Raw genomic sequence first — 72,089 nt, 5'->3', positions numbered from 1 at the left:
ACAAGAATTGGGGCTCTCAGTAAAAGGTCAGACTGATATAAGTGGTAAGGTTTTATGTTTTAACTGTTCCGCTTTTCTTTCTTATGCCACTCTGTTTAAATTCTACTCTGACAGGAGACAGATAAGCATGACACCTTCACGCTGTGAGCTCATACAAAACAAACAGGCGTAAAAATCAGTACTCGACGTGCATTGCAAACTCAACATTACATGACATGCAACTGACATCAGACAAGAGGAATTGGTTTTGCTCTAACACTGCGCTACTATGACCAAAAGGTGAATACAATAGTTACTGCGAGTGATCAGGGTGATATGCTGTGAGAATGAGTGTGCACAATGGACCACTTGAATGTCAAAAGACTTAAAAAGCTAGTTTTTTTTCTTCTTTTCTTGAGAAGGAAAAAAGTTTGTCAAACTATATTCTAGATGTCCTCCAGTTGTTCTTTGAGCTTTAATTCAACACCTTGTATTATTCTGTCAAAAGGCAGAGGCAGTGGCCGCAGTGCTACAAGCCCCACACATTCGTTTCCATAGCTTATCAGTTGTTTGAGGCTGAGGAGCTGTCCGCTCTCATTCTCTCATTGGAGAGTGCATGTCAGGACCTATTTGCCACTGGTTACTTTGACAGTGACATCAGTGATGACCTCTTGACACCGTCTGACAGAGAAATGCTTCGGCAATAGTGTTCCATTACAGAAGCGAGAGACCGTGGACACCAGGCGGATACGATGAAATGGAAAAATAAGAAAACTGGAAAAGGCATTTAGACCTGTATTTGACCTATCATGTTTCAGTCCTGTGTAGGAGGTGTGTATGAAATCAGTATCTGACATGTAATGAGAGCCAATTGCGATGCTCTGACTGTCTACCACAGACTGTTACTGAGAATAGAAAATATTCCAATTAACTTGCCCACCAATCCAGTGGTTTCATTTCACCTTTCTGAGCCATATTAATTTGCTTGAAACTGCCTGTACAGGTTACCTATCACGGAATGCCCCCTACTGTTTCATGCATTACAAATCGGTCAGAGTGAGTGACTGATCAAAATGTGTCATTTTTGTGGTTTGTGATTTGATTGCAATCGTTCTTGCAAGTGAAAATGCTCTGCAAACGAACAGCTTTGAAATTTGTTGACTTGACAACACAGCTCACTGCAGTATTAATGAACAAAGTCAAAATTCAAAGAACTAAATAAAATAACAGGTAGTCCCAAGGTTACGGTGTACAAAATTAACATGATTTTCAGCTTTTTTCTTTTCATAATATTGACTTTTGTATTGTGTTGGGATGCATGCTTTTATTTTGGCTCAGGAAGCGTAGAGCAGGAAGTACCAATGGCATGCGAGTAACAGCGTATGTACCAGTGTTGTTAATCTTACTTTAAAAAAGTAATTAATTACAGTCACAAATTACTTCTCCCAAAAAGTAATTGTGTTGGTAACTCAGTTACCCAAATATAAGAGTAATTAGTTACTTGGCAAAGTAACTGTTGTTACTTTTCATGTTTTTTTTTTCCATTCAAAAAAAAAAAAAAAAAAAACATAGGTCACACTACGTGAAGTTCAAAGGGTTTTTGGGACAATTCACCCTGGCCCAATCCTTTACTCTAAACTTAACTAGAAACGGGAACTGCGGATATTGCGATAACTAGAAAGTAACCTTTGCTATGTTTGGAAGTCATTAAATTTTGTGAATCAACCGTTTAAGTTGTTAAAATTGCATTAGTTCCTTCTGTCTACTTTTTACATGTGAAAGTTTTAAAACTGTTTCATCATTTCATAATAGATTCAAGTCAAGCTTTTGCCAATTTAGGAGCATTTTAGATTAAAAAGTTACCTAGGTTCGCAAGGAAGGTTCTCTTCAAAAGAGCCTTCCTGACAAGTCTACTGCTTTAAGATGGCGGCTGTTTACTAACACCGGCGAGTGTATCATTTCGCATCTACTTCTCTATACATTTAATAACGTCGCTGAGTCTGTCATTTCGCATCTAATTCTATATGCATGTGATATTTAATGTAGCATCAAGTGGGCATAGATTGTAGGCTGTCGGCTACATTCAGGTATTATTGGAGCCACCAAGCCAAGGATCGCATTTGCAACGGCACCACAACTCCCTACCCTTCTTCCCACTCCCGCTCTTCTTTCTCCGTGTCCCTCAGACTTTTGTCGCGTCATTCAACTAACGTAGTAACGCATAGTAACGCACACCTTCACATCGTCAGTAACGGTAATGGCGTTGCAAAGATGAGAACAGTAACAAAGTAGATTACTCAGTACTGAAAAAAATAACGCCGTTAGTAATGCCGTTAAACTCTAGCGCTGTTATTAACAACACTGGTATGTACACACAAGGAAGAATGTATTTGCGCACACGAAGAAGAGCGTACACTCGAGGAAGAGCACATTTCCTCCCACGAAGAAGTTGCACAGCGGAGTGAAAGAGGACAGATTACAGCTGCAAGCCTGCACATTTTGTTGTTTGTGAAGCATCCACAGAGGCAATACCTGTATAAATGTTCGTACTGTTTATTGTGTGTTTTCAATTGTGGTCGAATTTTTGGGGCGGGTTTATATGATTGTTTTTGATGATGTGCGGACGCTAACTGACGCATGCAAATTGTTTGTGTGGATTATTATTGCTGTATCAGCGGCTAGTTATAAACACAACTTTGAATTGCTGTTATTGAAGATGAAACTGATTTAATTTTTATTTTAGTTTCATTCTGCAAGTGTTGATGTCATGAGCAACTGAATGAAGTCAGCAAACCACATGGACATCTGACATCGTCACTTCAGAGCCTAGCTCGCTGTCAAGCTAGGACAACATCTTGGTGAGGACAGTATAATGACGTATAATACATGTTTTAGGATAGTTATTTTGAGATTTAGGCACCCCCTAAATCCCCTAAATTTAGGTGTGCTTAAAGGGTAAATTCCGAAAATTCGGGTTACGTCGCCAGCGTAGAAATGGAACTCATCCGTAACCCGGGCACTACCCGTAGTTTGAAAAAGAACGTGCTGGATATTTTCAATAAAAATTCTTGATAACCTGATCGAAGTTCATCAAAGTTCATTAAAAAAAAATATATATATTAAAAAAAAAAAAAAAAAAAAAAAACTACCTTTGTTACCTTTGTGCTAGGTCTAAGTGCTTGTTTCTTGTTTCCCCAGAAACCCCGAGACCCATTTCACTGAAAAATTCCCTCTACAGATTAGCTACAAAGATTAGTCGATGAGTCACGACATCGACAATCAAATTACTTGACAACTAATTTGATAAAGCAACATCATTGTTTCTATTTTTTGAGTTCTTGTTTACAAGTGACGGCAGAAGGGAGTGGGGAACCGACAAGCTGATCGGCGTGGGGCCTGCAATGATATGGACCTTGTATCAGTCTGTCGTCGTGAAAACAAAAGACGAAAGGCAAAGCTGCATTTACCAGTTGGTTTACAATTACAAACTGAGTTCCCTTTGCTGGGTGTCTGTGCTGTCCCTTAGAGATAGTTTGAGAAGTTTAGTCATCCGGGAGGGGCTTGGAGTTGAGCTGCCATGTTCCGTCCCACCATTGGTTGGTGCTTAATTTGGTGGCAATCACTGAACCTGATGCTGGATACCACAGTTGAGGGTTGTTTTTCAGTTTGGCCTTTGTAGCCATTGGAGATACCTGTGCAGCTAAAAGGTACCAACAGGCCAAACGTATTGCAGCCTCTATGTATGGATTGTCCTGTTCATTTTTCATTGAAGAGACTATGTCTCTTGACTGGCCTGGGAACGCCTTGGGATCCCGCCGGAGGAGCTGGTTGAAGTGGCTGTGGAGAGGGAAGTCTGGGCTTCCCTGCTAAAGCTGCTGCCCTCGCGTCCCGACCCCGGATTAAGCGGCAGATGATGGATGGATGGATGGATGGATGGATGGATGGATGGATGGATGGATGGATGGATGGATGGATGGATGGATGGATGGATGGATGGATGGATGGATGGATGGATGGATGGATGGATGGATGGATGGATGGATGGATGGATGGATGGATGGATTTCTCGTTAATCATAGAAGAACCTACCTGTAGGACACATAAACACTGTGTTTCTAGTCACATTACAAATAAAGTAGCATCACAGTAAAGTAGTGTTAACTCTTTCTGACAACAATGTACTATTTTGCAGTGCTGATTACATAACTTAGTCACTCAATTTGTAAAATCAAATTATACCACAAGAAAGACAATAAATTACTTAATAATAAGAATAATCTTTTGGTTCTGGTAATATGATACTCATTTTGACAACCATATACAGTATTTGTATCACCCCACATGCTCCCTAGAGCTCATAAAGTCATATGTTACAAGGTGAAAGCTTTGCAGATCTGTGTTAGGAGGCAGGGAGCGTGTTCACTAGCCTGTTACAGATGCTAGTCGTTGCCCCCCTGATAAATTACATTTATGAAAGCTGCAATTACCTGAGTACCTCGGCACTTCAGCTCCCACAGGAATTATCACGACCCTACAATTTTATTCAAATTACTGATGAACCTTAGCCCGCAGTGACAACAGTTAGTGTCATTGAGACTAGATTGAGCTTAAGTAATGTTATCTGCATTGTCAAATAATAAGGTGTCTCAAGTGTGAACATTCAAGAAATCTGTGTTCTTTTCAAGCATGAATAGAATGAGGTAATGTATATGAAACATGCAAGAAGTGCCATTGAGCCAATGCAGACTGACAGCCCCACTGGAACATCTTTACCATCAGTACATTCACATGAGACAGGCAGAAGATTACTTTCCATACTACTTGAATCTGAGGGAGACTGACCTCCTTGGACCTACCAATATACACTCCTGCTGTAGCCTCAAACCAACTACACCCTAAAGATTTAAAGAAAACAATTCACTGTTGGAAGCGTACGAGCCCTCCTATGGTCCACCATCTCTGACTCGGCATGGAGGCACTACTTGTGAATCAAACAGAGCTATGACATTTTATAAAGCGCAGTAGTACTCTTAAAGTTCGACATCAAGGTGATCAAGTTGAAGAACCCCAACAACGATTCCCATCACAGAGCGGGGCCTCACAACGTGAAAGTTGGCACGAGCCTGCAGTTGATTTCTCATGCATTCATAAATCCATTAGTCTAAACTTTTCAGAGTATCAGTTACATTAAGCCTCATTAACTTCTTTTTTCCTGCTTTATATTAGCTAATTAGCTCAGGGGTGGCCACAAATTAATTACCATCTTCTACAGCCTTGTGCAATTGCATTGTGTTTATTTAGTCTCTTCTATTAACTTTTAATCTTCCCACTCGTAAAAACAGGCAATTAACATTTTTTGATAAACAAAAATGATGCCAGCTCAGGGATAATCAGCGGCTCTGCATGTCGTCTTTACAAAATTACCCTGACAGTTAATTTGACCCTCGCACCATCCTTAGTCCACACATAGCTCCTTTAGATAAGTTTGTATGTTGCTGAAGAGGGGACGTGTTTTTATCCTTCATAGTCACCGACAGCTTATCCACATACATCACATTAAATATAGTTGACTTAATTTAGTTTATCTCAATACAAGTCGGTCAATTTAAGTACAAAATCTTTTGAGGGTGGTAGAGATATGTGAACAATCACCTAGGCCGTCACAGAAATGCTTGCAGAAGTATTCAATTTATGTCAGTGTATTTCAATAAACTAGCACAATGACTGCTTCATTAGCCCATTGATTCATTAATGTAGCCATCATTCTCCCTCATATTCACAAAGCACATACACCAATGATACAAAAGGTAACAGTAATGATAACTCTAGCCATGGTCGAACTCCTGTTAAAGTGCCGGGTGGCTATCCGCACTGATGAAGAGGTCCATTTATACGCCGTCTTCAAGCTCAGGGTCATCCTTCTCCATATTCGGTGTATTGACCTGGGTTGTTCCTTTTATTACAAGCAGGTTTTTTTCTTTTTTATTGAAGGATGATTACATTGAATAATGTCAAGCGAGGGGCGAAAAAATCGACCAGGATAATGACGTTCCGGAGAGAGAAAGTGATGTGGTAGGTGAGGGGGTCGATGGCTGTGCTTACCCTGTCTTTCTGTGCAGCCTCACAAATTGAGTCGCATCTTTGCTCATCCATTATTTAAGGACGATTGGACTCTCTTGGCAACTATGGATTTGATAATCATTCCCATGTCCATATTAAATATGTGACATAAATATCACAGTAGGGGCTTGTCAATAAGATAGCAGTAGCGTAAAACAAGGGTATAAAACAAACTATTCATGGGTCTGGCCGAGATGAGAGCAGATGTTTTCCTCTTTCAAAGACAAGAAGCCACTGGAGAGTAGATTAGTAATATTGCTAAACCGATTGGTAAATCTCTTCCTTCACCTCAAAAATACTACAGATTCCATCCACACATCTAACAAATGATATTTAAGTACACTTGCTTTATTATCTGCATGAGAAAAGATTAGAGTATTTTCAAAAATTATTCTTATGCAAGTCATGTGAGTGAACATTAATGAACCCCACATTCTTTCAACACACTACAAATACATTGACCGCGCATGAATGACTCAGTTAAAACTGAGTATTAGAATCTGTGATTTATCACTTTCAATTCAGATCATATCTTGGTTCAACATTTTGTGCAAGGATCCATACTCTGTTGCTTTTAAGTATGCTGCGTTGATGTTGTTCACACCATAGACTTCATAATTATATTGATGGGTAACCTCCGTCAGACACTGCATCATGCCTTCAAGTAGGGCGCCTGCCCACATCAAGAGGAGTTATTCTCAAACACACGCACGCAGCGATCTAACGCCAGATTTAGGTTGAAAAAGTACGAAAGCTGTACCATATAAAAAAGGAAGGTTTGTCCCAGGAGTGATTTGCTCGAAGATTCAAGGTAATTATTATGTTTTTCGTACCATGCCTGCATTTTGAAACATTGTGAAAAAAATCCATGAGAGTAATTAGCCGCTACAGCATTGGCGTCATAGTTCACAATATTTATTTATTTTTTGCTTTTAACCAAGAATGGAGAATTGTTTTATGTCCATATCTATAAAGAATTCAGTGATTTAAGCGTTTATTCACAATCATTTTTGGCGGAAAAAGCTCTTTGTGATGATAAGGCGGCGCTACAGTGGCTTAAAGACTAGCAGCACATTTGACATATTTACGTAAAATAAATGCTAATTTCCCAGTTCGTTGCTCTTTTAACAAAGAATCGAGACTGTTTTACGTCCATATCTATGAAGAATTCAGGGATATTAGCATTTATCCAGAATAATTTACAACGTAAAAAGCTTTTTGTGGTGATAAGGCGGCGCTACGATGGCTTAAAGACTAGCAGCACATTCGACATATTTACGTAAAATAAATGCTAACTGCCCGGTTCTTTGATGTTTAACAAAGAATCGAGACTGTTTTACGCCCATATCTATAGATTTCAGGGATTTAAGTATTTATTCACAAGAATTTTCAACGTAAAAAGCTCTTTGTATTGATAAGGTGGCATTTCAGTGGCTTAAAGCCTAGCAGCAAATTCAACATATTTACGTGAAATAAATGCTACCTGCCCTTTTTTTTTTTTTTCTTTTTTCTTTTCGCTTTTAACCTAGAATCGAGACTGTTTTACGTCCACACCTATGAAGAATTCAGGGATTTACGCATTTATTCACAAGCATTTTCAACGTAAAAAGCTCTTTGTCTGTGTTTCCACTCGGTCAGCTTTGATAGAGATAGGCCCCCTATTAATCGGCCCCGCGCCTCATGTCCCGTCAAAATCATTATGAAGTGTATGGTTCAAACGCAGCGTCGGTCAAATTTTCTAACTTTGTCCTGTTATCAAGTGATTTTTTTTTTTTTTTTTATGTGTGAAACACAAATACCATTAAATTACAACCTAACCTAAAATTTATGCAAACCAGTGGTCATACTGAATAGTGTCTGCATGTGCTTCACTTAAATAAGATAATGAAATATTTTCATTGTTCCCATATTGATACTTTTGCTGCAATTCTGTGAACCGACATTTCTTTCTGATGAAAATGTATGTAATTATATGTTCATAGGCAAAGGGTAGTCTATGTCCCCTAACATTAGTTAAACTTGATTGTGTTTATTGTCTGCCACTGTCACACCATCATGGGCACAAGTGGTCCAGAGGGATAAAGGGTTTAGTAAGAAGTTATTTATCAAGTAAACAATGATATTCATAATTACTAAATAACTCAAAAGTGCTACATCTGTTTTTTTTTTATTTTTTTTATTTCATTGTGATGTCTATTGTTCACTTTGTTCAGTACTATTTTTTTTTTTTTTTTTTTTGGTATCTGCTCAAACCATTTAATTAGATATAGTTTATTCTTTATTTTTGTCGATGAACCAGACAAAAGCAAATACTGACTTAATATATTTGAGTAGTAAGTTTTTCAACAGCATATAATTTTATGATGTCTTAGCCAAGTGACATTTAACCTTGAGCAGCATCTCGTTATATGAAAATGTGTCTGCATGGGGTTGTTTGTGGGACGGGGGCTTGCTAAGTGCCACATAAATAAGGCATCGGAAGGTCTGATAACAAGGACCAGCATCTGCCAGGCAGGCAGGCTGTATGTCTCCTCTCTACGACGGACTCTTCGTCTCCAGTGATTTTCTCCAGGTGCTAGCCATGAATACTGGCCTATGCACTTGAGATTAAAGCGCAACACATGTTTCTCTGCAGGCGAGACTATACATCATCCTCCTGATAACCCATGACAAACACTCACATATTGTCTCTCCGCAAAGGCGGAATAAAGAGGAATGATGTGTTAAAAGAAAAAAAGAGAGAGAAAAGGGATGGCCAAGATGTTTGGAGGACACATTGAAGCAGGTAGAGTGAAGAATGGTAAACCTACTAAATTCCTGAGGAAAAAATAATGTGCTATGATTGGTTAAGTTAATTAAAGACCCCATATGATATTTTTCACCTTATTCAATTGATATATATGACATTGAAACCTTTTAGAAGAATAAAAAACATGAAGAAAATGGTCTAGTAATTTTGTTGTTTGGCCCATTTTCCAAAACAGATGCTTAAATGAGCGGTATCATACTTCCATAACTTTTCAGTGTTACAACAACTGAGCTCACACCTCCAACTTAAAGGTCCCGCCTTCGCTCCCTCCACCCATTCCCCCGCACTCACCCTCCACTCCTTCACAGACATGTTGAACTTTGGTTGTAGTCGCTTTTTTCTGATTGGTTGAACAGTAACTAAAGATAATTAAAAAGCATTTTAACTTGGGTTATAAAAAAAACAAAAAAATGTGGCCATTAAGCATGACAAAACAACAAGCAAGTGGGTGTGATGTGCAAACCAATCCATCAGCAATACTTTATTTTTATGTAGATTATTTAAGCCCATTCGTGTGTCCCCTCCCCCCCACATTTATATAGTCTAAGAGACCTTAAAATATTACTATGGGAGTACTTATGGGGTGTCCAATGTCTGCAGGAACTTTCTAATAAGCACTCAACAGCCATCCGTTTGTAGTTTTTAGCCAATATCTTTTCTGTCAAGAAGTATATAAATATAAAAAGCAGGTTCTGCTCTTGCACCCCTCTTTAAAATACACTGCTGTATTTTAAGCCAAAAGAACTGTTGTGTTTGATAAAACAATACAGTGTATCACAAAATTGAGTACACCCCTCGCATTTCTGCAGATATGTGTTTCATGGGATAACACTGACAAAATGACACATTGACACAATGAATTGCAGTCCGTGTGCAGCTTATATAATAGAGTTAATTTATTTTCCCCTCAAAATAAGTCAAAATATAGCCATTAATATCCAAACCCCTGGCAACAAAAGTGAGTACACCCCTATGAAAAAATGCACATCCCTAAATGTCCAAATTGAGTACTGCTTGTCATTTTCCCTCAAAAATGTCATGTGACTCGCTACAGGAGTGCTGTCAGAATTGCTGCAGAGATTGAAGAGGTGGGGGGTCAGCCTATTAGTGCTCAAACCATACGCCGCAGTCTACATCAAATTTGTGTGCATGGCTGTCACCCCAGGGGGATGCCTCTTCTGAAGAAGGTACACAAGAAAGCCCGCCCGTCTCATCAGACCATAAGACATGGTTCCAGTAATCCATGTGCTTTGTTGGCATGTCTTCGCAAACTGTTTGCGGGCTTTCTTGCGGGTGATACACTGTATGTAAATAGGTCACAGATATCTACAGTGGGGCAAATAAGTATTTATTTAGTCAACCACTAATTGTGTAAGTTCTCCCACTTGAAAATATTAGAGAGGCCTGTAATTGTCAACATGGTTAAACCTCAACCATGACAGACAGAATGTGGAAAAAAACTGAAAATCACATTGTTTGATTTTTAAAGAATTTATTTGCAAATCAAGGTGGAAAATAAGTATGCTCAATACCAAAAGTTCATTTCAATACTTTGTTATGTACCCTTTATTGGCAATAACGGATGCCAAACGTTTTCTGTAACTCTTCACAAGCTTTTCACACACTGTTGCTGGAATTTTGGCCCATTCCTCCATGCAGATCTCCTCTAGAGCAGTGATGTTTTGGGGCTGTGGTTGGGCAACACGGACTTTCAACTCCCATCACAGATTTTCTATGGGGTTGAGACCTGGAGACTGGCTAGGCCACTCCAGGACCTTGAAATGCTACTTACGAAGCCACTCCTTTGTTGCCCTGGCTGTGTGTTTGGGATCATTGTCATGCTGAAAGACCCAGCCACGTCTCATCTTAAATGTCCTTGCTGATGGAAGGAGATTTTCACTCAAAATCTCTCAATACATGGCCCCATTCATTCTTTCCTTTACACAAATCAGTCGTCCTGGTCCCTTTGCAGAACAACAGCCCCAAAGCATGATGTTTCCACCCCCATGCTTCACAGTGGGTATGGTGCAAGTATTCTTTCTCAGTATTCTTTTTCCTCCAAACAAGAGAACCTGTGTTTCTACCAAAAAGTTCTATTTTGGTTTCATCTGACCAGTCCTCTTCTGGATCATCCAAATGCTCTCTAGCGAACCGCAGACGGGCCTCCTGGACATCTACTTTCTTCAGCAGGGGGCCCATCTGGCAGTGCAGGATTTGAGTCCCTGGCGGCACATTGTGTTACTGATAGTAGCCTTTGTTACTGTGGTCCCAGCTCTCTGTAGGTCATTCACTAGGTCCTCCCATGTGGTTCTGGGATTTTTCCTCCCAGTTTTTGTTATCATTTTGAAGGGTGAGGAGGGAGTTGAAAGTCCATGTTGCCCAACCACAGCCCCAAAACATCACTGCTCTAGAGGAGATCTGCATGGAGGAATGGGCCAAAATACCAGCAACAGAATGAGAAAGGCTTGTGAAGAGTTACAGAAAATGTTTCGCCTCCGTTATTGCCAACAAAGTGTACATAAGAAAATATTGAAATGAACTTTTGGTATTGAGCAAATACTTATTTTCCACCTTGATTTGCAAATAAATTCTTTAAAAATCAAACAATGTGATTTTCTGTTTTTCTTTCCACATTCTGTCTCTCATGGTTGAGGTTTAACCATGTTGACAATTACAGGCCTCTTTAATATTTTCAAGTGGGAGAACTTGCACAATTAGTGGTTGACTAAATACTTATTTGCCCCACTGTACCTCATAACTATCGTTTAATTGTATGTATATATATATATTTTTTTTTTTGTTACTGTTGCATTTTCCTCGATATTTTGATAATATATAATCGATCCACACAAAAAAAATTTGAAAAAAAAAAAACTTAAAAGGGTAAATACTTGAAAATCTCGACCACTCCTTCATGTCTGGTTTCTGGATTGCGACCCTTGTTATATTACCGTGTTTCACCCATAAAATCCCCAAAAAGTCAGGCTGTGGCCATTCACAGCTGTATCACTGGGTGAGACATGCAACACAGAGTTTTTGTATCAAAACACGGTAAGTACGCCATAATATCTCGTTAAAATCATGATGTCTTTAATTATGCTCTCTCATGCTCTCACCTCGATTTTTTTAAGTGCCCCCCTGTTCAAAATTTTTCTTTGCCAAGAAAATTGAGATTTTAAACTTTCCAATGATGTATCACACATGCATATAGGACAATTTGTTTTAAATTTGGCCAAATTGGGGGTCTCAGAGCGGAACTTCCAGTCACCTGAGTGTTTTCCACCATATACTGTTTTAATGATACATGGAAATGTATCGTGTTGGTGTGATCACATTACTGCATGGATGAGAGAGACATTTAGATACTTTACATATGACCCAATATTTTTCTCAGGTTAAATGTCATTGTTAAATTTTTTAGATGTAAAGAGAAATTCCACATTTCCTTTTAGACCAATAAAAAGTACTGAATTTGGATTTTTTTAAAAGTCCTATTTTACTTGGTATGTTTTTTTCAGCAGCACTCTAGGTTATGGTAATGACTTTTCCTTTACTGTTCAAGCATTATTGAGCTCTCTGAAGGTTATAAACTAAAACATACAACATAAAACATTCACATTAAACTGATTTTTGAATAAAAATAAGATAATTACATTTCATGTATTTGACTTGTTTGCTTAAATATAAACAAACACCAATCGACCTCAAATACTTAGGTAAAACTGAGAATGAGATTGATATTTTTCAGCCATATCTAATTTGCATTAATCTGCTCTGACAGTGTGCAACAAACTAAGCAAACAACAACACTACAGTGTTCCAATACATTTACCACACCCATAGACGGAGTTTGACTTTTGTGGCAGGTGGGACAAAACATGTTGATATCCCCGAAACGCGGAGTCAGCAGTAAAATTAACTTTCAAAATATATGCTCGGTTAGTAGTTTAGCCCATGCTCGTAAATACAAGCATCCCAGTTATGTGTGTGTGTTTGTGTGCGCATGCGAGTGTAAGCGCGCGCGTTTTTCTGTGGAGAAGTAGACGCCGATCTTTTGGGTTTTGGAGATATCCAATCTAATGCCAAATTTTTTCCGGTCACTCACACCCTTGAATATGTTACCCCAGTTGTGGCTATGTTATACAATTAGTGTCTTTAGTAGACTAACTGAAACTCCGCTCACCCTTTTAGCGATGCTCTCTGGCATTTCATTGTCCACATCTTCAATTTTTGGCTCGCTCAGTAGTTGTTGTTGATTTTTGACAGCTCAGGTTTAAAAAAAAAAACGTGATCTGTCGTTTCTTCTGTCCTCAGGTGGTTTTGGCTAAGCAAAGCAAATGACCGTCTCTAAGGTGCTAGTCACATGATCTGTTCAAAAAAATAATTTTGACCCATTATAAAGATATATATTTTTTTGTCCATTTCATTCATTTTTGTTGTTTGTCTCATTGCTTTACAACTTTTATAGACAGCACTTTACTGGCAAAGTCTTTATTTTAAATTAATGTATTGAATTACCACACCTGCCTAAAAATAGCTACATTTGTTATTGCAAAAAACAGATTTTATTTCTGTAATGGGTTCTACATGGGGAAGCTTTTCTTTTGATCAGCTGAACTCAGATTTGACATAAAATAGTAATTCAGTCTGAAATGGAGAGTGTACTTTTTTAATTTCTTGTTTATTTTCAATTGGTGAAATATCAAGAGCTCACTAAAATTGAATTCACTGAATTCAGTTCACAAATGCTCCATGATGTTGGATGGATCTCTTTGGATTGGATTTAAAGCAAATGCAAATGTGAATTTATATTCCGCCATGTGCTTCCAGGAGTGCGTCATGTTATATTTAGTAATAGTCGTTCCTATGCCATCATAGAGCATGATGTATGATTTAAAAAATAAGCAGAAAGAAAGTGGAATGAATGAATATAATGTCAATGAATTGCATGTTGAAGTGGAGTTTTAAAGGAAAAGGTATCAAAGAGGAAAGTTATATTTTAATCTGATACTAACTTGAGATAGCTGTATGTACGTGTTGAATGCAATCTTTCCATGTACATAAATAAAGCTTTTCTTCCAATAAAAGCCACATCCTTTTCTTTAATGAGAGCACTCGGGTATAGGTAAGTATCAGTGAAGCAGAGAAAACAAATTCAATAATAATTAACTTGGGTCATCTACTCATCAGCTATGGCTCATAAACCTTGGAGAAAATTTCCCCAAGAACTTTTCCAAGCCTCCAAATCTCCACCTCACACGCAAAACAAGATGCCAGCCCCCCCCAAAAAAATACCCTGAAATGAAAAATTATTAAATAAATTAAATAAAAAAAACTTCTGATTCAGCCGTAAAGACAAGTATTTATGTTGCATGATGTTAACCCCTCACTGTTTATGAAATGCGTAAAACTGCGTAATGTGTTTTATTGTGGTAGTAAATTGAAGCTGTAACAGGGCATATTGAAGTACAGAGGATGGACAAAGAAGCAAATTGTGTTTTTTTTTATTTCACTCTAGCTTACATTCAGCTGTTGAAAACCACTTTCCCCTATTTTTAAGTCCTCTATCTTTTACACTGGCCCAGACAAAGCGCATTCCCTCAGCGTGTCGGCTTTTTTGTTGTGTGTCGTATCGCTGCGCTCTATGCGGGCTGTCAGCTGGCTGTAAAGCTAATATCAAGGCCGCCACTGTGGCTGGCAGACCCAATCAGACTCTGGAAGCCAGGCTGATTGGACTGACATACTCCATCAAACCCAGCATCAAAGCGCCTCTGACCATACACTGGGGACTGACTGCTTCGGACATCACAAAGTAGGCTAGTGCTGGCTTTTTTATGTTGTTTTTAAGCAATCGTAATAAAGGACAACAAATGACTTCTTTTCACACCTCTCCCTGAAAGAAGAGCTCTCAACTCACTTTTATACAGGTTTAAATAGGAGAAACGGCAGAAATGTCAGAACTTTGGGATGTGTTAGCTTTTATTTTTGTAGTGTACATACTTTTCTTCTTTCTACTCCGTTTAAACATGTAAACTATTATATATATAATATTTCAAGGTCTCCATAACTGCACTCTTGGAAACGCTGGGTTGCCACACTGTTTAGTGTTTAATATAAAAACATGTGGCATCAAGGCTCTCTTGGCTTGAACCGCTTTTGATCTCAACCTTTCAATTTAAAAATACCATATTTCCATATAAAACTGTAGGTAGTTAAATATTAGTGCTGACTTTAATCATCTTTAATCATCCACAGATATTGTAAAATTGAAAAGGACGTGAGAACGAGGCATTTTTGTGGTAAGCATCACCACTCTGTAAGCAACATTGCAATTATGCAGAATAATTAAGGAAACACACTAAGCTCATGTGTATGTTTTAGTCATTTCTACCCGGAGGGGAGAATATAAAAGGTGTGCAAATGAGATGGTTTACAATGTCAACAGGAAAAATGGTCAAAAAAAGTTCTTAGTCAAGATGTTCTTTGAGCCATCAGCCACCTTACTTTACTCAACATTCTAAAGATAAATAAAGCTAATTTAGGGAAGCAAACTTCATTTTACATACACATATTTTGTATTAGTTTTAAATAACTAAGTTACTTTACCTTTGATAGCTACAGTGGGGCAAATAAGTATTTAGTCAACCAGTAATTGTGCAAGTTCTCCCACTTGAAAATATTAGAGAGGCCTGTAATTGTCAACATGGGTAAACCTCAACAATGAGAGACAGAATGTGGAAAAAAAAAAACAGAAAATCACATTGTTTGATTTTTAAAAAAAATATTTGCAAATCATGGTGGAAAATAAATATTTGGTCAATTCCAAAAGTTCATTTCAATACTTCGTTATGTACCCTTTGTTGGCAATAACGGAGGCCAAACATTTTCTGTAACTCTTCACAAGCTTTTCACATACTGTTGCTGGTATTTTGGCCCATTCCTCCATGCAAATCTCCTCAAGAGCAGTGATGTTTTGGGGCTGTCGTTGGGCAACTGTCTTTTTCATTCCCATAAAAATTTTTAAAAAATAAAATAAAATAAAATAAAAAAATAGGTTACCCTTTTGAATTTTTTTTTTTTAAATTTCACCTATATAAGAGTGTAATAGTATCCAAATGTTAATTTTCAAATGCTGTGAGGAAAAAAAGCCTTTTTGTTTTTCCTGTTGTACTGAACCCGCACCAAATCGTGACCCCTGTACCGAGGTATGTACTGAACCGTGACTTTTGTATATGTACTATAGATAGATATATTTTTCAATATGTAGGTGATGCTTTGAATCTCTTCCCTCTCCTGCCTTTGCTCTAGTTGTTTTGATTTTAAAAGAAAAATCACATAAGGTTTATGGATATGTCCTTCAAGACAAGTTTAGGGCAATTGACTATTTTTGGTACCATAAAACAAAAACAAATTATTATTATTATATTGTAGCATCTACAAGGACAATGCCCACTTGGTGATGATAATGCATACTGAACAGGAAAACTGTCCTTTATTTTAAATAATTGTAGCAACCTGAATGCTACGAACTGTATGTATGGAAAAAAAAAAAAAAAAATTGCCCTAGAGTTTAAGATGACATTCACCACGCTAAATGCTAATGCTAGCGAGAACGTAAACACAATGCTAACGCTCTGAGCCACCTATCATCGTGTTTGCAAAGGCGTCACAACCTCCTTTCCTCCTCCCCTCTCCAGCTCTTCCCGCTCTGTGTGTCTCAGAAATCACTAGCGTCATTAAACCAAATTGTAGTAACGCACGCCTTCACATCCTCAGTATTGGTAACGGCGTAGCAAAAATGGGAAAAGTCAATAATTTGATTACTCACTACTGACAATAATAACGCAGTTTTACTCTAACGCCGTTATTAACAACACTGGTTATTATGTGACAATATAACATAATACAACAGGACTACTGTTGTTACCTGAAATAAAAAATACTGTAGATAAAATATATTTGTATTGTATGGGATTCTTCGTATGGGAAAATCCACATAAGAAAATATTTACACATTTACAATTGTAGCAGTGACATTTCTCTTCCATATGTTGACATGAAACCTTTCAGTCCAATTTGGGTGTCAGAAAGAATACCCTGCGATAAAATGTCAACATAATCAGGTGGCGTCATTATTTTTAAGGACATGTGGGCACTACCCCCCAGGAGATACACAAGATGTGAACATTACACACGAGCATAAAACTTAACTTTAAAGTTTGCATTGAGCAAACTGACTATCAGCACTGATGAAACTTTCTTCAAAAAAATGTTGATATCCATTCTCCACATACTAGTATCTGTTTAAAGTGGCCGTGACACAATAAAAAAAAATCTTGAATAGCATTGTTATTGGAATTAAAATCATATTTTGAGACGATTCGACGATATACAACAATTTGGCAAAGCCCAGATGACAAGAAATAGGTATTTTAATCTGCCTTTTAGCCCCTCCTGTCATTATAGCGATCTGGCGCCTCCATCTGGGGGATGACGTCAGCGGAGTACTGATTTCAGATTTCAGCCCAATGGAGGAGGAAGCGTTTTTCAGCGATTCTGGTTCAAGTGTGGATCCTTCAAGTCATATTGTCGATCCAGAGGAAGCCTGTGGCATACAACCATATTTTTGTTTTGAGTCATATTTGGATGAGAAGGAAGATTCAAAACAAGAAAAAGGCTGATAACTAGAGCATACTGTAGAATGTCATCAGTTTTTTTCTCTCTCCTCCAATATTTTTACAGGATATTATATATATACGTATTTTTCCCCGATTTCTAAATAAATTGTATGGTCATGACAAATAACAGTCTTGTGCTAAATGGAATATGAAACATAAAAAATGCATTTATTCAGTACGACAGGGCTAAATTCGCAGCACTTCCTGGTCAACTATAGTCTTTTGACGGATGAAATTGTAGCCGACAATGAAGGATGTTTAAGTTCCGAAAAACAAGCGCACACACACATAAACCATGTGGGAACGGTTTTATCCATGTAATATTAATTGTCCAATGAAAATTATCTAAGCTTGTCTATTCCGCCCATTTTTCCTGAATAAAATTATGAAATAGGTTTTTGGAACTATAGTTAAACAATCTAAAGACTATGTTTTTTGTCAATGCGTCATTTTTTTATGCTGTACCATCTCAAAACACAAAAGACCTCCTCCCAGTTATTTTAGAGCAATGCTATACAAGTCTCAAACTAAACTTTTTGCTCGATGTAAAACAATCTAACATAATAATGTTGTCTTAAAATGACCATCACAGGTTTAAAAGACCCCCTCCCTGTTATTTAATGACAATGCTATACAAGTCTCAAACTAAACTTTTTGCTCAATGTAAAACAATCAAACATAATAATGGTGACTTTTTGAAATGACATCACAGTTACAGCCCAGAATTCACATTGTTAGTCTTAAAGTCATATGTGATCTGACCAGAAGCCCCCCTACCCCCATTATTATTGACAATAAAAGGCGTGTGTGTGGCTTACCTGTAGTCAATATCAATGTGGTTACAAATCCATGTCGAAGCAATTTTTATCATTTTCAGCATGATCCTTCGATGGAGCCTGGAGAGAAAGTCTGACGCAGGCTCTATAAGCGTCCCACCGTTTTTGCCTAAATTCCTGCACGTTTTTGCCCTTGGACAGATGAGAAATGCATATACAGTGCCTTGCAAAAGTATTTGGCCCCCTTGAACCTTGCAACCTTTCGCCACATTTCAGGCTTCAAACATAAAGATATAAAATTGTATTTTTTTTGTCAAGAATCAACAACAAGTGGGACACAATCGTGAAGTGGAACAAAATTTATTGGATAATTTAAACTTTTTTAACAAATAAAAAACTGAAAAGTGGGGCGTGCAATATTATTCGGCCCCCTTGCGTTAATACTTTGTAGCGCCACCTTTTGCTCCAATTACAGCTGCAAGTCGCTTGGGGTATGTTTCTATCAGTTTTGCACATCGAGAGACTAACATTCTTGCCCATTCTTCCTTGCAAAACAGCTCGGGCTCAGTGAGGTTGGATGGAGAGTGTTTGTGAACAGCAGTCTTCAGCTCTTTCCACAGATTCTCGATTGGATTCAGGTCTGGACTTTGACTTGGCCATTCTAACACCTGGATATGTTTATTTTTGAACCATTCCATTGTAGATTTGGCTTTATGTTTTGGATCATTGTCCTGTTGGAAGATAAATCTCCGTCCCAGTCTCAGGTCTTGTGCAGATACCAACAGGTTTTCTTCCAGAATGTTCCTGTATTTGGCTGCATCCATCTTCCCGTCAATTTTAACCATCTTCCCTGTCCCTGCTGAAGAAAAGCAGGCCCAAACCATGATGCTGCCACCACCATGTTTGACAGTGGGGATGGTGTGTTCAGGGTGATGAGCTTTGTTGCTTTTACGCCAAACATATCGTTTTGCATTGTGGCCAAAAAGTTCAATTTTGGTTTCATCTGACCAGAGCACTTTCTTCCACATGTTTGGTGTGTCTCCCGGGTGGCTTGTGGCAAACTTTAAACGAGACTTTTTATGGATATCTTTGAGAAATGGCTTTCTTCTTGCCACTCTTCCATAAAGGCCAGATTTGTGCAGTGTACGACTGATTGTTGTCCTATGGACAGACTCTCCCACCTCAGCTGTAGATCTCTGCAGTTCATCCAGAGTGATCATGGGCCTCTTGGCTGCATCTCTGATCAGTTTTCTCCTTGTTTGAGAAGAAAGTTTGGAAGGACGGCCGGGTCTTGGTAGATTTGCAGTTGTCTGATGCTCCTTCCATTTCAATATGATGGCTTGCACAGTGTTCCTTGAGATGTTTAAAGCTTGGGAAATCTTTTTGTATCCAAATCCGGCTTTAAACTTCTCCACAACAGTATCTCGGACCTGCCTGGTGTGTTCCTTGGTTTTCATAATGCTCTCTGCACTTTAAACAGAACCCTGAGATTATCACAGAGCAGGTGCATTTATACGGAGACTTGATTACACACAGGTGGATTCTATTTATCATCATCGGTCATTTATGACAACATTGGATCATTCAGAGATCCTCACTGAACTTCTGGAGTGAGTTTGCTGCACTGAAAGTAAAGGGGCCGAATAATATTGCACGCCCCACTTTTCAGTTTTTTATTTGTTAAAAAAGTTTAAATTATCCAATAAATGTTGTTCCACTTCACGATTGTGTCCCACTTGTTGTTGATTGTTGACAAAAAAATTAAATTTCATATCTTTATGTTTGAAGCCTGAAATGTGGCGAAAGGTTGCAAGATTCAAGGGGGCCGAATACTTTTGCAAGGCACTGTAGCATCGTTTCGATGCTTTGGCTACATTTGGAATGCTGTTTCCTTATTTTTTTGTTCATATTCGCTCGTTTCGGAGCTGGACACCGTGGACACCATGTTGTTTGTTTTTGAAAACATGGCAACAATCCTCGTCTCCTACTTGTATTGGTGCACCTGACCTAAAACAGCCTCACACACAGACTATGCTACTCCGCTCGTATCAATATCACTGCGCCACAGTCAAAAAAAAAAGAGTGACACAAAAATGCTAATTACTAAAAAATGACTTTTTTTTTTTTTTTTTTGGTACTAATTACCAACGTGCATATATAATAAAGCAGAGTTCATGTAACTCCATTTTAGTGGAACGAAATCCATTTTCTAAGCACTTTTTCCATGGTCCCAATACAGCCTACAAGGAAGGCGGCCACTTCCACCTTCTCGGTGGACAGGGAGCATTTTCACCCACAAAATGCAAGCCACTCCTTATTAAAACGTCTGCCATGATCCCAGTATTTGACATAATATAAAAAGCGTAGCTTACTCACTTCTGTCCTCACGTCTGTCCAGTGGTCGCTCAATTGTCATACTTGTTTTGCCCATTGTTTGCGATGGATAGGATCATTTTGAAATCCAGAAAGCCTCGCACCACTCTTCCTGGTGTAGAAACAAAAACCTGCAGCACATTGGGCTGACGTGACGTGAAAAATAAACAAATTATTCCGCAAAATCAGCTAGATCCGCAGTCCTTTTGCATACAATAGTATGACTGTATAGTGAAAAGGATGTCTTCATGATGTCTCCCTCAAACCGAGACCGCAGCCTGAAGTCATTTTCGTAGTGCGGGACCCCAAAAATTGAATAAATATATCGATCTCTTCTGCACACATCCAAGTGCTCCATTTCATTAAGGAGCATAAAATACCGTAATATGAAATAAACATGCTTTTTTGTGTTACAGGCATTTTAATGTTTTTCTCATAATGCTATTCGGCTCGCTTCAAAGATACACACATACTGCAGATACCGACAAACACAAGGTCACAGGTAAATGTGGATGGGATTTTTAGTGATGTATGAGTTCTCTGTATGAACTACTATGTGAAGTGGAATGGATTGGATAACAACACTCTGAAACGGCTCTCTTTTGCTTTTGCTATGAAATGAGGGGAAACGGACAGATTTATGATCTTATTTAAGTAAATAATGATTATATCAGGGGTCTACATAGGTCCTCAAGGGCCGCTGTGGGTCCTTGTTTTTGTTCCAACCAATCCAGGCTTGAGAGTTTAACCTAAGGGTGGATAAACTATTTCACAAAGGGTGCAGGTTTTTGTTCTAACCCACCAACAGGACACCTTTTCACCAATCTGGTGTTTTACAAGTGCAATGAGTTGATTGCAATCAGGTGCTTCTTGTTTCCCAAGAAACATCATTGGTTAAACTGTCGGTGCTGGATCAGTTGGAACAAAGACCATGACCCATTGAGGCCCTTGAAGATTTGTTTGCCCACCCCTGGTATAACCAGTGAGGTTTCTTCTAAAACAAGCAGCATCTGAATGCAATCAACTCGATACACTTGAAAGACACCAGTGTCGTCTTTGGTTGGAATGAAATCCTGCACCTCCTGTGGCCCCTTGTGGAATAGTTTGCCCACCTCTGGGTTCAATAATTATTTAAATGATTGACAGGTTATGTAATTATTTAAGATTTATATTCTGGCCACTGTATATGTAATATGTCAACTTTTTTTTTTTTGCTAAAACTAAAATACAAACACACACACAGAAAAAACAACATCAGGGGTTGACGGTCTCATGAGCCCAACTGACGTAATACTTTTCATTTTAACATTTTTTGAGGACAAGCACCTGCAAAAAATGTGCTTGTTCATTGGAAAATGAAATCCATCAAAGAAAACAAAATATATTTGTCCTGTTTGACACTTATAGTTAAAAAAACTGGAAGTGAAATAATAAGAACTTGCTGAAATCAACAATCTAATAAACATCTTTGATCAAACACAAACCGTTCAATCTCAAATTTGAGTTATGTGTAAGAATTATGTATGTAATAATGTAATTACTATTATTGAAATATTGAAAATTTTCAGCATTAAACTGCCCCTCTCATGAATTATTTTTAATCTTAATTTCTAGTAACAGTTTTGGTGTGTTTGTAATTTTTCAGATGCCCAATGACACAATATCACGCATGACAGTAATTTGGTAATTTAATACATACATATTAGAAGAAGATATAGATGCAGTGTATCACAAAAGTGAGTACACCCCTCGCATTTCTGCAGATATTTAAGTATATATTTTCATAATATATATATAATAGAGTTATATAATGGAGTTAATTTATTTTCCCCTCAAAATAACTCAAAATATAGCCATTAGCAACTACATCCCTAACTGTCCAAATTGAGTACTGCTTGCCATTTTTCCTCCAAAATGTCATGTGACTCATCAGTGTTACTAGGTCCAGGTGTGCATAGGGGGCAGGTGTGTTAAAATTTGTAGTGCAGCTCACACACTCTCTCATACTGGTCACTGAAAGTTCCAACATGGCACCACATGGCAAAGAACTCTCTGAGGATCTTAAAAGACGTATTGTTGTGCTATGTGAAGATGGCCAAGGCTACAAGAAGATTGCCAACACCCTGAAAATGAGCTGCAACACAGTGGCTAAGATCATCCAGTGTTTTAAAAGAGAAGGGTTCACTCAGAACAGGCCTCGGATTGGTCGTCCAAAGAAGCTGAGCGCACGTGCTGTGCATCACATCCAAATGCTTTCTTTGAAAGATCGTCGCAGCAGTGCTGTCAGCATTGCTGCAGAGAGTGAAGAGGTGGGGGGTCAGCCTGTTAGTGCTCAGACCATACGGCGTACTCTACATCAAATTGGTGTGCATGGCTGTCACCTCAAGAGGAAGCCTCTTCTGAAGACGGTACACAAGAAAGCCTGCAAACAGTTGGCTGAAGACATGTCAACAAAACACATGAATTACTGGAACCATGTCCTGCGGTCTGATGAGACGAAGATTAATTAATTTGGTTCCAGTGGTCTCAAACATGTGTGACGGAGACCAGGTGAGGAGTACAAAGATAAGTTTGGCATGCCTACAGTCAAGCATGGTGGTGGGAATGTCATGGTCTGGGACTGCATGAGGTTGCAGGTGTTGGAGAGTTACATTCCATTGAGGGAAACGAACTCCAACATGTACTGTGAAATACTGCAGCAGAGCATGATCCCCCCCCCTTTAGAAACTGGGTCGCAGGGCAGTGTTCCAGTATGACAATGACCCCAAACACATCTCGAAGATGCCCACTGCTTTACTGAAGAGGCTAAGGGTAAAGGTGATGGACTGGCCAAGCATGTCTCCGGACTTGAAACCAATAGAACATCTTTGGGGGATCCTCAAGCGGAAGGTGGAGGTGTGCAAAGTCTCAAATATCCGGCAGCTCCGCAACGTCATCATGGAGGAGTGGTAGAGCATTCTAGTGGCAACCTGTGAAGCTCTGGTCAACTGCATGCATAGGAGATTAAAGGCAGTTCTGGATAATAGTGGTGGCCACACAAAATATTGACAGTTGACATGTTGTATGTTAATACTGACAACTTTCACTAAGGGGTGTACTCACTTTTGTTGCCTGGGGTTTAGATATTAATGGCTATATTTTGAGTTATTTTATATAAGCTGCACACTGACTACTTTTTATACATTTTGTCATTGTTATCCAATGAAAAGATATACTTAAATATCTGCAGAAATGCGAGGGGTGTACTCACTTTTGTGATACACTGTAGAAACAGTGCTGGCCAAAAGCATTGGCACCCCAGAAATTCTGTGTAACGTCTTCGGATAATGCTTAATTTCTCCAAGAAAATTATTGGAATTACAGATGTAGTACTATCATAATTTATTTTGATTTCAATGAAAAAACATGAAAGAGAATGACAAAAAAAAATAAATCGTTACAATTTTGCGCAAAACTCCAAAAATGGGCCGGACAAAGTTTTGGCACCCTCAGCCTAATACTTTACCTTTAGACAAAATAACTGCGAACGACCGCTTCGGGTATCCATCGATGAGATTCTTACAATGCTCTGCTGGAATTTTAGACCATTCTTCTGGCCAACTGCTCCAGGTCTCTGAGATTTGAAAGGTGCCTTCTCCAAACTGCACACAGGTGTTCTGTGGGATTCAGGTCTGGACTCATTGCTGACCACTTCAGAAGTCTCCAGTGCTTTCTCTCAGACAATTTTCTAGTGCTTTTTGAGGTGTGTTTTTGGGTCATTGTTCTGCTGGAAGACCCATGACCTCCGAGGGAGACCGAGCTTTGTCACACTGTGCCCTACATTGTGCTGCAAAATTTGTTGGTAGTCTTCAGACTTCATAATGCCATGCACACCATCAAGCAGTCCAGTGCCAGAGGTAGCAAAGCAACCCCAAAACATCAGGGAACCTCCGCCATGTTTGACTGTGGGGACTGTGTTCTTTTCTTTGAAGGCCTAATTTTTTTCCTGTAAACTCTATACTCATGCCTTTTCCCAAAAAGCTCTACTTTTGTCTCATCTGACCAGAGAACATTCTTCCAAAACGTTTTTGGCTTTCTCAGGTAAGTGTTGGCAAACACCTGCCTGGCTTTTTATGTCTCTGGGTCAGAAGATGGTATCCTACCATAGAGTCCCTTTTTATTCAGACATTGATGGATAGTACGCGTCGACACTGTTGTACCCTCGGACTGCAGGACAGCTTGATCTTGTTTGGATGTTAGTTGAGGTTCTTTATCCACCATACGCGCAATCTTTCGTTGAAATCTCTCGTCAATTTTTCTTTTCTGTCCACATCTAGGGAGTTTAGACACAGTGCCATGGGCTTTACACTTATTCATGACACTGCGCACGGTAGACACAAGAACATTTAGGTCTTTGGAGATGGACTTGTAGCCTTGAGTTTGCCCATGCTTCCTCACAATTTTGCTTCTCAAGTACTCAGACGGCTCTTTGGTCTTCTTTCTTTTCTCCATGCTCAATGTGGTACACACAAGGACAAAGGACAGAGTGTGAGTCTAATTTAATCCATTTTAACTGGCTGCTAGTGTGATTCAGTTATTGCCACCACCTATTATGAGCCACAGGTAAGTAGCAGGCAAACTAGAGAAGCATCATATGATTTTTCAAAGGATGCCAATACTTTTGTCTTGCCCATTTTTGTAGTTTTGTGTAAAATGATAATGATTACATTTTTTTTTAAATTCTTTTTTGTGTTTTTTCATTGCAAGCAAAGGTACTGGTATTACTAGTTTACTAGATACTTAGTTACTACTAATTACTAGATATTAGTAATTAGATATTACTACCAAAGCCTTTGAAATTGCAATCATTTTGCGGCAGAAATTGAGCATTATCTGTAAGAATTGCAAGGGTGCCAATACTTTTGGCCAGCACTGTATATATACATATACAGTATATATACTATATGTGCATACATAAACGTTGTCTGGCTGTATGGTCTCTCCTTTCAAACTCGGGTCCTCTACCAGAGGCCTGGGAGCTTGAGGGTTCTGCGCAGGATCTTAGCTGTCCCTTGGATTGCGCTCTTCTGAACGGAGACGTCGGACGTTGTTCCTGGTATCTTTTGGAGTCATGCACCCAGCTTGGGGGCTACTGTCCCTAGTGTCCCGATCACTACTGGTACCACTATTGCCTTCACTCCCCACAGTTTCTCCAACTCTTCCTTCAACCCTTGATATTTCTCGAGCTTTTCGTGTTCTTTTTTCCTGACGTTAGTATCGCTCGGGATTGCTACATCTATCACTACTGCTGTCTTCTACTGGGGGCAGAGTAGACTTTAGCTGGATTATTGGAGAACATAGTGTTTATTCTCCTGGCATATATATATATATATATATATATATATATATATATATATATATATATATATATATATATATATATATATATATATATATATATATATATATATATATATATATATATATATACATAACCATACCGCAGGACCCTCAAGCTCCCAGGCCTCTGGTAGAGGACCCGAGCTTGAAAGGAGAGACCATACCGCCCGGGTGGGCGAGACGACGATTTATATATATACAGTATATATATATAAAATATCAAATTCTGGATTATTCATTCATCCATGCCACTTTTTCCTCACGAGGATCGCACAAGCCTACCCCAGCTAACTACGGGCAGAAGGCAGGGTACACCCTGAACTGGTTGCCAGCCAGTTGCAGGGCACAATGAGACATACAACCATTCACGCACACACTCATACTTAGGGACAATTTAGTGTCTTCAATCAGCCTACCATGCATTTTTTTGGGCATGCATGTTTTTGGGATGTGGGAGGAAACCGGAGTTCCCGGAGGAAACCTACGCAGGCACGGGGAGAACATGTAAACTCCACACAGGAAGGCCGAAGCCCGGGATTGAACCCTTGATCTCAGAACTGTGAGGCGGATATGCTAACCACTCAGCCACCGTGCCTCCCAAATTCAGGATCATACGACTTGATAAAAGTTTTTCAACTAAAATTCAAGCATGTGTTATTATAAGCACAGTTATCTTCCAACATATCCTTCCAATGAATACATCATGGAATAGTTTGTGCACATCTGATTTAAAGTAATTACTGGAATATTTATTTTATTTTATTTTATTTTATTTTATTTTTCTCCATTGAAGAAACCGTATTGCTGGAATCGTATTTGCAAAGAAAAAACTTCTCTTGGGGCTGAGCTGACTAGTATATTGAAATGAACCACAAAATTCAACTTAAAATAAGTTCAAACTAAAGAAGTAGCAGTTTGGAATAAATAGGAAATGAATGCCCCATAAAGTCATGACATGCTTTTTTTGTTACTCTAATCCAAGAGCGTGTGGAAAGGCTTGCCACACATTCATTACTCCTTGTGGCAATTTTTCAGTGACTCTACTGAAGGTGGGATTGAATTAATGATTCATCAATTCATTATCATTTTATATAGCCAACATGCAGATTCAGATGTAATACAGCGTGACAAAAAACAAATTAGCAAAAGGCCTTAGGAATATTTTTTATCCCCTTCTCTGTATCCTCATGGCATATGGCTACCTATTTGCAACAAGAGTTCATTTGCAGATATATAAAGAAATCAGCACAGGGACAAATAAAATTATGTAATAAAACTCAACCAATAAGAAATATTGTCAATGGAGCATATGGCACGGTCAAAAATTATCACTTTAGACACTCGACACAAAATACTCGCAAGTACATTTTCAACACGTTCTACACGAAATGAATTAATTACATTCATTATAGAGTAGAAAGGTAGGAGTTATAATTGTCTCAATTAGTGCAAAGCTATAAAAAGAAGATAATGTATACGTGATTTCTTTTAATTTAGCCACCATCTGTTTGTTGCAATTGAACACACTGTAATATTTAGCTTTTCATTAGTTTGTTTTTCACTTATTAAGAAAGATTGTTGTGTACAAGTGTGTGAGCATTGTGTGCTTTGAGTTGGATGATAATTGTGGATGACTGATTTATAATTGTCACTTGCACTCAGCCTATAACGGTTTGTTTGGATACATAAAAAAGTAATTTCTGGTTCCATAGTCTGGAATTCAAACACAATCTATGCCTTAAACACACAGTTACTGTATGCAGTAGCGTGAATAGCGAAAGCTTCCAGACCGCCTTTCATCTGGTTTAAGTACTAAAAGTCTCTCAATAGTTCTCCAGAAGCCTCTCAAGCATATGTCTCCTCATCTGCTTATCTTGGAAAACACTTGGCACAGTAGATGAGGGGCGGATGGAGGCAAGTAAGAGTTGACTCGACTCCCTTCCCTGATGGCATCGCAGGCCTTGCTGCCTGGCTCGGCTGCTGTTTCACACAGAGCGAGCGCTCCCCAACCTGCCATATGGGAGCCATAGCGCGTTTCTTTATCATCCTTTCTTTTATGCCTACTGGTTGTGGCTGGCTTTGTTGTTCAGGAATAATCAAATGTTGATAGCATGGTTCAAATGGACCATTAAGTATGTGAGAATGCTCTATGGAGATGGAGCAGATAAGAGAGCAGGAGCCAGGCAGTCTGCCACGTTCAATAGCCAGCCTAGTGGTGGTGCTAATTTGATTATAATATAGTCATCTCCGAAGATTAGAGCTATTCAATTAAATATTCTAATTAACCTGAAGTATTAGGCAAATGATGCTAATTACAAATATCCTCCAGAGAGCAGGCTGAATGAACGGCTCAGCTCATGACAGATACTTCAGCCCACTGTCTCGTAACAACATCCTATATCATAGACTAGGCGAATATTAAATTCCTGGGTAATTTACCACAAGCCCATTTGTTTAATGGCATTTGCATTTTGTTTGAAATTGTAATAAACATGTGCACTCACTCTTAACTTCACAGAGAAAGTAGACTCTTGGGGTAGCTTAGTACTTTCTGTTTACACAGCTCCCCAGAACATTCTCTCTCTTCCACACATGCACACTGAAACACACGTACAAACACGCATACTGCCTGGCCCATTAAACTCAAAGTGTGGGGACTGAGTGGGATTTTCAACATTATCTGCAATCACATCTACAAAATATACTTTTCGGAATTTGTCTTTTCATAATAGTCATGAATAGACTAATTTACCTACATTTAAATAAAAATATTGAGTGTAAACTTTATTTTACAGCCCCAGTGCTGTAATTTATCTTTTTGTTTAAACATAAGAGCTTGCTTTGTGTGAAATCATAATATCATCATTTTTGACAAAGGTTAGAGTAGAAGCAAACCTATCATGGCTGAGAACATGTAGGTGCCTTCAGTGATTACTTTATATTCATAGTTTTTCCACTGCAAGGTCCTGCATATGTCATGTGCATAATGCTGGCCCTCAGCATGGCATTATATTCACTCTGAGCAACGTGTTTCAATAAGGCAATTTTCTTACTGCCTAAAAACATCAGCGCAGCGCCATCGTCAACAAGGGCAGAGTATGACATGTTATCCAAACATTTGTCTGCAGGACACGACAATACTTTATTAAAAGAAAATGGGATTCTGCAAATGTTTTGACATGCACACAGAGGAGTTGAGATGAGGGTAGCAGTGGTCAAGGGGGAGGTGTTGAAGAAAAAAGGTTGATGCAATAAAAAGTGGGTGATACAACTCACTGGTATTAAATCTCTTTCTTCAAATGAATGCCACTACAGATTTGGGAAGATTTGATCGTCTAGTCTAGTGGTGGCTTTATGCCTCCATGGATGACAAGAGGTTTTTGAGAAGAGGGTTGGTGATTTTCTCTTGAAAAAAAAAAACACTCCTCATTGTCAAGAATGCATTGTGTTACCCCGAGAAGTTTGAGGTTCAATTAATAAATTATTTTAGATGAATTATATGTCGCTGGGACTTATATTTGTAGTCCAATTCCACACCAGTAGGAAAATGTAGGCTCCATTTAAAAGTGGTGAATTTGTAATAGTGCTGTCAAATTTATCGCGTTAACAGGCGGTAATTATTTTCTTAAATTAATCACCTTAAAATATTTGACGCATTTAACGCATGTGCGGGATGACCCACTCATGCATTGCATCAAACAGATTACAATGATGCTGTTTTTTGCACATCGAGAGCTAAGAGGCAGAGAAAGGCGAGTGGACACAGCCGTTCACTGGACCGCACTGATTATTGTCATAAGCTTCGGCAACTCCTTCACAACAAACATAGGTATCATTTAGTGAAAGCACAACAAAAATGATATTCCTATCTCTCAAAAACCAGTCAAAATACCCATGCAAAATACACATAAAACTTACTCAGACTTTGGTCAAACTCTATTGGTCAAACATTTCGTTTAGCTCAACAAATACACTAGATGGCAATATTTAGTCACAATATACAAACTATCAGAGGTCTCATACATTATGAAGCCAGCACTCAAATGACCGTGTACAATGTATGGACCAGTAAACAGGGAACTACGGCGTCAGTCGAAGGACAAAACACACTCATTGGCTTGATTTCTCTGTAATTTAAGCCTTTAATGCCAGCAATATGAAGCAATAATCAGAGAATCCCAAATTTTGAAAAATAAGGTCCTAATGAAACTTTTTTTTCAAATTTGTGAAAGGAAAAGTCAAAATGAATATGTGTAATAAGTGCTCTATAACCCTTGCTAAATCATGTTTTTTTTTTTTTTCATGGAACCTGCAGATGCATGTGTTGACTTGCATCCATCATATTTTTTTTCAAAAAGAAATGTCAAAATTCTGAATTAGTCTCAAAATCATTAAAATTTAGGTGTATCAAATGTGATACATTTGGCAATATAGGGTTAACACTCGCCATTGTGTGTATTTCAATCACTACCTTAGATAGTTAAAGACACTGTGGAAGAACGGCAGTGATGTCACCGCTCGGCGACGTCAACAATGGCGAGCTACTGGTTTATTTTTTGATTGAAAATTTTACAAATATTATTAAAATGAAAACATTAAGAGGGATTTTAATATAAAATTACTATAACTTGTACTAACATTTATCTTTTAAGAACTACAAGTCTTTCTATCTGTGGATCCCTATAACAGAAAGAATGTTAATAATGTTTATGCCATCTTGTGGAGTCATTGTTATAATGAACAAATACAGTACTTATGTTTAGTATGTTGAATGTATATATCTGTCTAGTGTCTTATCTTTCCATTCCAACAATAATTTACAGAAAAATATGGCATGTTTTAAAGATGGTTTGAATTGCAATTAATTACGATTAATTAAAAATTTTAATCGTTTGACAGCCCTAATATGTAATGCAGCTCATACTCTATCTGATGGGAAGACAAACTGGTTGGCTCATTGGTTTGTTTGGTATGGGGAAGTATAACACATTTACAGGACAGATCACATGAATTTGGCCAGTGAGCTCTGCGCAGTGAAATGGTCACTTGAAGACTGCCTTCCACCAACAATTGTATGTGAAGTGCACACACCAAAATATGATAAAGACGATTATAACAATTATGTGTTAAATGGCCCTTGTGCATATAAGCGGCACAGAAGATGAATGAATGAATTGATCTGTACATTGATCCAGTAGGTTTGATGCACTCTACTCATTTATTTATGAATGAAACATTTTGAAGTCCTTTTCATATGACAGCTGACACGCGTATCTGCCTACTTGCACCTTGTGCGTGTGATGTTCTGCAAGATCAGTTGTCTACCTTGTGCAATTTGACCCAGCAACAAACAGCACTGGTGTCTCATTTTCAGATCCTGACTTACTATGAATGAGTTATATGCCATATTACTTACTGAACTATATATACAGGTAGTCCCTGGGTTACGAACAAGTCACGTTTCTACACTGGCGACGTAACCCGAATTTTGCGTAAATCGGAATGAGACGGGCGGGCTTTCTTGTGTAACGTCTTCAGAAGAGGCTTCCTCCTGGAGTGACAGCCATGCACACCAATTTGATGTAGAGTGCGGCGTATGGTCTGAGCACTAACGGGCTAACCCCCAGCTCTTCAATCTCTGCAGCAATGCTGACAGCACTCCTGTAACGAGTCACATGACATTTTGGAGGGAAAATTACAAGCAGTACTCAATTTGGACATTTATGGATGTACGTAGTTCCCGTGCGGTGTACTCACTTGTTGCCAGGGGTTTAGATGTTAATGGCTATATTTTGACTTATTTTGAGGGGAAAATAAATTAACTCTATTATATAAGCTGCACACAGACTACTTTTCATTGTGTCAAATGCCCCTTTCCCACTGAAACTAGTGGGTCAACGCGCGTTTTTTCCAAGCCGATGCAACCCACTAGCAATTGGTATTTGGCACCTTTCCCATTGACAATAAAATAGGCCGTGTCTTTTTTTTTTCCACCCGTCTAACCCCCCACCCCTCCTCAGCCGTGCGTAAGGTTACGTGACATCACCACGCTAAAATGCGCGTCGACAATTCATTCAGATCAAGGAAGTAAACAATGCAGAGCAACATGTAAGCTTCCTTTCCGTTTGTGTTCTCCATTTTCATGCTTTTTACTGCCCTCAAAATAATCAAAATGCAGCAAAGGATCAACACTCTGCTTGTGCTGAGGCAACTTAGGCGACTTGAATTCTTCTTCTTCTACTAGCTTTGTTGTTAGCATCGACGTAACTACGGTTGTGGGGCGTGTTAAATGGGAGGCGACTGGCACGTTGTTATGACGCATCACGTAAGAGCCTACGTCACAACGTAGATTAGGGTGTTGACTGTTGACCCGGGGTTTTGCTTTCACACTGCAAGACGATCAGAGCCGAGGTGATTTTAACGCGGGTCGCTTGGCGGGTTGATTGACACGGGTCGAGGCGGGTCGCTGCACCTTTCCCACTGCCACCAAAAGCCGATTGTTAGTGCCAGTGTGGCCAGTGGGAAAGGGGTAAAAGTGTCATTTTGTCAGTGTTATCCCATGAAAAGATATACTTAAATATCTGCAGAAATGCGAGGGGTGTACTCACTTTTTTGTAATACACTGTAGCCGTTAGCGTTTGCTCATCATCAAGTTCTCGACCACAATTGAAAACACACAAGAGAAAGTACAAAAGCTGTTATATACAGTGTATCACAAAAGTGAGTACACCCCTCGCATTTCTGCAGATATTTAAGTAGGCTATATCTTTTCATGGGACAACGCTGACAAAATAACACTATGATGCAATGAAAGTAGCAATGTGCAGCTTATACAACAGAGTTAATTTATTTTTCCCTCAAAATAACTAAAAAAATAGCCATTAATATCTAAAACCCTGGCAACAAAAGTGAATACAACCCTTAGAAACTAAGTACATCCCTAAATGTCCAAATTGAGTACTGCTTGTCATTTTCCCTCCAAAATGTCATGTCACATTAAGAAGTCAACATCAGTATTCATTGTGAAATACATTCATTTTGGCACTGTTAGTATATCCAGCAGTTCTTTTGTGTTGTGCATATAATGGTGTGCTAATTCATAGCTGGCTTTGAAAGAGACAAAGGGTAAATGCTTCGTTCCCTGTGTAATATGTCCTATCCCCATTTTGCACTGTGCAGTCCACAACACATCTGAGCTTATTGGGTAGTGCATGAAGGTGGAAACAGCCAAGTAAATTTACTATTGTGACTGTGGGATATCATATACAAGTTGGTCTAAGCCGAGAGGGATGATATCAGCTTTTGTTTGAGCCTTCTCTATGTGAAGAGACAGTTATAAGTACTGTACACCTGTTTCATTAGGAGAACCATGCTGTTGACCCAGTGTATTAGCCCGGGCCTAATCCTGGCGGATCTGAACAGGCTTCACTAAGCCTCTCATATGGATAAGTCTTCCCCTGAGCCACAATGACAAGGCTGTAGCACAATAGAAAAACCAGGCCATGCTAACACATCATTATGTTTTCCCAAACAGATACAGTTTATAAGTGAGGCTGGGTTTTGTTTGTTTATTGGCAACATTACTGTCAAATTATTGTTCGTACTGGCAGTCACTGCAGGGAAGCTATTTACACACAAATGTGTTGCATATTCACGCAGATATGCAGACACACACTCAAGAAGCCCATCACTCACAGAATAATACAAAAACATCTGGAGGAAATCCATTCATGTAAACAGCACATGGACATAATAAAACCATTCAACCCTGTTATAAATAGATTCATGTATTTGACCTTTGATTATTTTGAAGAAATAAGACATGATAGACACAATAGACATGTATCATTCTTGGTATGCAACTGACCATTTAAAGGCACACCAATACTATCTAGTATAGATATTATTATTATTTTATGCCCACTGCTGTCATGTGTTGTATCTGTTTTTGTCAAATTAGTCATTGTCACCCGTCAATGTGAAAGGTACTGATATAGAGTTTGGGACAAAAGTGACCTGGCAATTTTAAAAGCACTGGCACTGAAGTGATCACAAATTTACTCGAAAGAAAGAAAGAAAGAAAGAAAGAAAGAAAGAAAGAAAGAAAGAAAGAAAGAAAGAAAGAAAGAAAGAAGTTTACAAACATGGACTAGCATATCTTTTTAACTTGAGCTCGATTTGATAAAAGAAAACTAGTTGACAAATCATAGTTACTGATAGTTGCTCTTGCCCTCTTCTTGATGAGACAGGGAGAACAGGGCTCACATTCATTCTGACGTTCCAACAATCGCTATATGATCAATTTAGGAGACAAATTTCAAAATCATGCAGGAAATAAACGAAAAGAGCTTAAACCCATCATTTGATTGATGAAATAAGCAAATAATCATATAATATACTGTTTGTACATTTTGAATGTGCTGATTTTTTGTTCAGCTGTGAAAATGATATGAAGCAGTTCAAACAATATCAACGTATATTTTGAAATGCCCCGTACGTGCTATAAGACACATTCCAGTGACTCAGGCTAAGTCCACACTAGGATGGATAATGATAAACATGTATCAACAAGTTTCGGAGTTACTTCCGCTTTGCTTCCTTATGTCAGCAAGCAACTTCCGCTTTAGAATTTCTCTATCCAAAATAACAGTGTAGTTGGGGTAACATTACTCATCAAAATCCCTTAAAAAAGACATTTGGAAATACCGTATCCATCTGTCATCATCACGACAGCGGAGGGCAACATGTGCTTGAAGGCAGATATGGAACCAAGCTCGTGCCACCACAAACACTGGGTGATTTTGTAGCTGTGTTGCCGCCGTGTTATGGGAGGTATGTTCTTCCCATCCCTGCATTTTAAATTAATGTGTACGGTGCTCAAAAAATACGAACGCTAAAATCTTGCGCATGAAACGACTTGTTGCCTTTGATATTGTCACGATGATTATTGTAATTATGATGATCTTTAATATTATTTACTACAACTACTGTATGTGCTGCTAGCCTGTTGCTGATCAGTACGTGTAGGATAGCACAATTATGTAAATGCATAAAAGCAAGTGTTAGTTTTTTGTTCGTTTGTTTGCAGGTGGAAAACACTGTTAGGCAAGGGAAGACAACTTGACTTGTACGTTGATGGATATATATTGAGACTACGTGCCTTCTACGTTGATGATGGAAGGCTCAATTCCCAGGGGCGGCCAAGAGGCGCGGCTGGGACAGACGGTGGCTTGCCTCGTGGCGGACCGTCAGCTCAATCCTGACATCCAACTATGAGCTTTTTAACTGCATCAATTTTAAGATACGCTATCGGAGCTGGAATTACAGAGGACAGTGGGAGAAAGCCCGTCTGAAGCCCTCCTCAATTTCACCGACACGCCTTCCTTTGAGGGAGCAGAGTCTGGGGACTCCAAGGTGGGCTCTTCGATCTCTCGGGTTGAAGTCACTGAGGCGGTTGGAAAGCTCCTCAGTGGCAAGGCCCCGGGGGTAGATGAGACCTGCCCGGAGTTCCTAAAGGCTCTGGATGTTGTAGGGCTGTCGTGGCTGACACGCCTCTACAACATCGCGTGGACATCAGGGACAGTACCTCTGGATTGGCAGACCGGGGTGGTGGCCCCCCTTTCTAAGAAGGAGGACCGGAGGGTGTGTTCCAATTATAGAGGGATCACACTCCTCAGCCTCCCTGGTAAAGTCTATTCAGGGGTGCTGGAGAGGAGAGTCCGTCGAGAAGTCGAATCTCGGATTCAGGAGGAGCAGTGTGGTTTTCATCCCGGCCGTGGAACAGTGGACCAGCTCTACACCCTCGGCAGGGTCCTCGAGGGTGCATGGGAGTTCGCCCATCCAGTCTACATGTGTTTTGTGGATCTGGAGAAGGTGTTCGACCGTGTGCCTCGGGGAGTCCTGTGGGGGGTGCTCTGAGAGTACAGGGTACCGAGCCCCTTGGTAAGGGCTGTTTGGTCCCTGTACGACCGTTGTCAGAGTTTGGTCCGCATTGCCGGCAGTAAGTCGAATTCGTTCCCAGTGAGGGTTGGACTCCGCCAAGCCTGCCCTTTGTCACCATTTCTGTTCATAATTTTTATGGACAGAATTTCTAGATGCAGACGAATCGTTGAGGGGGTCAGGTTTGGTGACCTCAGCATTGAATCGCTGCTTTTTGCAGATGATGTGGTGCTGTTGGTTTCATCAAGCCGTGACCTCCAGCTCTCACTGGAGCGATTCGCAGCTGAGTGTGAAGCGGTTGGGATGAAGATCACCACCTCGAAATCCTAGACCATGGTCCTCAGTCAGAAAAGGGTGGAGTGTCCTCTCTGGGTCGGGGATGAGAGCCTTCCCCAAGTGGAGGAGTTTAAATATCTTGGGGTCTTGTTCACAAGTGATGGTAGGAGGGAGAGGGGGATTGACAGGCGGATCGGTGCAGCGTCTGCAGTAATGCGGACTCATACATTTTCTTGAACCGTCAAACATACGTCACAATAATATGGTTCAATTCGGTGCCAATTGGTTGTCTTTCAGTTGTGGATCGCGTTATTACAGAGCTTGTCTCATGCATTAAGTCTCAGCTCAGCCAGCAGTGGGACTGGCTCCTTCCAATCCAATGCCAACTGAATTGGAGTATAAATAAAATGCGTAGGGAGAAATTAAACCACGAAAGTGAACTGCGTGGTACCTCAAGTCACAGAGCCGCGCAGTAGTTTTGCTTTCATTTCTTTCTTGCCTGTAAAATTATTCGCTACTATCAGGAGAGCTAGACTAGTGAAACGGCTGCCCTGAGAGGCTCCACCTGTCTTGGCCACTGTTGTACATGTCCTCTGGTTTTGGTTTCCACTGGTTCCACTTCCAGGAAATATACAAAGCGCCACACTATGTTTCTATTTGTTATTTTCCAAGTGGTTTATGCGCAACTCAGCAATGACTGTAACATCTCAAGTAACAATGTCAGCCTTTTGTTGTTTTTAAAGATTTTATTTTAATTACAACTCGTACAGCTCATAAAAAACGAGTGTGCCTTCAGTCCCTTCACTCTCACTCCCACATGATACCTTCACAAAAAAAACAGTGCTCACAAAACGGAGTTCCCCACTCATGGTCTAGATGTAGTAATTTCAAAATTTCCAGCTGGAGAGTAATGAGTTCAGAGGTAAACCGCTCGGACGATGACGCAACACATGAGGCTGCTCCTTCTGCGCATGCGTAGTATGCGCAAATGCAGGCATACCTTGCAGACGCGAGGGGGCTTTAACTCAACTTAACTAAGTATTTGACTTCATTTAAGCAATACAGCACTTCTGACCTCTTGCTCAATGTGGAAATATTTATATTGTTAACAGTCATCAATGTCATACTGAAGCTAACCCTCAACAGAAATTAATGTCTGAACATAAAAGTGGAAATCAAAGTCAATCACAAAGCACACACTATTTATGGACTTTTCATCTTTGTCAACAACAAGTCGCGGACATTTTTTTAAACTTTTCTCAATAATTAATATTGCTGGATCTTGACATGTTGTTTTGTTACTCGTCTAGTTAATAGTGCTCAGATCTTTATTTGCTTAATTTCTCACATCTTCATGCTAATGTTGGATTTAAATGTAGAACAGTAGACATATTTAAATATTTAGAAATTATTTCACCATTACCCTTTGAGGAGGAGAACTGTTGCTTGAACAAAGCACCTAGTGGAATGAAGCTGTTCCAAACAGCACTGTGCGTCAATGCTCTGTTCGGCATAATGCAAATGTCAAGTGACACTCGACAAGTCCATGGTTAAGATTTAATAGAGAAAAATGTGTGACAAGGATATTAGCCTAACTGAGATATATCAGTGAGCCCTCCTCAGGCTGCTCCACCCTGTCCACTGATATCTAATTTTGCAGCAGGAGACCATTATGACCAGTACGAACAACTGTCAAGCTAATTAAGCAGGAGTGAGTGCACATATATATTCTTTTCTAATCAGCATATGAATGGAGAAGATATCCATAATTAGTATGATAATTATTTTGGGGATTTTAGAGCTGGTCTTGTCTCCAATGTTACACAGACTGAAAAATAAATAAACACATAAAATAAAAATACAATGCAATAGGGTCTAATAAAATAGATCCCACAAAATTGTAATTTAGTGTTGTTGTTTTCAGTATATATAAATATAACTAAAATAAAACCAGCTACCTAAACAAAACTCAGCATGAACAACAGCAATGGAGTACCTGCAACTACTACACCTAGTGTAGTCAGGTCCACTTTCCCCCCTACTTTCATGCCTATGGCTGCAACACCCACAAACTCAGAGCACTGTTGCTATGTAATAGAACACTAGCATCCTAGAGTAGTTTGGGAGTCACATTGAATTTCCGAATGCACCCAAATATCGATCCACAGAGACGCTGAGCAAAGTACAATAAGCGGCTGAGAGTGATCTGCCTCCCAAAAATGGCTCCACGTTAAACAGCTGTGCTTCAGGGCAAAATGGATGAATGAAACATCAGCACACTGTGTCAAGGTTCGAACACCAAGGAATATTTTTGTTTGATACGTGGTTCATAAATTGAATAGTTAGAATGTTGATGCAGAGGTAAACTCTTTAGTCGGCAGAATTTTATTAGAATGGGTTAGGTACGGTAGTACAATTCAAATTCTGTGTAAAAAAGTAGCACCTAGAAGTCTGGAAATTACGATACTACACTTGAAAAGGAATATAATCATTTGCAAAGTACCTCACTAAAACCTTCCATAAAGGGTTTTGTAATTTAATCTGTGCATATTTTCTTCATACAAGTTTGGACAAAAATACACAAACTCATGAAAGTGATTTGAATCCTGACAGCATTTTGTAACTTTGCAATTTGCTACCAGCACCCGCTCTGGGGATCGTATACTGGTGGGGGGGACATACAGAAAACCCTCTAAACACATTCATGGTCGAAGGTCAGCAATGCTTCTATCAGCACCTCCCAAATAACCGCCATCCCCAACCAATCTCACAGCTTCAAATCTCCTCTGAAATTTAAAAAATTTAATTTGTCAACATGTTTCCATCATATGCTCCATCACTGTCCGAGTTGGTGGCAGGGGCCAGAGGGCCAAGCGGGTAGGATGGTGGGAGTATAAGAGAGAGGGCGTTTTGCAGGACCAAGGCAGCCGCTATCAAATGGGAAGACGGCCCTGTGATTAGGGCCTCACGTTGGCTGGAATTGTCCTGGACAGCCTAGAAATCAGATTATTAACTCTGATACAAGACACGCTGTCTCTTGGCAGGGATTAGCATGAAAATTTTGATATGGATCGATAAGCAATCTTATTCCCTTCCTTGCAATCTCCCAAGGCTTCATTAATCTGTGTGTATGTTTATGTCAAGGTATTAAGACATCTCAGTTAAATTGTCGTCCCTTTCCACACACACACTCATCACCGGCATCCTCAACACCTCCAGTTCTCTTATCACTTGATCTTAGATGGTTGCATCTCATAGAGGTTTATTAAATCAAGTACTGTCTCTACTTATCTCAGAGGAAATTGCCTCCTGTCCTCAACACATCTTCTTAAATCTCTGCATAAATCTCAATAATCACTTCTTTTGAAAGTGACTAAATTAATATAATATATATGAATATTATATCTCATGATAATCCAAATGTTTGTGCTATAATTGTAAAACAAAGTAAAAGAATGCACATAACCAGCTGTTCGTTGGACACCAATCCAGGGTGTACCCCAGTCCATAGCTAGCCGTGATAGGGGCCAGCACCCCCGTGAGACTCGTGAGGATAAACAGTACCGAAAATGAATGAATGAATGTGTGAAAGCATAGTACAGGTAATCTCCGGTTTATGACGTACTCGATTTACGCGATTTCAACTTTATGACGCCGGAGTCTCAGCTGCCTTTTTTTTCTCCAGTCGTTTTTTTTTTTTTTTTCCCGTATAACCATTACCTTATTGTACCTCGCAGTATCTTATTTTTTAATGTACTTTATTAATTTGACGTGTTTTGTACTCACTTAACGTGAAGTTGTTGTGAAATTGTGCTTTTTGACTTTTTACTCTCTTCACTTTTGACAATTTGTAAAGCTGTAACACACATATGTACACTTATATTCAAAACGACATGCATATTAACAATAAAACACTTGACACAAAAAAATTGGTGTTCAAACATCCATCTATTCTGATCAATATGTAAATTTAGTGGATTAAATTAGCCTAATTTGTCTGACAAAAGTCAACTCTCTTGAATGTTATGAATGCTAACGTAATTACATTCTCATTGCAAATCGCTCACATGAAACTGCATAAACTGTAGCTCTAAATTCATGCACAAACATATATTAACTGAAACAACTTACAGCCTGATGTGGGCCAAACCAGAGAGCAGCTATCCTTTACCCATGTCAGACGTCTGAGTCTGCTCTTCAGTCATACAAGGCGGCAGTCCAGCCAGACCCAATACTGCCACCAGAGGGCAGTGTATCCTACAGCATTGATCAAATACAATACTTTTGGACTTTTTGTATAGTTATTTTGAGATTTACGAGTACTTAAAGGGTTAATTCAGATTTACGCGGAAATTCTGGTTATGTTGCCTTACATCTCTTACATCAACATTCACTATTTAGATTAGATAGATGTATAATGGAATTTATTTACATTTGCAAAGAATAATAACAGTCTACACTTCATTGGGCATTCACTAATGGGAATTTATGAATAAAAGGTTTAGTGTAAATGAATATACAGTGGGGCAAATAAGTATTTAGTCAACCACCAATTGTGCAAGTTCTACTACTTGAAAAGATTAGAGAGGCCTGTAATTGTCAACATGGGTAAACCTGAACCATGAAAGACAGAAAAGAGAAATAATTTATTTCCAAATTAGAGTGGAAAATAAGTATTTGGTCACCTTCAAACAAGCACGTTTTCTGGCTGTCAAAGAGGCTTGACTCGTACCTGTATTAATGGCACCTGTTTTAACTCATTGTCGGTATAAAAGACACCTGTCCACAACCTCAGTCACACTCCAAACTCCACTATGGCCAAGACCAAAGAGTTGTCGAAGGACACCAGAGACAAAATTGTAGACCTGCACCAGGCTGGGAAGCCTGAATCTGCAATAGGTAAAATGCTTGGTGTAAAGAAATCAACTGTGGGAGCAATTATTAGAAAATGGAAGACATACAAGATCACTGATAATCTCCCTCGATCTGGGGCTCCATGCAAGATCTCACACCGTGGCGTCAAAATGATAACAAGAACGGTGAGCAAAAATCCCAGAACCACACGGGGGGACCTAGTGAATGACCTAGTGAATTAGCTGGGACCACAGTAACAAAGGCTACTACCAGTAACACAATGCGCCGCCAGGGGCTCAAATCCTGTACTGCCAGACGTGTCCCCCTGCTGAAGCCAGTACACGTCCAGGCCCGTCTGCGGTTTGCTAGAGAGCATTTGGATGATCCAGAAGAGGACTGGGAGAATGTGTTATGGTCAGATGAAACCAAAATAGAGCTTTTTGGTAGAAACAGGTTCTCGTGTTTGGAGGAGAAAGAATACTGAATTGCAAGAACACCATACCCAATGTGAAGCATGGGGGTGGAAACATCATGCTTTGGGGCTATTTTCTGCAAAGGGACCAGGACGACTGATCTGTGTAAAAGAAAGAATAAATGGGGCCATGTATCGAGAGATTTTGAGTGAAAATCTCCTTCCATCAGCAAGGGCATTGGAGATGAGACATGGCTGGGTCTTTCAGCATGACAATGATCCCAAACACACAGCCAGGGCAACAAAGGAGTGGCTTCGTAAGAAGCATTTCAAGGTCCTGGAGTGGCCTAGCCAGTCTTCAGATTTCAGCCCTATAGAAAATCTGTAGAGGGAGTTAAAAGTCGGTGTTGCCCAACGACAGCCCTAAAACATCACTGCTCTAGAGGAGATCTGCATGAAGGAATGGGCCAAAATACCAGCAACAGTGTGTGAAAAGCTTGTGAAGAGTTACAGAAAATGTTTGGCCTCCGTTATTTCCAACAAGGGGTATAACAAAGTATTGAGATGAACTTTTGTTATTGACCAAATACTTATTTTCCACCATGATTTGCAAATAAATCGTTTAAAAATCAAACAATGTGATTTTCTGTTTTATTTTTCCACATTCTGTCTCTCATGGTTGAGGTTTACCCATGTTGACAGTTACAGCCCTTTCTAATATTTTCAAGTGGGAGAACTTGCACAATTAGTGTTTGACTAAATACTTATTTGCCCCACTGTACTGTTTTGCCTGGCACTCATAGCATCGTTGTATGAAAGGTTTTATTACCAACCAATTAAATAATAATTGTTTTGCAGATATTTTTGTGAAAATCTAATAAGAAACTCAAAGTGAAGGAGTTTAAAACAGTCAGGAAAAGGCAAGTCTAAATATCAATAGGAACTCAGTTTTCCATGTTTCATATTTTGATTTTCATCTACAGTACGTACCTGACACAGATAATGATCCTTTCTAAAAAGAACAAAGAAAAACAATCTAGTTTCGCTATGACATGATCATGACAGAGAAACTCTGTCCTCATTACAAGCTAGAATATGAGCAACATTCTTCCCTTTTGTAACTACTTTATATGCTTCATGATACTTTTACTGACATTTCGAGGGAGAAAACATAATGACACCCAAGCGCCAGAGAACTAGAGTTTCCGTTTCTTAAGTCACCACAGTGAATAATGTTAATGTAATGCTCCGCAGTATCTTATATCGCCTCTCTCTTTTTATGTCAAACATATGAATATATAACCATGATATATATAACACACATAATGAAAGGAATATGTTAATGCACGGATAGATTATCTGAAACTCAAGGCATGAATGGAGAGTGCTTGACCATTGCCTGTGGAGAGGATCAGTGCTCGTATAATTATGACCCATATGCGGAGCCTAATTAATCTTCTCTGCATCATTAGGAAACACGAGTCCATCCATGTCGTTAAAGTGCTTTTAGTCGTCCTACTGTCCTCCCTTTGCACCGAGGCACGTTCCGTTTTAGAAGCCTGCTGCTGGTCATTTACAGGAAGAGCACTCATCTACACAATAGTGCAACTCCTCACATATTGTCTTTATGTCCCATTATGTCTAATAATGAAGAGAGGGAAATGCCTAAATGAGAGTCTGGTGGATATATGGAGTCAAGTTTGATTTGATTATGTCATTTTATGATTTATATTTGATGAACTGGTCTGGCTTCTTGCTTAAATATCAAATATACCCTTTGTAGGGATAACGTAAAAAAGTTTAAAAGTCTGATAGATATAAAGATCAGTGTAAAATGTTACTTAAGTTATACATTTCTGCTTACGCTTTACTTAATTTGTGTTACAGAAAAAAATGCACGATAGAATGCCTTATGATCAATGATTACCAGTGGGCTTTCTATTCGTTAATTATTATTGGGTGTATATTTTATACTAAAGTGCCTAATATACAAAGTGTATTACTAATGTTTCCTTTAACAAAGTGAGGTATGTGTTTGGTAAGCGGGTCCCATTGGGTAAGAGCTTGTGGTTTCTTCAGAAATTGCTTTCAAGTCAGCACACTCTAAAGTATTGGACCAGGCTCAGCTTAACATACTGTAATTAAATAGCTCTAAATTTATTATTACTGGTGGGTGTGATGTTTTCTCAGCTTAATATTTCATAATTAAATTATAAAATGCCCTAATATGGTCATTATACAGTCCTAGTTATGTAGAATTGATCAACATGACCTTTCCAAGCTGAATGTTGGTGAGAATCAATTCAGCACCTCGGAACATTAATTCTGCCCCACAGAAGTTTCCCTGCCTATACGGCCAGCCTTTGCTTACATATATAAATATAAACCAAGCAAAATGCTCTTTGTCAAAATGTGACCCAGAGAGGAAAGCAATCTCACCACGCATACACATGTAATTCTTTTGTTCACGAGCATGTTGCAATTCTTTATATTTGTTTGTTTGTTTGTTTTTCATTCCCCCATGCACATGTCCTCTGTCTTGCCGTGTTTGCTGCCAGACACCAAGCAGTGTTAAATCCCAGAAACTGAGACAGGTGATGAAAACAAGGCCAGACTTTCCTGCCGATCAGTGGAGATGGCGAACTGGAGCCATCATAATGGCTAATTCTTCCCCTCCTGGCCCAGGGAGCAGGAAAAGAAGCGAGACGGGTAAAGTGAAATCGGTATAATGCCCAAACACATTTCGCTGCAGGATCTGTCTTGATTTGGTGTACTGCTTGACACTTCCCATTTTCTGTTTGACTGGTAACTGCTGATGTCCTTTCCCCTTGTCAACTTACCATGAAAGAAGTTCACAGTACTTCTAAAATTTGGGTTGTTAAAAGAAAAAACACACAAAGTGATAAAAGTAAAATAATAATAAAATAATAATGATAAAATAATCAATAAAAAGAAACATTTTTATAAATATAATAATAAAATATATTTTTATAAATAATCATTTTTCTTGAGGTCTAATTTTGTTATATGTAGAGTCTTCAACATATGCTTTTAGTAAGGCAGAATATTATCTGTTTAATTGGATTTCTATGAATTTCTTTTATTATGAGGAATTGACTATAAATTCAAGCTACTACAGTGCTAACTCTATTTATGAATTTCTCTACATACGGAATTTTCAGGCATACGCTGAGTTTGGGGGGGGGTCTAGGCACCCCTTGGTGGCCGAAAAGTGTCATTGCATGTAACTGACTTTCCTATACTGTATATGATTTTAAAATGAAGAGTTTTCCGGTAAGATATTGTCTGGAAAAAGTTGTAAAGCAATAAAACAACAAAAATTAATGAAATGAATCAAAAAATAATGTTTTTGTAATAGGTCAAAATTATTTTTCGAACAGATCATGTGACTGGCACCTTCGACGGTCATTTTGCTTTGCTCAGCCAAAACCACCCGAGGACCGAAGCGGCAAGAAGGATATACGTAATTTTTTTCAAACCAAAGCTTTCAAAAGCGACAACTACTGAGCAAGAACCAAGGATTGATAATGTGGACCATGAAACACCAGAGAGCACCGCCAAAATGGTGAGTGGAGTTTCAATATGCCCCACGAAAGACGCTAATTGTACAACAGAGCCACCCCCAGTGTCTTGTCAATGTAGCTGCCCCGTCAAAAATTGTATCTCTTGGCTTCGGGAGTGCGCACACACACACATTAGTTATGAGTTATGTCGACTTAAACAATTAATTGAAGCCAGAAAAGAACCACAGTTATATGTTTTGGACATCTATGTTTATTAAACTGGAGAAACTCCATGCAGGACTTGAATTACAGTATTAACAGTTATAGGTCATCCTACAAGTAAACAGTAAAACATTGTCTTTTTTTATGTTCAGTATGTTATGTTCTACAACAGAAAAAAAAGGTTTTCTTTTTGATGGATGGGCCATGTTTTAAAACCTCGTCGATAACTACATCACCAAAATACGGAAATCAAGCGAATCAGTGCAGCGCAGTGGCTCCGCCCAGGGGATACAATTTTTGATGGGGGTAACTACATTGGCATGACACCGGCAGGCATACCATTTTCAATGAATGACGATCTTGGCGAAAAGTATAGCTGTCTGATTTAGAATTCCCTTCGAGAATGATGGGAAACAACAACAAAAAAAAAAACGCTCATTTTCTTGTAAGTTAATTTTATTGCTGACACTGCATTTTTGGGTCATCAACATGTTGTAACCCCCCTTGCCCCAAAAGTCAAACTCTATGTTTTCAGGTTAAGATACGCCTCAATGGGGAAAATATTGCCTCGTTAGGAAAGAAATTTCAGGATACGCAAGGCAAAAATACAGTATGGCTAACTATGACATACTTATAGCTGCTCTGCCATTGGCTATTGCCTATCATTCCTGGCATCTAACTGGCTAAGAGAGAACATTACTATATGTGTATGTGTTAGGTCCTCTTCCCCTTCCTTCTGAGACATGCCCACCTCCAGCAGGTGTGCATGTTTTTACTTGATTACAGGTCAGACGAGTGGAGCGGCCACACCTGCGGGCAATTAACATCAGCCAGCTTTAAAAGCTAAGCAGACGCTCCACCTCGTCGCCCGATCAACTCGTCTGGTTTCGCCGTCAGTTGCTTCTCGCATTCTTTATATAATATCACTGATTCCCGGCTCACGACTACTTTGCTCTCGCCCCAGGTCCTGTCCTCTGCGCGCTCCTTGTCGGATTCTACGCCTGCCTCCTTCCGAGCTTCCACGCCTGCCTCCTCCCGAGCGCCCACGTCTCACGCCGGCTCAATTACCCCACACGAAGCAACCTCCATCCGCCACGCTATCTCTGGTGTCTGTAAATAAATATTACTCACAACAACCAGTTTGTCTGCACTGGGATCCCCTCCTGCTCACGCACCCCTAACAGTATGTGTGTATCCCAACATCATTTTCATTCGCCCCTTGTGTTCCGACAGCTTAGATGAGTGTAATAACTTTTATTCTTTATTCTTGATTTTTTACATTATGCACAACTCTTTATTTTGTTGATTATGTAATAATATAATTATAACATGCATTTGTTACATGTTTTGGTGCCTTTTTATGCATTTTAAAAGATTTATGTCTGAAAATTGCAGGGCTGGGAACGGAATAGGTCATTTACATGGAAAAGGTGTCTCTACTTACAGAATTTTCAGGTTTTCAAGAAATTAAGAACCAATTAGTTTCATAAGTAGAGGTACGACTGTATATATTAAATCAAGTACGATCTTATATCTTGGCGGAATGAATTTAATACCAAAATGGAAGTTAATATCTATTGTCTGGTTTATGAATCTTAAGATTTCAAAACTGTAGGAGGCTTAAGCAGAAAGGCCAAAGATTGTTTTTATTCTTTATGACTTGCCTAAGGAGCAGCATCTTATAATCCACTAAGCACATCTTAATCAATGTCCCCCTGTGCCATGCTTTGGCCTGCAAGGGGGGAAAACAAAACATGATGGATGTAATCTGAGTAAAGCCTCTTTCCCTGGAGCAGAGTAATTATGATCTTTGTAAGTCATACACATATCATTTTAATTATTTATTAATAACCCCTCAAAAGGAAATTGAAATGTAATCAGTTTGATTTACTGTGGCAGCATTATTGTCAGCATTGCTTTCACCAGATTTACAAAAAGGCACTGCAGGTCAGTCTGCCCGAGCATAAAAAAATTCCATTAGTTAAATAGAGAGGGTTAGTATTCACACACCAGTTATCAGGGTTACATCTTATTTTTTTATTATTTTTTTTTTTGGGTTGTTTATTAGACTAATTATAATTACTCAAATGGAATTTCATTTATACTCTGCAGTATATTTTGTCAGAACCCGATAAAACACATGAAGGAATGCAAGGCGAAATTAAGAGTGAAAGAGTCATGAAAGCAGTGCTTCACCACATGAGCTGGAGGGAGAAGATGGTGCCTTGCTCCCTTGAACAAAACCATACCAGTATTCCTACAACAACTAGTTGCATTTTACAATTTAATTATTCTTCCACAGCGAGACGACACTGTAGCTCCAAAGTCTTGCAGATGATCTGCTGATGCCCATTGAAAAGGGAACAAGTTGACAAGAAATGTATGAGTGCACAGCTCCTCCTAATGGGAAAGACAATATTTTGAACAAAATCATTCCCGCAGAAAATAAATGAATAAATCCATTTTTAGAATGTGTAATAATGGAGAAAAATGTCAATTAAAAAAGCCAGTATTTCCAGGGAGTAGACAACATTTCTGTGAGCAGACAGTTTTAAATGCCAGAACCGTTTCATGCAAACTCCACACTGGAAGGCCGAGCACAGGATTGAACCCTTCATCTCAGAACTGTGAGGAGGATGTGTGCTCCACTCCTTTACCATGCCTCCTAATATGATTATGAATAAAATAAAAATAAATAAATAAATAAATGTCATACTACACCATACTGTAGTGGCAGTTGAATCATTTTGAACACCTATAGACAAGTTTCCGAGGTACTTCCGCTTTACTTCCGCATTTCTACTCGCAACTTCCGTTTTAGAATTTCTACATCCAAAAGAACAGTGGAGCTGGAGTAACATTACTCATCAAAATCCCCCCAAAAAGACGATTTGGAAATACCGCATCCATCTGCCATCATCAAAACAGGGCAGGACAACATGTTCATGAAGGCAGATGTGAAACTAAGCTCGTGCCACCACAAAGACAGGGTGTTTTTGTAGCCATGTTGAAGGTGTGTTAAGGAAGGTATGTTCTTCCTATCCCTGCATTTCTATGTGTCCGGTGCTCAAAAATACTATTGCTAAAATCTTGCACATGAAATGACTTGTTGCCTTTGATATTGTTAATTACCATGATGATTGTAATTATGATCATCTTTGATGTTATTTAATACAACTACTGTATCTGCTGCTAGCCACTACATGTGGGATGGCACAATTATGTCAACGCATAAATGCAAGGGTTACAAGTTTTTTGTTCTTTTGTTTGCAGGTGGAAAACACTGTTAGGCAAGGGAAGACAAGTTGATGTGCCTCACAACAACACTTACTGTAAGTTGATAGACGTTGGGAGACGGTGGCTCACCTCGCGGCGGACCGTCAGCTCGATCCCGAGATCCAACAACGAGCTTTTTAACTGCAGCAACTTCAAGCTACGTGATTGGAGCTGGAATTACCGAGGACAGCAGGAAAAAGCCCGTCTGGAGGCCGACGAAGGTCTCCGTAATGTCAGGTGAAAGTTCAAGCCGCTCCGGCGCTCTACTGTCTCATATCAAATTCTAGTATGCTCCACCTTTGTTAATATGTTTCTGATAATTTTATAATTTGTGATTTATTGACATGTTTTGCACTTGCACCATTCGTTTGAAATAAAACATGAGATGGAATCTTGTCCAAATGTTTTATTGAGAACAATATCTGCAATAACAAAAAATGACACAGTTTTTTTGTTTATGAGTACATACCTTGTAGTATTTCCTTGTAACAACAAAATCCGTGTCAGCACTTCTGCATTCAGCAAATGTAATATTATTTGTAATATCACCTCATTTTGGTCACTCAAGTGGCCAGCGTATCAGTCAACACCTCATGTTAACACAGGCTGACAGGTTGTTATAATTTTGTCCACAAATGACCAATGAACAGTGGGCGGCGGCTTATAGTCGGGTGCGTCTTATAGTCCGAAAATTACTTTTATTACACGTTTTGATTCTGTGAAGAAATAGTGGAAGAATATTCTTTAAGAATACAGTGGTACATTGACATACGATCGCCTCGGCACACGATCTTTGCGACATCCGACGTAAAATTTGACTCGCCATTTGTTTCTACATCTGACAACATGCTCAAAATACGTATACATGACAGGGACGCAGACGGACGCACGGTTAATTTTCTTGAAAGAGAAATCAACACAGGCTCCAAGGTTAGTGCAGGTGGTAAAACAAGGAAAAAATGTGAAGCTTACCATTGAAATTAAGATGGACATGATAGAAAAATATAAGCGTGGGGTGCACATCCGTGAACTGGCTCAACAATACGGCCGTAGAATGTCTACAATCTCCACGGTCCTCCTCTGACCTCCGTTCGCCAGTCTTTATAAGTTAAAGTGACAACATTGTGTTAACATCGCCAAAGAAATTGCCTACTTCCTCAAGTTTCTAATCATTTATTCCATCAACTTGTGCAACACAACACGCCTACTGTCCGCCGCAGTTGAACATGAAAATTGAAAGTAAAATGTCCTCTTTCACTCTGTCAAGTCAGCCACACGGTGCGTTCCAGTAAACAACACAAAACACATCCGCCATATTAGAACCCGATTCGTTACATTTTTACAGGTATTATTATTATTATTACTATTAATATATTATTATTCCGATTATTATTCATAATTTATTTGGTTTTGCCCTGTGTAAAAAAAGAAATCGCCAGCTTTGTCAGGTTTTTATTATTTATTTCAGAACTTGTGCAACACAATACGCCTACTGTCCGCCACAGTTGATGGTGTTCTCAACAAAATATTAAAAGAGAAAGTAAAATCTCAACCGCATCTCTCCCTCTCTCTGTCACGGTCGCGGTGCACGCAAAACACGTCTGCCACAATAGAAAATGATTCGTTAAATCATTACAGGAATTATAATTTTTTTAAATATTATTATTCTTCCAGTTCTCATAAATAATGTATTTGTTTTGCTTTGTGTAATTGCCATTTAGAACCAGCAGTATTTATTAAGGATTAAGTGTAGGTTTTCAGGCTGTGGAACGAATTAATGGAATTATAAGGTATTCTTATGCGAAAATGCTGCACGAAATAAGACCATTTCGACTCACAAACACGGTCCTGTAACGAATTAACTTCATGTGTAGAGAGGTACCACTGTATTGATGAAATGGTACTGGTTAAAAGTGCCATATAAGTACAATGTCGGCACTAGTTTTCTTGTAAAGTTCAATGCTTGTTTGTATCAATTGACTTAATAAAATACAGACTTGGCCTGTGTAAATTTAATTTAATATAGTATTTCTACTATATTTGTTGAAATGAATCAAAAGGACTCGAAAATCAAAGTGTAGGTCTTGTGAATTGGCTTGAGACTTGTCAGTTGACTTGACTTGGGACTTTACGTGGGACTTGTTTGTCTTTACTTGGGACTTTGGATTTGAGATTTGAGGGGCAAAGACTTGAGGCTTACCTGTGACTTAGAAAACAATGACTTCCTCCCACCTCTGCTTGTCAGCACCAATAAAAAAGGGTTTTACCAAAATGATAGTGTGAAAACCATAATCTTTGTTTTGATTGACAACATGTGTCTTTTTATCCCCAAAATAACAATACAACAACCTTAATATTCAGATGTGAAACCCTCAGTCCTGATATAAGGCAGTGGTCATAGGAATTCTTTGAGTTTGTAGCTGTGGGCAACACGCTCAAGTAAGTACAGTATGTGGCCTGGATAATCTGGAAACATTTACAACAGAGGATGTCCTGTTTCTTTCTTATCATCAGTTTCCTTCCATTATAGTGCATAATATAAAACAAGACCCCCCTCAGTGGCCCCTCCCTCCTGCAGGGATTAGCCATGATCCATTTCTACCTAAACTCAACCACAATTCACTCAAATCAAAAATGGAGAGATGAAAAGGCTTTATTAATAAAACTTGCCCTTCAGGAAGATAGGAAATACAAGATTGGTTAAATGTGTCCAATTTGAGGCAGGTCTGCTGGCAGCCTGGGCATCTGGATGGGGCGGGGCAAGCAGAAAACTTACATCTGGAAGCCATTTACTCTGCCGAAATTAAGAGATCCACCACGCACAGATATACCACACACACAGCCAACAGATTAAGAGAGTATGTGTATGAGTAAGAGACGTGTTTCTTTTTTTTTCTTTCTTTAATTGCCCAACCCTCTTTTACTGTTCAAGTTCATGCACATGCTGACAAGAGAAATCTATGATTCTGATTTAACTGCATCACCAGTCATGGAGTTGAAACACTTCTTAGCATCCAGATGTGGCACACAACATTGTAGTTTCAAGTTAATAGATGCAAAATGAAACAGATGTAACTGTGATGCTTCATAAAGATCCATTTGTTCACTACAAGCCATTACACTTCTGCAACAGCGAAGGACATGTAAAACCACTTCACAGAGAATCTGTCTGTGCATCACCACAGCACCGCTACCCCCACCCAGTACTACTTTTGTGCTGCTTGTAGGCTGTTCTTTGGTTGCTGTGGTGATGGAGGAATGTCACATTAGTCTGTGATTATCTCTATGAGGTCTGCATTCAGTTTCCTCCAACTTGAGTAATTGCATTTTTCTCCTTCCTTTTTCTTTTTTTATTTTAATCAAACTCACAAACAATACACACGGAGGCACTGACAGAAAGTCAATGCAGCTCAGACAGCCGTTTGGTCAGAGAAGAGGACCCTGCACCGACGTCTTTTATGTTTGACGAAGCCAAGTGGGCCCATCACATGGCCGCCAGGTTAAACAAAAAGCCTCTGAGCAATGGGTCTCAGGGGCTGAAGTCAAATCCACTGTGGTGGTACAGACAGCCACGACTATGCAATTCTAGTGGCCTGACAAAAGACCGATGCTATCTAATAAAAGACACTGAATCCATGTCAACCGCACAAACATCCGCAACAACACAAAGCAAATGAAATAAAGAAAATAATGTTTGGAGGGGGGGACAGGTCTGACAGTGGTTGACTTGAGCACCAGAAATAGTCACTGTACTATGTCAATGAGAAATGAACCAAATAACAACTAGAGGATTGCACATGCAGTGCAATTACATGAGGCCATTCACTGAGTCTAAGGCATAAAAAAATAAATAAAAAGAGTTTGTGCACTCTGATGGGGTCCTTTGTGAGCTTTTAAAGGCACAAGGGCAAAATAAGCAATGCTATAAATTACCAGTTGCTCCAAGTCAGACTGTTGTAATTAATTTTAGACATAATGTCTTTGTGTTGACAAAAGCTTGCTCAACAACCGGATGTGCAAAACAAAAAGAATGAGACATGACTGCTGTTATAATTACATACTTGGTGAGAGCTTACTTTGGCAGAAACCAAAGACCTGGTGTCAGGCAGCATGGGATCACCACTAACATATGCATGACAGCAGCCATGCTGGGATGCTTGCTAATTTCCCTTGTATTTTTTTTTTAAATTCCATTTTATTTGTACTCATTGATTTTGTGTGTGGACGGGAACCAGAGCTCTGAGAATAAAACGCCAGTGCTGACCTGTGCATAGATAATTTGCCATGAAAGACAATCAATAAATAACAAACACTCCCTAATCAGCCAAGGAGCTGACAGAATGACATTCCATTATCCCCATCTGGCCCAGTGCAGTCAGAACAGCAAAACCTCAAAGGGCCAGCATTCACTCCTTTCCTGGCCCAGATGTCACATTACAAAAACTCATGCATATCAGCAACGCACAAATAATTGCCTCACAGGTACACCATGCACTTGCATAAATCTCCAACAAGAAAATCAAAGAGCATTAGGGTACGAATAAAAAGCAAATTTTGAAATTAACATCTAAACCGTGTATACCAAGGAAACTGCCATTTTTGGAATGAGGGTCATTCCAAAATTGGGTTTATCATATCACTCCCATCAAATTTTAAATAATCCCCATACAAAATACTAAAACATATGGCTTCTGAGTAAATGTACTTGACCTGAGAGTACATCTAAGAAAAATAAAAATAAAAAACAAAGATGAAATTATTCTTCAGCATAGTTTTAAAATTCTAATTAAGTGTGGAGTGTCCCCTAACCCAGTACCCCAATTTTCTTTTGTTAGCCCCTCTTAGTGACCAAATTAAATATCCAATAATACATTTAAAATAAAATTTCATTTTTGGTATTACAGTATTTGTATTCTTTCTACAATATTAACTGTTCAGTCTGACCATAGCAAGAACAGAATCAGCTTTAAAATGCACTTCTAACGAAAAAGCCAACAGATCATCACACTGTCGTTTTTCAGAGCAGGCCTGGTGTAGAATAGAGCAGAGCATGCTTTTCTCATCTCAGGGTTAAAATCATTTTGCCCTTTAGTTGTCATCTCCAGATCTGACTGCTTACAGCGACAATATACATTTCTCAGTTGTGTATCAGATTCATGAGTCATACTTAGAAGATGCACCGATAACGATACCATTATCGGCAGGGGCGGGGCCAATCCGGCCCGAAATGGTGGTATTGGTATCGGTGAATACCAACAAAGAGGGCACTGATACTATTTACCGGTCCAGTATTATAACACTGCACCGCAGCCTTTTTTTTTCCTGACGCTCACTACACTCTGTCTCTTTGTTGTTTGATGACACGTGATCACTTTGCACGTCAAGCAGCTACTGCTATTGACTATTACAAGTCCAGCGGCCAATAGCCGCTCTTAACCAATGCCGGGACAGCTTTTTCATTTGTAGGAAAAACAAAGTACGAGAAGAAAATGTCGGCGGTCTCGAAATATTTCAGTTTATAATCTCCATGTGTTACAATGGCTGCATGCAAAATTTGCGGCCTGAAAGTTTGGAGAGGTGGAGTAAAATCAGACAGTTTCAGTACCTTGAACCTGATAAAACATTTAAAGACGAAACATGTGAACGAGCACAAAGAATTTGAGGCTGCAACAACAGGACTGCTATCGAGAGGAACAGGGCTGGACCGGAGCAACAATCGCTGATCAGTTCAGTTCGTCTACTTTACTTTTATCGTCTCTAACTGAAAGAAATGCCGCAGTAATTTGAGACCTGTTTCAAAAGAAACGTTCAGAAATAGAAATATGGGACGATCCGCTTGCGCCCACCGCCGTATAGGCAACTAAAAAAAAAGGAACATCCCCAAAACTCCTAAAATGCATAGAAATGTATCTATTTATATATATTCCGTATTGAACCAATACGGAACACAACTTTTAATTCCCAATTCTGAACGATTTCTTATTTCAAAGGACGGGTGGCAAACCTATTCAAAAGTGCTGTAGAAGTAAGAAAAGTAAGCCAAGCTAAGTGGCTAAATGTGTGTTGCTGCTGGTACACAGAGAGGGAGGCTAATAGAGAGACAAAATGCTGTGGTCAATTATTATTACTTATAATTTAATTATAGCTGCACTGTTTGGCCTTTGAGGGCCAAAACTCAGGGTTTAACAAAGTTTATAAATTGTTCATTCATTGTACTATTACTTTCTTACTGTTAGGCTAGTAATATACATGTTTTAATTTCACAAATTTAGCACTATTTTGGCATTTGGGAGCTAAAGGTTTATATAATTATTATCACCCATACCAGGTATGCAATAAAAAGTTCTACTTGATTCACTTTGTGTATATATTAGTAATATACAGTTGTGGTCCAAAATTTACATACACTTGTGAAGAACATAATGTCATGGCTCTCTTGAGTTTCCAGTTATTTCTACAACTCTGACTTTTCTCTGATAGAGTGATTGGAACAGATACTTCTTTGTCACAAAAAACATTCATGAAGTTTGGTTCTTTTATGACTTTATTATGGGTGAATAGAAAAAAGTGATCAAATCTGCTGGGTCAAAAATATACATACAGCAGCGCTAATAATCGGTAACATGTCCCTTGGCCATTTTCACTTCAATTAAGCGCTTTTGATAGCCATCCACAAGCTTCTGGTTGAATCTTTGACCACTCCTCTTGACAGAATTGGTGCAGTTCAGTTAAATTTGATGGCTTTCTGACATGGACTTGTTTCTTCAGCATTGTCCACAAGTTCTGAATGGGGTTTAAGTCGGGACTTTGGGAAGGCCATTCGAAAACCTTAATTCTAGCCTGATTTAGCCATTCCATCACCACTTTTGATGTGTGTTTGGGGTCATTGTCCTGTTGGAGCACCCAACTGCGCCCAAGACCCAATCTTCGGGCTGATGACGTTAGGTTATCTTGAAGAATTTGAAGGTAATCCTCCTTCTTCATTATCCCATTTACTCTCTGTAAAGCACCAGTTCCATTGGCAGCAAAACAGCCCCACAGCATAATACTACCACCACCGTGCTTGATGGTAGGCATGGTGTACTTGGGGTTAAAGGCCTCACCTTTTCTCCTCCAAGCATATTGCTGGGCATTGTGGCCAAACAGCTCAATTTTTGTTTCGTCTGACCACAGAACTTTCCTCCAGAAGGTCTTATCTTTGTCCATGTGATCAGCAGCAAACTTCAGTCGAGCCTTAAGGTGCTGCTTTTGGAGCAAGGGCTTCCTTCTTGCATGGCTGCCTCTCAGTCCATGGAGATGCAAAACACGCTTGACTGTGGACACTGACACCTGTGTTCCAGCAGCTTCTAATTCTTGGCAGATCTGCTTTTTGGTGATTCTCGGTTGAATCTTCACCCTCCTGACCAATTTTCTCTCAGCAGAAGGTGATAGCTTACGTTTTCTTCCTGATCATGGCAGTGACAAAACAGTGCCATGCACTTTATACTTACAAACAATTGTTTGCACTGTTGCTCTTGGGACCTGCAGCTGCTTTGAAATGGCTCCAAGTGACTTTCCTGACTTGTTCAAGTCAATGATTCGCTTTTTCAGATCCATGTATGTATATTTTTGACCCAGCAGATTTGATCACTTTTTCTGTTAACCCATAATAAAGTCATAAAAGAACCAAACTTCATGAATGTTTTTTGTGACAAAGAAGTATCTGTTCCAATCACTGTATCGGAGAAAAATCAGAGTTGTAGAAATAACTGGAAACTCAAGAGAGCCATGACATTATGTTCTTCACAAGTGTATGTAAACTTTTGACCACAACTGTACTGGACTGTCTCAGAAAATTAGAATACACAATATTCTAATTTTCTGAGACAGTCCTGTATATTGTTCTATGTAAAGGACGTCAGCCAAGGTCGGCCCCCCACATTTTTACCACGCCAAATCTGGTCCCCTTTGCAAAAAGTTTGGACACCCCTGCTTTAAATGGTGGATTAATGTACAGGACTGTCTCAGAAAATTAGAATATTGTGTATTCTAATTTTCTGAGACAGTCCGTATATGGCGGAAAACGCAGACAAGACTGAAAAAGCAGTTTCTGCTCTTGCAGTCCTCTTTAAAATAAACTGCTGTATTTTAATCCAAAAGAACTATTGTGTTTGATAGAACAATATTCGTATATGCTGCTATAGCAGATTCATGGTGCATTAAGCCCATGAACTATTTTTAAATAGTCCGTTTTACCCTGGAAACCCCCATTTACAGATGTCGCGCAACCGCTTTTGTTTCAACCCAGCCATAAAAAGAAGGTAAGTAATTATATTTATTATTCAAAATGTCTATTATTTTTAGCATAGAATCATTAATTGATGTCTAATATTTCATTTTAAAAAATGACTTATTCACTGGCATATTTTAAAACTTTTAAACAAATTACGTAAAAAAATGGTGAAAAAAAATAAGTCACGGATATCGACCTCACAACTATCGCTGAATTGTAATTTTTTTTTTTTTTTTGGTTACTGTCGCATTTTCCCCGATATGTTAGATGATAACTAATCGATATAAACAAAGAAAAATTGGGAAAAAAATTGTGAATATATGAAAAAGAACATCTCGACGACTCCTTGATGTCTGCGATTTGTGCATCGCGACCCTTGTTATATTACAATAATCACCCGTAAAATCCCCCAAAATTTCGGCTGTGGCCATTCACATCTGTGTCTTGATATTTGGTGATACATGCTACATGGAGTTTTTGGATCGAAACAAGGTAAGTACGCGATAATATCTTGTTAAAATCATGGCGTCTTTAATTGTGCTCTTTCATACTCTCACCTCTAGTTAGGGTTTCGCTGTTTAATTATTATTATTATTTTTTTTTAAATATCCTCCTGTTCAAAATGTTTCTTCCCCCAGAAAATTGAGATTTGAATCTTTCCAATGATGTATCACACGTGCATATGGGACAATTTTGAAATTCGGCCTACTTCAAGTCACCTTATTGTTTTCCGCCATATATATACTAGTAGGGATGGGAATCGAAATCCGATTCCAATTCGGAACCGGTTCCGAGTGTTTCGAGGCCTCAACATCACAATGAAAAAGCCTGAACGATCCCTTTAACGATTCCTAAAGACGCGTATTGCGTCGTGACGTGTGTTGTTGTCCAGACGCATCAAACTAGCATGGCGCCAAGAACCACTCGCTCCAAAGAGTGACTACACTTCACCAGGAAAGAGTGTGAAAATGAGAGGTTACGACGGGTAAGCACGAGCATTGCAGCCATAAACATAACAATGACAGCACGTAGGTTCAAACGCTCGAAAGTGTGTCTTCACTTCACGAGGAAAAATTACAACAAAGCGACTTGCAGTCATTGCAAGGTGGAGATAACTGCATCGGGAGGGAATACGATTGCGCTGTCCTCACAGAGAGGCTAAGGCTCAGTCCTGGCTATAAAAAAATAAATAAATAAAAGTGCTCAGTCCTGGCTATAAAAAAATAAATAAATAAAAGTCTCAGCTATACAGCTAGCTAAACTCCCAAATGACGATGCAGAAGACGTTGGTATAATTTGCTGACTTTATTCAACCATCACTTGAAGAGTGAAACTAAGAATAGAAATGAAACAAATCCATTTCGTCCCCATTAACAAACAGGTTTGCATCAACGTAAATCAGCGATGATTAGCTGCTAATAACAGTATGGTTAGCATTCGTTCGCTAGCATTAGCACATCGTTCAAACCACTACACAACTGGATTTAAGTGTCCGATCGCAACAACAACACAAAAGATGATACATATAGGCGTTGCCTCTGTAGATGTTAACATTAACAAAGAACGTAGGCTCGTAGAAGTGTTTCCCTCTCTCACTCACTTGGATGCGGCATTTCTTCTTTGGGTATATGCGCGCTCCAGGAGTCCTCAAACTGCGGCCCGCGGCCCAAATACGGCCCGCCTCCACATTTGGTCCGGCCATTTTGAATTTTTTTTTTTTCTCTTCTCAATCGTGTTATTTATTTTCTGGCCTTTTCCTTGAAGAATTCAGAGAGGGTTATTTGGTTATTATCTATTTAATTAATAGTGTTTTTATTATTAATTATTATTATTATTATAAAGAATCCAGAAAGGGTTATTTGATTGTGGCTTTCTGAAAAACAATAATTTTTTACATTTATGCACTTCTGCAATCGTCACACTTTTTCTGTAACAAACTGACCCCGGCCCCTCATCAGAGAAGGGAAAAGTTATGTGGCCCTCACAGGAAAAAGTATGGGGACCCCTGCTTTAACACATATTGCCAAAGGCAGAACAAAAACCTATCTGCCAATATATACCAATATGTTTTATTTCTATTAGTAAAATGTTACACATTCTTGTGTATTTGCCACTTATTACCATAGTTAACATTGAGGCTTTGGGCCTCTTTTGATCTCGTTGTGAGTTTGTAAGGTTGTGACTTCTGAGTAAACAAACTCGATGCCAATCAAAACGTTTGTTCTTTTTCCCCAAATTAGAATCGATAAGAGAATCGATAAAGAATCGAATCGTTAAGCAATATCGATAATGGAATCGGAATCGTAAAAATCCTATCAATTCCCATCCCTATATACTAGTATATATTTCAGACTAAGTGGTATCAGTATGGTATACTGCAGGGCCAGGTATCGGTATCAGGGCCAAAAAATGGTATCGGTCCAACACTAGTCATATTTTTTGTCACCTTAAAGCCACTGAGAATGGAAATAGTACCGTGTTTCCAGATATACTGTACAAGTCAAAGCATTAAGTTTTTTTTTTTCAAAGATTGTCTGGCAATGTGGCCGTGAGTCATGTCTCCATTTCATGCTCCATTTTAGAATTCAAACATTCTTAATTAATCTAATGGACTAATGTAGCAACACTTCCTGTCTGAGATCCTCTGCCTGGAATCATTCAGTAACCTGAGAATAAACTGCAAAACTCAAGTGTTACTCAATCCCCTAGGTATTTGGAACTGATCTTTCTGACATCATAGGTCTGGCCTGATCAAGCATAGACCATGACAATTTGCTTACATTACCTGGCTTCTTCTAAAATTTTAATTGCCTGGAAATGCATAAGGGTTGTGTGTGTGTGTGTGTGTGTGTGTGTGTGTGAGAGAGAGAGAGAGAGAGAGAGAGAGAGAGAGAGAGTGAGAGAGAGATTACTATTAATATTACTAACCTAGAAACAGCATTACATCACTTCCTGCCTCAAACAACAAGAAAGAAAACCTGCATGAGAGCAAACGTCCTAGGTGGAGGTATTACATTAAGCATCTTGTGCAAAGAGTAAATGTTGACTCTGAAAAGTTTCTCTTTGAATATATCTAGAAGTTTAGATGTGATTATTCAAATTGGTCTATAGTAACCCCCTCTTTTTTTCTGCTTCGTGCTACCTTCCCACAGTTCATCTCAACTGCATGTCACACTTTCTCAAGGCACTCAGGGCCAAAATGAGTTTCAGTCATGGATCATGGCAAGTAATGAAATAATCCCAAAATGATGACATGTGAAATTGGTGGATGGGAGAAGGTGCCCCTTGTCAAGCAGTTGATTCTATTCCCGCCTCCGTGCGATCTGCGCTAGTCACACACGATCAAGGAGATAGGCCACTTCTGTATTTATATATTTGTTGGGGATGTGCGGGCTGGTGACAGGGGGTGAAATCAGCCATGTAGGAGTTATCGGATGTTCCAGTTTGTGCTCCCATAAAATTGACATGAGACACCCTCAACTTGGCCCACCTCTCAGTGAGACAGGGCAGCAAGCGGTTAAAGGTGGCGAGCTGAAAGAGCAAACAAGAAGGCGACGGGCACTCACTGACTTAACCTCTGTCATCAGAGTGCTCCTGTGTCAGCATGCGAATCAAATCAAGATGAATGGGGCCTATCCCCGCCACTAGAGGCTCGCCTCATTGGGCCCAATTTCATCAGCGCCAGTAACTGTTCATATAGAAAGATTAATAGAGCGTCGGACCATGGTTCTGTGTGGAGAGGAAACACAGACGCATACAAATAGATTCCCTGTCCACGAGCAAGAGGGAGTTATTATAGTGTTGCACTATAGATACAAGAAGGGGAGCGCCTCAGAGGGTCTCAGCTTTTTGACACAACAGTGACAAATTCATTTGACTGACTTTTTTATTTAGCGTTTTAATTTTGCTTACTGTTGGTGTTGCCATTCTGCCTTATACTTGACGTAATTATTGCCTGTATGCCAGTGAAAGAAGCACATTAGAGGCCCGTCTATAGGTTCTGCTGCAGAAAATATATATTTTTTTAAATCTTGAAATTTGTGTATTTATCATTTGCGTTCATACCCTTACCAAGCAATCATGTCCACTTGCGCAATCCTGCAGAAATCAGAGCGGAAGGGGAAATATTTGAGGGGGAGGCGGTGGGGCACCTGCCCCAAGGCCCATACCCCGCAGGGATTGTGTTGGACTGGGGTTCAAAATGTAATATTTGGGTTAACCAAGCCCCCACATGGATTAGGCACAGAGCCTATCCACTAACTTGTACATGTTGACGATCTAGTTAAAATACAGTATATGAATTGTCTCAAACGTACTGTATAAAGCCTATCATTGATTTAGTTGAAGGAGCATATGTAAGATTGGTGGCCAAAAACGGTACTGGAACAAGGATCAAACTATTGAAGCGCAAAGCCTCCGTTTAAAGCTCAATATGTGATGCGTACTTTTGTATCTGAATATAAGAACGATTCCGTTTTTCGGGGGCTGTTGGCAACCCTACTACCAACCATCAACTGTAAGATATCAACATCATCAGTCACTTGTGTGAAAAAAAAAGTCACTAGAGTGTTGGAACATTATTTGAAACAGGTAATATGAATTCATATGCGCGTAAAACTGGAGCATCAAAGCAAAAATGAGGCATCGAGAATAAAATGGCATTTTGATAAAACTGGGATATGAACACTCTGACGTCTTTGACGATACAGGAGGTAGGAATTTGAACAAACACTCCAATATGTAAAACGGGCACAATTTTCCAAGACGATCCAATGCTCTTTTGAGTTATTATATTTGGTAGACTGGTCAGCGTCATTTATATATTAGCGTAGCCAACTGACTTGGTGCTGGTGATTTGCAGGCATGCACGCTGTAGTTGACATTTTAGTGAATAAAATGGCATTTTTCATAAATTACCAAAACCAGGTGGAATACGCCGTTTCTCTGGGTGCAGATATACACTGCTCTGGATTTTGCCAGCATATAAAAATAGACCCCAATATGAGAATTTAAGTTACCTCAAGGCATAGACTTCGAGAAGGTGTGGCACAATGTCTGGGTGAAGGACCTGTCAATTAATTGTGAAGTCTATATTAAAGACTACAGTGCCTTGCAAAAGTATTCGGCCCCCTTGAATCTTGCAACCTTTCGTCACATTTCAGGCTTCAAACATAAAGATATGAAATTTAATTTTTTTGTCAAGAATCAACAACAAGTGGGACACAATCTTGAAGTGGAACAACATTTATTGGATAATTTAAACTTTTTTAACAAATAAAAAACTGAAAAGTGGGCGTGCAATATTATTCGGCCCCTTTACTTTCAGTGCAGTGCAGCAAACTCACTCCAGAGGTTCAGTGAGGATCTCTGAATGATCCAATGTTGTCCTAAATGACCGATGATGATAAGTAGAATCCACCTGTGTGTAATCAAGTCTCCGTATAAATGCACCTGCTCTGTGATAGTCTCAGGGTTCTGTTTAAAGTGCAGAGAGCATTATGAAAACCAAGGAACACACCAGGCAGGTCCGAGATACTGTTGTGGAGAAGTTTAAAGCCGGATTTGGATACAAAAAGATTTCCCAAGCTTTAAACATCTCAAGGAGCACTGTGCAAGCCATCATATTGAAATGGAAGGAGCATCAGACCACTGCAAATCTACCAAGATCCGGCCGTCCTTCCAAACTTTCTTCTCAAACAAGGAGAAAACTGATCAGAGATGCAGCCAAGAGGCCCATGATCACTCTGGATGAACTGCAGAGATCTACAGCTGAGGTAGGAGAGTCTGTCCATAGGACAACAATCAGTCGTACACTGCACAAATCTGGCCTTTATGGAAGAGTGGCAAGAAGAAAGCCATTTCTCAAAGATATCCATAAAAAGTCACGTTTAAAGTTTGCCACAAGCCACACCAAACATGTGGAAGAAGGTGCTCTGGTCAGATGAAACCAAAATTGAACTTTTTGGCCACAATGCAAAACGATATGTTTGGCGTAAAAGCAACACAGCTCATCACCCTGAACACACCATCCCCACTGCCAAACATGGTGGTGGCAGCATCATGGTTTGGGCCTGCTTTTCTTCAGCAGGGACAGGGAAGATGGTTAAAATTGACGGGAAGATGGATGCAGCCAAATACAGGAACATTCTGGAAGAAAACCTGTTGGTATCTGCACAAGACCTGAGACTGGGACGGAGATTTATCTTCCAACAGGACAATGATCCAAAACATAAAGCCAAATCTACAATGGAATGGTTCAAAAATAAACGTATCCAGGTGTTAGAATGGCCAAGTCAAAGTCCAGACCTGAATCCAATCGAGAATCTGTGGAAAGAGCTGAAGACTGCTGTTCACAAACACTCTCCATCCAACCTCACTGAGCTCAAGCTGTTTTGCAAGGAAGAATGGGCAAGAATGTCAGTCTCTCGATGTGCAAAACTGATAAAAACATACCCCAAGTGACTTACAGCTGTAATTGGAGCAAAAGGTGGCGCTACAAAGTATTAACGCAAGGGGGCCGAATAATATTGCACACCCCACTTTTCAGTTTTTTATTTGTTAAAAAAGTTTAAATTATCCAATAAATTTTGTTCCACTTCACGATTGTGTCCCACTTGTTGTTGATTCTTGACAAAAAATTAAAATTTTATATCTTTATGTTTGAAGCCTGAAATGTGGCGAAAGGTTGCAAGGTTCAAGGGGGCCGAATACTTTTGCAAGGCACTGTATCTTATAAAAGCCATTTATTTCTTCTTGTCTGTATAGTGGTTATTTTAAGGTCATGGCAGGTGCTAGCTGCTCCAAGGTAGAGCCAGACCATAATGATATTTAGTAGGTTAGTAGCATACTATGATCTCATTAGTTGAAATAGTTTAACGCCGTCTCAAAATGGTCACTATCCGTGATGTTGAACTGCTTTGAATTTGTGATGTTTCGTGATTAGGGACAATGGAGCTGTTCTCTTGGTTTAATGTTCTTTCTGTCCATTTGATGGCCTTCAAAACAACAGTAATCTCTGTGGTGCTGAAGCTTGTAAGTCCTACTGTTGTGGGCATGTGCATGTTGTGAAAAGATGTTATGAAAATTTTATATGTGGGTTTAGGGGGGCCCGTAATGTTCAATGCCTACTCTCCTGTTCTGATTTGGTCCGCAACTGCAGAGCGGTATCGTAATTTTACTCTCACAAAGGTAGTAATACATCTTATTGAATGACACTGTTATTTGTTTACAATTATTCATGTAGGTTTTATCTCCACTGTGTGTGAAACACATAGTGAAATAAGATGTACAGGACTGTCTCAGGAAATTAGAATACACAATATTCTAATTTCCTGACTGTCTCAGGAAATTAGACCTAATTTCCTGAGACAGTCCAGTATTTGTAATATTTATGTAATACTATACATTTCTACATCAAGTGCACACGATGACAAAACCTCTTTGAAAGTGTTGCCATCACTTTGTTGACAATCTATGTGTGCTTGTGTGTATTCCTTATCATCCTGTCAATCAATATACAGGTTTTTTTTTTTCTCTCCTTTGAACATAATGTTGATGAACATTTTAACATAGAATATAGCGGAAAATATTATGTTTTCTTTGCCTGCCTGAACTGCATGTAAAACGTGCTAATGACTTGGATTAAAACTAATCTAGAAACACCTCGCCAACAAGTATATACAAATGTACAACCCCTGTTATGTTACCCTGGTGTTTATCCTGTATTAAAGCACTTAATCTCCATCACTGTGCTGCTTGTGTGATGGCCAAAGGGAGACAAACGGTGAATCCACACGCACCTTATTAAATGAGCTCCCATTTATAAACCTGTCCAAGTTTCAAGTTTTTAAGCTCTGACCGAGGTTGTATCTTATCTGTTAAAAACAAATAATATTGATGATGTATTCGATAGGCAGCAATTAAGTATTGACGAGTAACGAAAAAGTCTTAAAGGGAAGGTATTTATTTTTATGTACCCCTCAAGTTATTTTAATATCATGCATATTGACGCAGAGCCTATGGAGCTACTGTATAACTCGCTAAGGGCACGTGCATCAGCATTCAATTTCACCCAACCAAAGACTTCGTCTGCATACAAAATCGAAAAAATGAGAACAAACGCAAAACCAGAAGGGCATAGTTGCTAACGTTCAGAATACAGTACTTGTCATTGATATGTAACAATATGTAAAAACATTATGCAAGAATGATAAACAGGTTCTTCCCATCTTGATTTGTTGGTCACTTATGCGGATTCTTCTCCCGATGAAGACGCTAAAACCAATTGTGTTCTCAGCTTGGCTCAAACTGTGGGGTGCAGCCAAAGCCGCACTCCTTTCACATATACTGTATATTTACATATAAATGTATATGGGTATAATATATGAACCAAGGACATCCATTTGCCATTTTACAGTGTTGTTAATCTTACTGAAAAAAAGTAATTAATTATAGTTACAAATTACTTCTCCCAAAAAGTAATTGCGTTAGTAACTCAATTACCTGAATGTAAGAGTAATTAGTTACTTGGCAAAGCAATTGGTGATAATTACTTTTTTTTTTTTTTTTCCCCTCAAAAAAAAAAAAAAAAAAAAAAACATTGGCCACACTATGTGAAGTTTTTTGGGAAGGTTTTTGGTACAATTGGCCCGAGCCCAATTCTTTACCCTAATTTACCCTTTACCCTGAATCAACTGTTAAAAGTTGTTAAAATTGCTCCCATTATTGCATTAGTTTCCTTCTCTCTACTTTCGACATATGAAAGTTTTAAAAAGGTTTCATCATTTAAAGATAGATTCAAGTCAAGATTTTGCCGATTTAGAAGTATTTTAGATAAAAAGTTACTTAGGTTCTCTACAACAGAGCCGTCCTAAAAAGTCTACTGCTTTAAGATGGCGGCTGTCTACTAACTCATTTAGTGCCATGTCTGTCATTTTGCATCTAGTTATATCTATGTACAGTACATGTGATATCTACCATGTCTACCATATCTACCATAACATGCGGGCGTAGTTTGTAGGCTATCGGCATGTATTATTGGAGCTACCTAGCATCGCGTTTGCTCGGCGTCACAACTTTCTTGCCTGTTCTGCTCTGTCGTCTCGGTGAGTCCGTCTCCCTCAGACTTTTCGACCAATATAGTAACGCATAGTAACGCATGCCTTTCCGTCCTCAGTAACGGTAACGGCGTTGCCAAGATGAGAAAAGTAATTAATTAGATTACCCACTACTGAAAAAAATAACGCCGTTAGTACCGCCATAATATTGTAACGCCGTTATTAACAACACTGCCATTTTAGTTGGCCTCGTGGCCAAAAATATTTAAGCCCCCAGCCTTCTCTGACGTTCTGACATGCTGGCTGACAGTCTGTAAAGAACTTGGGTGTATCAGACTTCACATTTGTTCGAAAATGTCAGCACTTAAGAGTGTGCCATTTTTCTGTGTTTAAACCTTACTTTCCCCCTTATCATAGTTCAAAGAATTTTGTGATTTGCAAATTTGGATGCTCTGAACGACCATTGCAAATTTGGATGCTTTGAGCGACCATCTTTAACATGAAAGTCATTTATACTAAAATATTACTATTACTGTATATATAATAGATTATATACGTATATGTGTATATACATATATAGAGTGGTACTTCGACATCGCTTCGACACACGATCTTTTCGACATCTGACGTAAAATTTGACTGGCCATTTGTTTCTACATCTAACGACATGCTTGAAATATGACGACTTATGACAGAGCCACAGTTTCATTGTTTTCCCACAAGACGAACACATGGCGGATTTTATTGTGAGAGAAATCAATATGGGTTCCAAGAATGTTAGTGCAGTTGGTGAAAAAAGCAAAAATTTGACACTTACCATTGAAATGAAGATGGAAATGACCCAAAAATATAAGTGTGGTGTGCGCGTCCGCAAACTGGCTCGACAATACGGCCATATAATGTCTACGATCTCTATGGTCCTCCTCCGACCTCATTTTGCCAGTCTTTATAAGTTCAGGTGACAATTATTACTGTGGTAACATTGCCAAAGAAATCGCCAGCTTTATCAGGTTTTTAATCATTTTTTTATAACTTGTGCAACACAAAACACCTACTGTCCGCCGCAGTTGACAGAACATTAAAAGAGAAAGTAAAATCTGTACCGCACCTTTCTCTCTCTGCTACGTCAGCCATGCGGAGCATTCAGGTACAGCACGCAAAACACATCCGCCACATTAGAACCCGATTCGTTACATTATTACAGGGATTATTATTATTATTATAAAACTGTATTATTATTATGATTTTTATTTATAATTTATTTGTTTTGCTATGTGTAATTGCCATTTGTAATAGTACCAGCAGTATTTATTAAGGATTTAGTGTAGGTTTTCGGGCTGTGGAATGAATTAATGGAATTATAATGTATTCATACAGGAAAGTCCTGCTCGACATATGACCATTTTGACTGAAAAACAAGGTCCTGGAAAGAATTAACCTCGCATGTAGAGGTACCACTGTATATAAGAAAAAGAATAGGAGCAAAATATTCACATAATGTTAATATGAACATTTTGTTCTGACTTACTTTAGTGGCATAGAAAAACAATTTCCCCAACAGGTGTATTGTGTTGCATAGTTACATAGTTACGTACACGTGTACGCACACACACTATCAGGCAAGCACACGCACAGCCAACCCTGGTGAGTGGCATCACTCGTTCTTATGCTTGCATTAATTAATGCGTTAAACAATATTATAAACAAGTGACATGCCAAGCAACCCACTACACAAATTCATTTTCAAGCAACATATCAGTCAGTCTTGGACACGCTAATGTAGCAGACCAATCAATTTGAAGTTCTGAACTGACAATTAGAGAAGCTTTAGCAGCCGCTTGAAAACATGCTGACCAATCATCTACCGTCTCCATCAAACTAACTGGCAATGCTGGCAGTTTCCTGCAACGTCTCTTGCCTCCTAACTTCCCAGGTGTGGAGATTTATTATGCAAACACACACATAATAGTCAGTGTCTGCTCCTGCAGTACAAGAAAAATCTATTCATATCAATTATACATGCGTAACAAGATGTGCTCAATTGAATGCTAAATTACATTTCTCCATATTCATTTTTAACTGCGGGAAATATGCACCTCCAAAACAACTATAATATTGAATGGCAATAATTTACATAAAGCAATAATACTGTATGGCCATTTTGTGATGTTTTGTTTCACATCAAATATTTCTGAAATATAGTGCCCCCAAATTATGAGACCAGTCAGTCAACGTCATATCATATCATATTTTATATATATTACAAAATCATTTCATTTCATCAAAATTATGTGCTCCTCTCCTTACCTACCGTGCCTGAACATCTCAACTTGCCACAATATCAGACACACCTCCATGATCTAATGATATTAAAGAATGCAACAATTATAATGTTTCCTTTTGTAATAATGCTATTAGCAGTAAATTAATACACACATGTGCCATAGAGTGGTCCTAGTTAAATTAAATGGAAAATGTGTAGTTACATTCACATGTCTTGATGAGGTTAATAAGAGATAATATGCTATAAACTAATTGAGGCATATCATATTTTCTTAATTATTATTACTTTATTTGGGCCAGTCAGTCTGTCAGCCAGATTTGGTGGCATTACACAGGTTGTGATCCCATGTTGGAGGCCTCATGTTGTACCAGAGTTCACCCCAGTGTGTGTGTGTGTTCACATAATCCAGCCACTCTGCTCCGAGGAACAAGCACCACTGCACCCCTCCCCAATCTGCTTGCCTGTACACATTCTAACACAAGCGTGCCATGACTACAACAAAGGTGAGCAGAAGACGGTAATTAAAAATTAAAGCAGACAAGAGGTGGCTGGATACACCTCTTTTAACAGCAGTTCAACTGAGGTGGAAAACGCAAAAGTGTTCAGTTAGCAACCCAAATTACCTTCTCTAACTGGTTGTCTAACCTTGACTGATTTAGGGAAGATTAAGTGACAAACTCAAAAGAACGGTGCAATGATTTACATGATTTCAAATATTTTATTGAGGCTTTGATCTAAATCATCTTTTTTATCAAATCAGATTGAGCAGTGGAAAAAAACTGCTTACTTCAATACCATGAAAATAATTGTTTATTATTATCTATAATTAAGTTTTTATTAAGTGCTTCTTTGGCTATTTTAGGATAATACTTCTCAAATAGTGGAGCTACTTTTTTGCCGTACTAGAATAAAGTGTAACTGCACATCCACTCAGTGGGTAGCAGCGACGCGGTCATTTTCAGAGTGTTCACAGTATTTTTCAACCAAACAAGAGCACACAGCAAAGAGCACTGGAGATATGAAGAGTTAAGACGAGGAAATATGACGAAACGTACGTAGCAGTTGGCTTTGACTTATAACACAGTAGAAGACGAGGAAAGACCAGTCTGTTTATTGTGTCTAAAAATGTATCGGACGGACAGCAGGAAGCCAAATCAATTAAGACTTCATTTAAAGACATTAGACCCCAATCACATTGATAAGCTGCTTGATTTTTTTTTTTTTTTAGCAAAATCGTGCTAAATATTGCCATGAACTGTCCCGCTTTGTCAGTGTGATATCAGTAAACCAGCGAGCACTGTTAGCATCATATAACGTACTGTAGCATACCAAGTTGCTTGGTTCAAAATAACCCTACACCATAGCAAAGGAGCTGATACTGCCTGCAGCAAAAATAAAAAACTGTCCCTTTATCCAATGACACTGTCTTTTTGTTCTATTAAGTTTAGCTTTTTCGGTCAAATCGTTTGGCATAATTTCCTCATGAGTTAATTTTAATAATCAATTTGATGAATTGGATGAATTTATTAATGAATAATAGTAATAAATTGATAATCCTTTATCGATTTTGTTTAATCTTATTTTTCAGTATTAATTGCTCAAAAATTTACCTTTATCTTGAGTGTATTTCTACAGTATGGATGTCTTTTTTTTTTTTTTTTTTTTTGATTCAGGCAAAGTAGTGCGCTTTAAGTCTTTTCTGTTACAAAAATAGAATATGAATAAAGTTATATTTTATTGTAAGTTGATCTATATTACCTTTTTTTCTTTAATATTAAAAATTACACTATATTATGCAGAGGTGTGCTAATAATAATAATAATTTTATAGACCAATGATACTTCATACAGTGGTGGCAGAGAGTTGGAGATGGTGCGAAACATTTACATCTTCCTTGGGGGGTGGTAAAAAAAATATTTGAGAAGCACTGTTTTAGGGTGACGTTTTGGCATTATAGGAAAAACATTATTTTTCTCCTTGAGAGTTCGCACCCGTTTGTCTTTCATTCATTGTCTTTATGATTAGTCCTCATAGTCAATCTGATTTTATTTTTTAAAAAAGTTTAACTTATTTGGTTTTCTGTAATGAATTTGCTCTTATTTTAGTTTGTCTTGTATTGCTGTCAGTTTATTTTTTGTTTGTTTGTTTTTTCTGAAACATTCTAAATAACAGACTCATTTCAACTGGTCGGCATATAAAGTAAAAGGCTTTATTCATAGCATATAATAAATATGTCATAGTTGTATATAGTTGACAGACCACAATAAAAAAAAGATGCACTATCGCTGCTTTATCAAAATTTAGGATTTCCAAATGAAATGATTTTTTTTTTTTTTTTTTTTTGATAGACTGGTAAACAAATACAAGCATATTGTCATTGTTATGGTCAAGTCATGTTTTTTTTTAATATAAGTTGGTATGTTGATACTGATCGTATTTTCCACCTCGTCCAAGTGTAATGAATTATTCGTCACATCATAACATGACCATCATAATATTCTTCATTATGATTACACAAGATGAGCTAAAGATGTCCAAATCCACATTCCATTGTCTTTCCAAGTGCATCATGTTAGGTGGAAATGGAGTGGAAAGAAGCAGGGCAAGCTCTTTGTAAGAAGTCTGTGCCAGCACACAAGAGTCTATTAAAGTGATTGCAGCAAGTAGTCCTAAATCATTCAAATGATGTAAACACTTTGTTGTTATTTGCTCTGACCGTTGGCCACCAGTGTAGTTATTTAGGAATTACCTTAACTATTTGCATAGCAGTGGGTCACAGTTGGACAATTGGCTGTTACGTGGCCTAAATGTAATCTTGGTCTCTGAAGAGTCGAAAGGCTGCATCGTACTTTAGGAGTGATAACAACCTCCCGCATTTACATATACATTTACTTTGTCTCTTGTCACAATGTCTTAACCTCTGTGTCCCTGTTTTAGCCATAAATGAACCTGTCTGAGTTGCCTTCCTTACAATTCCCACACAGACGCATGCCAACACACACACGCACACAGTTTCGGTTTTCTCATTCTCCTCTTCTTCTTCTCGCCCTCCTTCTAAATTGCAAGCCTATATTTCTGGACCTCTGATGCAATTATGCCACCTCGATTGCCTTGACGTGGAAGCAGGATAAAAAGCACACAAAGCGCAGCTTTTGTGTATCAAGAAAATAAAGGCTTGAAATTGCCTCAGACCACTCCTCTGTCTCTCGCCTTCTCTCCCTCTTCGCAAGTAAACGTCCGCTCATCCCCTGTCTCAATCACGTACACAAACACGTTCAACAGACAGCAAGGGTTTCCAGAGATGGGACAGGATAAAAGTCGACAGTTTCTATTATCAATAACAAGATAAAATACAGAGGTCCTTTATCTCTTAAAATGTAAATTTATACAAAGCTCCATATACCTCCATGCTGTAAATATCTAACATCTCTTAAGACCACAGAACTAGACTCAATTGATTTTTTCTCCCCTCCTCCTAGTTGCAGCCATCTGCAAAATCTCCCAGTCTGGCATAATATCAATGATGAAATTAAAAATCCTCCATTTGTCCAAACCAAGAGGGAGATCACCTTGGTTCAGGCCTTTTACTCTTTAAATTATATGATTGATTTCCTTTAAGCTCATTTGTTTATTTCATTGTTCATATCTGCTCTATCTAAATCATTTCTAAAGTTTATTCTATTGATTTCTTGGGACACCAGCCATCCTCTTTTTTTCCCTTATAACCTTCCCTCAACCATATCAGTTTCATTTAGTGTTCATTTGCATAAAAAAAGGAAAATACAGTGCAAAGCAAAGCTAAACTCGCCACATATATTATTCATATTTTTCTCCCGTCCATTTATTCAGCGCGACATACA

At 38.9% G+C, this 72,089-nt stretch overlaps 1 long non-coding RNA gene across 1 annotated transcript; it reads left to right on the top strand.

Annotated features, from left to right (window-relative positions):
• Positions 1 to 15,104: 15,104 nt before the first annotated feature.
• LOC130914608 (uncharacterized) lies at positions 15,105 to 46,612 on the top strand. Its single transcript, XR_009062969.1, has 5 exons — positions 15,105 to 15,207; positions 44,154 to 44,304; positions 44,997 to 45,181; positions 46,128 to 46,233; positions 46,306 to 46,612. It is a non-coding gene; the product is annotated as an uncharacterized LOC130914608 (long non-coding RNA).
• The last annotated feature ends 25,477 nt before the right edge of the window (positions 46,613 to 72,089 follow it).

Source organism: Corythoichthys intestinalis, chromosome 4 (genome assembly GCF_030265065.1).
Source record: "Corythoichthys intestinalis isolate RoL2023-P3 chromosome 4, ASM3026506v1, whole genome shotgun sequence".
In the NCBI taxonomy this organism is placed as follows: domain Eukaryota; kingdom Metazoa; phylum Chordata; class Actinopteri; order Syngnathiformes; family Syngnathidae; genus Corythoichthys; species Corythoichthys intestinalis.
The sequence above is the reverse complement of the archived record's forward strand: the minus strand, read 5'-3'. Positions and strand labels throughout refer to the sequence as shown.